The sequence below is a fragment of the Vitis riparia genome, chromosome 12 (assembly GCF_004353265.1).
Source record: "Vitis riparia cultivar Riparia Gloire de Montpellier isolate 1030 chromosome 12, EGFV_Vit.rip_1.0, whole genome shotgun sequence".
In the NCBI taxonomy this organism is placed as follows: domain Eukaryota; kingdom Viridiplantae; phylum Streptophyta; class Magnoliopsida; order Vitales; family Vitaceae; genus Vitis; species Vitis riparia.
The window spans coordinates 16,143,337-16,204,731 of record NC_048442.1 but is presented as its reverse complement, the minus strand read 5'-3'; the positions used below and the strand labels follow the sequence as shown (position 1 = coordinate 16,204,731).

The 61,395-nt window shown below is 33.3% G+C and overlaps 4 protein-coding genes across 5 annotated transcripts; 1 reads left to right on the top strand and 3 right to left on the bottom strand.

The window, feature by feature from the left end:
- Positions 1-4,593: 4,593 nt before the first annotated feature.
- Positions 4,594-7,922, bottom strand: LOC117926476 (probable terpene synthase 12). The gene is made up of 7 exons (XM_034845572.1): positions 7,606-7,922; positions 7,205-7,505; positions 6,378-6,750; positions 5,863-6,081; positions 5,623-5,761; positions 5,246-5,494; positions 4,594-5,148 (listed from the first exon to the last, which is right to left on the bottom strand). The coding sequence occupies exons 1-7, from the start codon at positions 7,750-7,752 to the stop codon at positions 4,837-4,839; spliced, it is 1,740 nt and encodes a 579-aa protein (XP_034701463.1). The 5' UTR covers positions 7,753-7,922; the 3' UTR covers positions 4,594-4,836.
- Positions 7,923-12,981: 5,059 nt separating this feature from the next.
- Positions 12,982-16,426, bottom strand: LOC117926354 (isoprene synthase, chloroplastic-like). The gene is made up of 7 exons (XM_034845445.1): positions 16,140-16,426; positions 15,738-16,035; positions 15,128-15,500; positions 14,111-14,329; positions 13,801-13,939; positions 13,463-13,711; positions 12,982-13,372 (listed from the first exon to the last, which is right to left on the bottom strand). The coding sequence occupies exons 1-7, from the start codon at positions 16,347-16,349 to the stop codon at positions 13,064-13,066; spliced, it is 1,797 nt and encodes a 598-aa protein (XP_034701336.1). The 5' UTR covers positions 16,350-16,426; the 3' UTR covers positions 12,982-13,063.
- Positions 16,427-20,402: 3,976 nt separating this feature from the next.
- Positions 20,403-24,776, bottom strand: LOC117927018 (60S ribosomal protein L8-like). The gene is made up of 2 exons (XM_034846381.1): positions 24,272-24,776; positions 20,403-20,960 (listed from the first exon to the last, which is right to left on the bottom strand). Exons 1-2 carry the CDS (start codon positions 24,709-24,711, stop codon positions 20,618-20,620), a joined length of 783 nt encoding a protein of 260 aa, XP_034702272.1. The 5' UTR covers positions 24,712-24,776; the 3' UTR covers positions 20,403-20,617.
- A 20,148-nt stretch (positions 24,777-44,924) lies between these two features.
- Positions 44,925-47,622, top strand: LOC117926488 (probable terpene synthase 11). Of its 2 annotated transcripts, none has more exons than XM_034845588.1 (7): positions 44,925-45,140; positions 45,233-45,497; positions 45,727-46,099; positions 46,175-46,393; positions 46,481-46,619; positions 46,857-47,105; positions 47,201-47,622. In XM_034845588.1, exons 1-7 carry the CDS (start codon positions 44,925-44,927, stop codon positions 47,525-47,527), a joined length of 1,788 nt encoding a protein of 595 aa, XP_034701479.1. In that variant the 3' UTR covers positions 47,528-47,622. The 2 variants fall into 2 exon arrangements, with proteins under 2 accessions (XP_034701479.1, XP_034701480.1); XM_034845589.1 differs by having other exon boundaries at positions 45,053-45,118.
- Positions 47,623-61,395: the final 13,773 nt, after the last annotated feature.

Below are 61,395 nucleotides of genomic sequence, written 5' to 3'. Positions count from 1 at the left end.
GATACCAATGACCGGGACAATTTTCATGCATTGGAATAAATAACTGTAAAGTTAGAAAAAATTCAAATTGTGAAACTTTATTGTTGGTGAAAATAAAATCTACTCTAACTTTGATATATGCAGTAAAACATTAGAAATAATTACTAACCTTCTCACAATCATCCAATTCACTAATGCACTTACTCAGGATGGATGTTTTTATATCAAAAAAATGTTGAGGACTCCCGCACAAAATCATTTGCTAATAATACAACATCACAACATTAGTATATTATACTTAATATGTACCTAAACAACAAGAAGAATGTGAGCTTACTGAAAATGTTGTGAGAAGAAAACATCTTATAATTCTTATGCCTATGAATTGCCTTTCAAAATAATTAAGCTTTGATGCTTCTAGATTTATTACTTGTTGTTAACCAATAACTTTAATAAATCTATTTCATTAATAAAACAACATTCGATACGAATAAAATATATACTTACAACATCCAACAAATTTTGTCTAGGACGTAAGCACTCAAAATCTCCACGTACTCCATGTTCATGATCGAAGTCAACAAGAAGCTCACTACAACAATAATAGGATAAAACATTCTTTACATACATGGAAAAATGGAAGCTAAAACTGTAACAACACATCTATGAATGCTCTAGACACTATAAACCTTGTTGACAACGATTTATTGAAAACATAATCAGAAACAAGAGATTGAAGTACATTGAATGATTGAGAATCCACCACGTCTTCACGAATGGACATGGGGATTGACTAAATTCGAAACAATATAATATTATTAGCTCTATATTTTGTGTAAAAAAAGAAAAAAGAAAATGGTATTAGAGTATTTGGATTATACCTCTGATGTTTTACGCTTTCCTATCTTCCTTAAATTTTATACAAATGGGAAGACCTTGAATTTACTTGGTTTCTTCTCTCTCGATCTACGTGTTTTCATGACATGCTCAGGAAGACCACATAGTGCTTAAAATGGTTCATAACATGGAAAATATCATTAATATACATTTATTTACTATGTAATGGTTAAGTAGTTATAATCATGATACGTTTTTTTAGATTATATATACATTTCCATAATCTTTGGTAGGTCTTTTCATTCGAAGTGGTAAAATATGTGCATTTTCGTCGGGAATGATATGCACTTCAATTGATGTAGGACATGCATCTTCATTCTTTCCATTCACATTCTCAGTGCATAACTTGTTAGTTGACAAAGTGTCAACATAATGTTCATTTCCTTTTTTATTGTCCTCTCTTCCAAACTTATCTCGCACAAAACAATGTCCCTTTTATTTCCCTTGTCGTTCTCTCTCAAAAATTTTCTTTTGAGGCAAGGAAAAGTCCTTTCAATGTCCTATACTTCGCCTCAAATTCATTAAAAACATTTTGACTACTACTATTGTTTGTAACATCACATAAATCAATTACTTGTGTCTTCAATTGCTCAAATGTTTTATCCATCTACATTAAGCTCCCACCATCAACCTAGTGATATATAGGAACTTGATTAATAACATCATAGTAGAAGGGTTAACTACTAATATTTGTATTCATAATGAATATTGTAAAACAAACTTGTTTCATAACATCTTTGTGTGGATGGTTTTCCTATTTCTCATCTTCCTCATTATCCCCCTCCATTGTCATCCCATTTTGGTCAACGTGATTCCATCTCTTGTTTTGTATCACCCATATTTTTATCTACAATATGTTCATCGATATATCACACATATCCTATTTAAAATCACTAAAAACAAAAACAAATATTAAACAAGTTTCAAACTATAATTTACATTGTTATTTGCATATCCACCGAGTTTTTTCATTCTTCATTTCATCTCCAGTACTTCATTCTCTCCCCAAGCACAAATCCGAGGAGAAGGTCGAGTACATAGTGGTGGAAATTTTTGTTAGAACGATATATGCTCGTGGTAGAATAATTGAAAATATATTTTACATGAATATATAGTTAGTTTACAAAATCTTTTATAACAAATTCGAAATTCACTATGACGTAAATTATATACAAGGACATTACCATAAAAAACAATGGGCAACCGCAAATCCCACTTTGTTTTTCCCTCTTAAACTCCACAATCCCATGCACAAGATAAGACAACACAAATTCAACCAAATTCATCTTCTTTATTGATTCGATGTCTTCCACAAGATATAAGAAAAAATGTTTCACAAAAAGTTTCATTGTTGGGCACAACAATGCACCTAACACAAATAATACAAAACAAACTTTGAAATTATTTCCACCTTTTTTATCCTCCCTAATTTGATTTTCTAACATGACTAATGGCAATCACCCTTTTTTTTTATCCCAATATTTTTTACATAAATCATTCTTATTGCTAACATCTTTGTTCATATCAATTTTCAATCCTCTTGCCCTCAATCCCATAATAAATTCAACATCAATTGAGGATAATTTGATACAAGTAGTACACAACTCTAACATATAAGTGTTCATATTGAAATTATTTATCAACCAAAAACCAACTCATGATTGATTTTCCTACATCGAAGTTGCAAGAGGCTACCAAATCCTATTTCTTCTATGACTATTTTTTGCTTCTGTTCTAATTCTTCAATAAATCTAATCACTTGCTTGGGTAAGCATCCAGTCTAAAGATATAACTGAAAAGATATACAGACATCAAGCATGTTTACATTAATATAATTTGCAACAAATATATAAGTAATGAAATTTTTTATTCATCACAAAAATTTCACATTTGGGCCCACACCCTTTTGAAGCGAATATTGTTTTGAACTTTCCTTTGACTTTGCCATGAATTTTTTTTTTTTCTACTTTTGAAAGTGCATTCCATTTCTTGCTCAATTTTTTCCTCAACTACATTAATTTGCCACTTACTTCAAATTCAAAATTTAAAATTTAATTATATTAGCCACAAAAGTATAACTCCTTACATCATCATTTATCTTCACTCCTTTATCCTTTCCTTTGATCATGACCAGTTGATTGTTACTATAAAATAATTTCAAACTAATATAACTATGCAACCACAAAAAAAAACATAATTCTTTTACATATTTCTATTTTTCCTTACTAGTAATGTATCCAAGTGACAAAATTAGCATATAAATTATTTTCAATGTTCAATTATGGATATAACCACATTATTTTTCATTAATGTGACCAATCCATAAATCTAACAAAAAACACGAAATATAATCGATACAATTTTGTAAAACAAATTATCAATACTCACATTTTTTTTTTCTTAATATAGAACTCTTCAAATAATTATGGCACAACCACCTCTTAATTAACAAAAAATTATGTCGGTTTCAACTTTCTTTTTCTTCGTACTTCAGGTCGTCTTTTTTTTTTTCCAACTACGTCTTCAATTCGGTCTTCAAACTAGAGAGTTTAGAACTTGAAATCACCCCCTTGCAACTCTTAAACCAAATATGAAATATGAAGAAGATGAGGGATATGGGAGAGGAGAGGAGAGGAGAGGGAGGAGGGGGGTAGAGAGAGAGAGAAAATATCACACTCCTGAATATCACACATTTTACTTGAAAATCGAAAACACCTGAAATAAGAAAATGAAATATGGACAACAGAGAGGGATACAAAGAAGAAAGAGAGAAGTCGGGAAAATGACACTCGTACAGGAAGAATTTAGCGCCTTAAACAAATAGAATAGCTCACCCGAAAACACCCAACAACACACGAAAACACCCGACAATACTCAAAAATAACAAAAATATCTTAAAACACAACACTTTTTAACCTTCCGAAAACACCCGAAATGCATCGATCATATATGGAGAAGAGCGGGAGCCTAAAAAACACATAGATATGGAGAAGAGAGGAAAATAGAGGGGAAAGACGGAAAAAGAGGGAGAGGAAGGCTGTTCTCCAGGTACTTGGTTTCAGCCAATATTTTTTTTTTTTTCACTTATCATTTGGACGGTAAAGATGAAATCTTTTCCATCTAATGATTGAAATAAAATAAAGGCATGATAGCTCGGAGGCACTGTAGGATTTTCCCACACAATTAGGGTTTATCAGTTTTATACATAAGGAAAGGTTGCCTAGAAGCTAAAGGCCCAAAGCAATCTGGACTCCACTAGTTTAGTTATTACTTCCATGTCACATCCTTTATATTCAAGATAGGATTCTTATCATCTCTGAAATCATTCAAAACATGGAAAACTTACATGCATTGCCACCCTTTTAATTAGGAGGATAGAAAGAAATGTTGACATAACATGATATTGATTGCTATTTGTCCAATATCAAAGTGTAAGCAAGGATGTTAAATGTGATGGGTATGGATTCATGCATGCGATCATAATATTTCAATGTAGAAATATATATCCGAGTGACATTGATGTATATAACAAGATTTAGATACTTAAAAAAAAAATTATTATCAAGTAACTTAAAATATTTAATTTTGAGTTAAATTGGTAGTTTAATTAACTTGGTATGAGAGCATGCTTCCTGTGAAGCTCATGGGTTCAGACCTCATCTTTCAATGTCTTTTAACACTGAGACTCAACATCTTTGAGGACATGAATCAAATCCGTATTGAAATCGAGAGAAATTCAGAAGAATGTGAAGTCAATGAATTTCTCAGCTGTCTTTTGACAATGGCATGTGCAGCCCCCCATGGAGGTCAGTGCCAATTATTGAGCCGATGATATGAAATTGTGCTTAACGAACAAGAAGATAGCCATCCCTGGTAAAAAAGAAAAAGCTTTGGGAACAGAAAGGAAATCACTATTCTCCAATTGTCTCATCACACACATATTCATATATTCAGAGGCTTTTATTTCTTCAGATTCAGTGGGATTGGCTCGATTATCAGTGACAGGACTCGCTGCCTTGATCTAGCGTCCGGAGCACCATGGGCATCTCCATACTGGTATGTGCACTGGGAAATTCGCGCAAGATTGAAAGCGATTTCCATGAAGGGTTTTGAAAAAGGAGAATTGTAATCCGGTTCTCGAACTTTATTCATCTTCTTCCAGCTTTCACCAATCAAAATTTTTATGTGTTCACGAGCACGTTCCTCAGAGACACCAGTTTGGTGCATGTAACATGATATTGAATTTGCACTTTCACCCCTCTCTAACTCGGCCTGGATTACAAACAACCAAAAATATCATCAATTAATGTAATAATAAAGTAAGCTGAATTAGAATAGAGTGTGAAGATGGATTTTTAAATTTGCCTACTTTTGAAGTAGCTAAATCATTGCAAAGCCGCAAAATAGTAGATGGCCAACGTAGGAGTTCATGGTCGTTCTCTAAGCACTCCAGTGCCTCCTTTGTGATATGCCTACTCATTAAGAAGTAGGCATGAATTAGTATTGCAACCCCTGATGCCGAACGCCATCCATTCTCTAGATACTCCTCAAAGGTTGGGATGTATTCCTTGTGACCCCATTTTGCTTCTACTAAGAATACTTTGCATAAGTCAGCCCACTGAAAAACATTTAGATGTTTCAAGATCAGTAACATCCATAAGTACAGCAATTAAGAAAATTCCAGGTATGTGGTTGTATGTGGTTGTATTCCGAAGAATCAATGCCTATATATTTATACATATATACCGCTTTTGTCAAGTAAGGTAGGATATTGTGTCCTTGTTCTTTGAGGGTGTGGTAGGCCATTTCACTGACAGTGTTGTAGAGTGCTAGGAAGCATAATTTCATGTAGTCTGGGAGGTTATTCACCATATTAATATCCCATCTGCAAGTACACCATATTTGGAATCCAAAACATATATTGATTAGTACAAGAACAACACGAATGAAGCATGTAGTATGAGGGGTATAGTTTGCAGTACAAACCTCGTGACGGCATCTGTAAATAGCTCGAGTTCATCCAACGAACCATATACATCATATACATCATCAATGGTAGTTATAAATGCAGTCACTTTTGTTAGTCCTTTCCGGCATTTACTAAATTCGGGTTTGAACGCCATCCCCACAGCCGAAAAGAAGCATTCCATCAACCTGTCTCTGACAAAATGCAACTTGTTTGCTAGGCCCATATCTTTCCACCACCTAAATGACAGGAGGCAAAAACCAAATCATGAACATACGGCAATGTATCTAAATTTATCTGGTTTTTCCACTTAAGGGAATATGTAGAACGAGCATTTTTAAGTTATAATATGTCATAATCAGCGATGTAGATATTGTCATCTTTTAACTGAATCTTGAAAATTAGTTTTAGATCTTATTGTATTAATTACTAGAGTATCTTATAGTAAAAAATTTTGGGACTATTGCCTGACCCTGCTTCAGCTAACTAGTACACAAATATGTTAGAGCCATATTAAAGATATTTTTGGCCTTACTTGAACATGTCTTTAAGCTCGTCTTGGAGTGTCGATTGCACCATGTTGAAGTCTAGCATAGCGAGTTCAAGTAACACATCATCTCTGCCTTCCCTTCTCTTGTATGCTTCAATACACCATCTATCTTCTAATCTTGGCATTCGATGGTGCAATGGAAGCTCCATGGCATGATTCACTAGTTCTTCAAGGCTTTTGTCCATATTTCCCACAAGGGCTTTAAGATGCATCTTTGTGAAAACCATAGCCTCATGTAGAAGGGTTTCTCCTTCCAAAGCTAGATACGAAGCTTCATAAAGACTTAACATTCCTTTCACATCTTTGCAAAGGCATGGCTTGAAGTCTCCATTACAGTCTGTGAAAGCCTCAAATACATCTGTGAATTCAAACAAAATCATGCATATTTTTAAAAATTGAAACTTTTATGTAAAAATAAAATAAGAATAGAAACTCTTACATAAAAAAATATAGTCTTATACATGCAGTATCCTTAAAAATTACTTAAAATTTTAATATATCAAATTTATGACTAATTCAAGTTTACTGCTATTTTCTATCATTAAAAACAAAAAATATAAAGCATACCTAAATGGATACTAAATAATAAAATTGTTTTTACAAATACAAGATAAGAAATGGAGTAGCTGCAAAAATCATCAAATGCTACTGTTTCTTCTTCCTCCTTAAGGTATCGCTGAGAAAAAAAGGACAAAGAGAAAAAGATAACAGCCACACATGGCTGTTTCAGCTTATCCATAATGTACTAGCTTGTGATATAGCTAGTTCGTTTAGAGACTACTTCCAGAACAATATCTCAGAAATACAAGTACCTTGAGTGACTTTGTAGCCATGTTGTTTGAGGATCCTGAATCTGAGAGCAGTATGATGAAGACTCTCACCCTTCCCTGCATTGGATGCTTCCAATAGTAATATTTTATCAAGGGATCTCTTTATATCATTCTCAAATCGATACCCTAAACCTAACCCTTGAATGTCATCAATAAATTCCAGAAGTGTCAATGGCTCTGCACTCTTCTCATGGATCATCCACTTCACTTCATCCTCCAGCTTCCTCGCTCTGTCCTCATACATTTTCTCCAGCTCCTTTACGCTGCCATCACATATTTCATTCTGAGAGACACAGAATTAGTCTTAGTAATTAATAAATAAAATACGTAGTTGATGATAATTAATTAAATTCATATAATGAGATATAGATGTAATTGATCACCCTCTTGTTCAAGGACTCCACAAAGTCGTAGCTCCAAAAGGCGGGCTGGTAATGCGCTGATCGTCGTCTCTCGGTCATTAGAGAGAAACTTTGTTCAGTCGCTGAACATCGAATTTGTGGAGTAGTGCCGCGGGGTGGTTTCTTCATGGGATATCCAGGCAAGTTACGGGTCAAAAAGCATTGTTTGGGAAATTAGGAGAGGTGGAGTGCCATGGCAGTGGCTCTGTAATGGTTTGTTTTCCGAGAAATTGGGAAATTTCTGACTGTATCAAGGATTTTGGCTCGTTGGAAAAACTAATGGTGAGATGCTGATCATGGCCATGGTTGGGCATCTATTTATAGGAGTTGGATATTGGTACGTCACTGCGGGTATAGTCAACGAAATGGAGCTTCCAACATCATCATAGTACGCAGGTTTCAAAATCCTAAGTTCGATAGAAAATGGACTCGCAAGTAGAGATGGAACTTTCCCACATGACACCAAACAAAAAGAAAAAACAATTTTACAGCAATTTTCTAAAAATGATCACATGAGCTGTCAGGATATACAATACTAACGTGAAAAAGGTGAAATATGGACAAACGTGTCATACAGTCAGGCTAGGGTTGGATATTAAAAGATACAAACGTCTCATATGGTTAGGTTAGTGTTTAGGTATATCTAATTAAGAACTATAATATACAACCCTTACCTTACTAGTTTACCGTAAACCTTATCTATTAATTAATTGTGATGACTAATATTGATAATCACTTTTTCCATATCACATGCAATCAATAGTGTGAGATATCAATAGCGTTATGGTTGGACTAGCCCTTACCTACTGGGTTACCCTAATTGTTATTTATAAATTAATTACTATGATTAATATTAATAATCACTTTTTATATATTACATGCAATAAAAAACATTATGATATATTATATAAAATAGGGGAAGAAGTTACTTAGATTATACGTGTAATAGACTCCAAGAGATAAGTAGACTTGATTTAAAACCGTCTATTAGAACATCACCATAGTACGCAGGTTTCAAAATCCTAAGTTCGATAGAAAATGGACTCGCAAGTAGAGATGGAACTTTCCCACATGACACCAAACAAAAAAAAAAACAATTTTACAACAATTTTCTAAAAATGATCACATGAGCTGTCAGGATATACAATACTAACATGAAAAATGTGAAATATGGACAAACGTGTCATATAGTCAAGTTAGGGTGTTGGGTATTAAAAGATACAAACGTCTCATATGGTTAGGTTAGGGTTTAGGTATATCTAATTAAAAACTATAATAAACAACCCTTACCTTACTAGTTTACCCTAAACCTTATCTATTAATTAATTGTGATGACTAATATTGATAATCACTTTTTCCATATCACATGCAATCAATAGAGTGTGACATATCAATAGCGTTATGGTTGGACTAGTCCTTACCTATTGGGTTACCCTAATTGTTGTTTATAAATTAATTACTATGATTAATATTAATAATCACTTTTTATATATCACATGCAATAAAAAACATTATGATATATTAGATAAAATAGGGGAAGGAGTTACTTAGATTATATGTGTAATAGACTTCGAGAGATAAGTAGACTTGATTTAAAACCGTCTATAAGAATAGTTAGAGATTGTTATAATAAAAAGAGAAATATTCATACTTTTATTATGTTACTAATGAAGGATATTTGAAAGATATTTTAGCATCTAAATATCCTTTCATAATGCAGGGAAGGTGAAGAAGACACACTCTCCTTTGTTCGAGCTTTTATGGTCTCTTTATAATGAAGTATGATTGTTTTAGGGGTCTAAATATTTAAATAAAAATATTTATTAAGCTAAGGTTTTAATTTAGAGAAGGACCTCAGAGCCTAAAATTTGTCTCAATCTAAGGTTATCATCCTTAAGCCCAAGCCAAGATCTTAGACAAATTCCCCCTAAGAGTCTAATACTCCCTCTAAAATACATGCCCACAGTAAAGCATACTAAACAAGAAGTTCTACAAATAGAAATGACTTCATAACTCACCATTGCATTAGGACTAAAGATAGAACAATACAGTTAGGTCCTATATCTTCTTGCTTCTACCATACATGTTTCACCCCAAGAAGTGTGCTAGGAGGGCTCTTCCAATCTCTAGGCTAAGTGTTAGGTTTCTTTCCTTTTTTTATATTCAAAAAATATATATATTAGGAAATTCGACTCATCGACTAGCCTATTTAAATGTACCTACTATAGCACCTACCTTGAGTATGCCTGATTTTTTTGTATATTAAGCATTAGGGGGTGTACGTTAGAGGAGGCTACACGGTTAGGAGTTTCCTCGCCTTAAGAAAGATTTCCCTAATAATCAGAGTTTCAGTCTGGTTTACATAACCAAGGTTTTTCTTATATCTATGGGACTTATATTTATTAATTATTTCATTTAAGATTTTAGTTTCAAGGTGAAAAATCTCATTTTTATAAGAGACTTCTTTTCCTTGGTGTTCAATCCATGGAGTTGAGTATTATTTTTCTCAAGCAAAGATCTATATTCATTCTTTAAAAATTGAATCTTTTCAAGATAATTTACTTTTTCTTCTTTTAATACACTACGTTTAATTTTTAATGATTTATATGCAATAGTTACTTTGATGCATTTATTCAATAATGATTGATATTCTTCACGCCAATTTCTAATAATGGAGGCATTTTCATCAAAATCATTACCACTATCACTAAAGTTATTGAAATATTGAAATGTTCTTCACAAGGAAGATTAATTGGGCATTTTCAACATTGACATCAAAACATCAAAATTCCTTTTAGCATGGTAATTATGATATACAAATACCCAGTGAATTGAAGCTCAAATTTTCAAAATAAAATCAACTAAAATGTGGAAATAAATATAATTGTGGAGATTGGAATCTTTGTTGCACTTGAGTGCGCCCTTAGGAGTGCTCAAGTTCTTAGGAGCATTTAAGCACTCGAAGCAACTTGAGGACTTAAAAAGAGGTTTTTTAAAAACCAATTGAAAACCTTTTTCGCTCAAATTAAAAATCTCTGGTCCACTCCATTCCTTTGAGCATTTCTAAACTTCATTATCTATGTCATTTCGGTTGATCACACAATAATTTTAAATATTTAATAGAGAGTAAGGTAGGAGTCTATTTGGCAAGATTTTAAAAAACGCTTATAATATTTTTAACATTTAAAAATTTTTATCATTCAAATGTTAAAAAGATTATAATCATTTTCCAAAATGACTACCAAACGCACTCTAAAACACAATTTCAAAAAGTTCTAAGCCAAAATAAATGGTAAAAAATTACCAACAAAAAAAAATGTCTAGTCTAATATATTAACTGATCAAGTGTCGCCCAAAAGCGAAGCCCAAAGCAATCTTGACACCACTAGTTTATCATCAGATGATTGGACCAATAGATTGTTTGCTCACCTTTATCACCCATGTGAAGGAGCTCAACGGGCGGTTTGAGTGGAAAGTGTGAGGACACAATGCCAATACCCTTTGGACAGTAGTAGGGGGTACAAACGAAATGCTTATAGCTAAGTTGGAAGTTTCCAGTGTTTTAAGAATCGGATCGGACCGGCTAGTCCAACATCAATCGATGACTTTTCCGGTCTGGTTCCTCATTTTGAGTTGGCTATCAATTGGATCGGTGTTGAATCGCTAGAGTCAACAATTGAACCGTTGAACCGCTTGGGCTGGCGGTTCTAGGAGAACCGAACGGTTCAACACCCTCAGTCTTTTTTTACTAAGCGAGCCACTCCCTCACGGCCCAACAGTAATTGCCTATCCTTTTTTTTTTTGACAAAATGGGCTTCTCTCTATGGCCCAACATTAAATATCCCCCAATCTTGCAAAATGGGCACCCTTACTCAAGTATCGTACCATAAGGCCCACCAACCATTTGGCTTAACCACCTGGCTTCAGTTAGATTGGAAAAGGTTTATAAAGCACTCTATTTTTCCTCTTATTTCCGGCGATGTGGGATAAGGTAAAGAGATTTAAAAGCAAAAATCAACTTTGCTTTAGGCTGCAACAAGAGAAAATAACTACATAATGAGCGTAACCCCTCCATTGTGCTGCATCTTTTTTGTGTTAATATTTAACAGAAAATAACTACATAGGCTATTTCAAAAACTAATATATATATATATATATATATATAAATCACATATTTTGTTTTTCATTTTACACTTGTTTTCATATTTAAATACGATTCTTTTTTTTTTTACCATTTTGAATATATTTTCATATTTAAATATTGTATATATTTTGTTTAATAAATTTATATAAAAATGATTAAATAATATTATAAATATTATTTAATTTTTAATTATATATTTAAAATATTTTATAATTATTTTTAAATTTAATAAAATATTAAATATATATTTATAACGTCACCCGTTCGACTGCGGTTCAATCACCGATTCGATTAGTAAATCATAAATCGATAACTTTTTCAGTTCAATATCCAATCCGATTCTGAAAACATTGGAAGTTTCAGAACACGACGGTGACACATGGCGACCCCTCTGGCACAGTACAAGCTCCTTGAAAACTAGGAAGGGTGGTGGTACACCTTCTCTTTTTTTTTCCATGCCAGAATCGTGAAGGCATCGTTACCCTTTTCGGTGGTAAACCCACCTAGAAGTCTAGAACTCAGCCAGCGGACCACTGTTTGTTACGTCTTGATCTTTGCAGGAGGCAGAGCATGTTAATTGTTGCATCCCTTGCCCGGAAAAATTGCAGGGGACTTATTATCCAACCATTAGTCCACTATCATAATTGTTTATCCGGGGATAAAAGCAAAGTTCTTTAAGAACCTTGCATTTAAAATGCCATGTTTACATCTAGCTAATTTGGTAGTTTGCTTCGATAAGGGAAATAATGATCACTTTGATTTTGGAGATGATAAGGCAAATAATTTCGTTGACGCACAATGAAACGTCAAGCCAGCAGATATTAAAGATAATTGTTGGTGGATTGCATGAATAGAATTCATTCTGATAATTAATCAATTTGTATAAGTAACCATGCAAGAAAGAGATTCTTTTATGTATAAGTTACCATTATCTTTGCCCTTTTTAGTTGGTGAACCATGTACAAAAAAAACACAGACCATTATTGTAGCAGAAATTGGTGGTCATGAAGCGTAGGGGATTAGCCTTTAGGCACCTATAACATAGTGACAACTGTGCGGTTTCAATATTGTTTCAGGATATGAAATAGGTTTTTTTTTTCCTATTTTTTCATGTTATTATGAATAAACTTATTTCTTTTTATTGAGAGAGAAAGAAAGAGAGAGAGAGAGAGAGAGAGAGAGAGAGAGAGAGAGAGAGAGAGAACCAAACAATATTGAAAACAAAAGGAGAAAATCATCATTATTTTATACATGCATATATACGCATATCTATACACATATTTTCACAAGTTGTCCTTATCTCTCCATTAATGGAATTGGTTCAATTATCACTGACAAGACTCGCTTCTTTGATCTATCATCTGGGGCACTATGCGAATCTCCATACTGGTATGTGCACTGCGCAATTCGAGCAAGATTAATAGCCGTTTCTACAAAAGGTTTTTCAAAAGGAGAACTGGAATCCACTGCTCGAACTTTGTTCATCTTCTTCCAGCTTTCATCAATTAAATTATTCATGTGTTCACGAGCACGATCCTCAGAAAGACCCGTTTGATTCATGTAACAAGAGATTGACTTTGCGCTTTCACCTCCCTCTATCTCCGCCTGGATTACAGAAACAAACATGGGTGTTAAGGCAGTACTGAAATGGAGAATTGGACAGAAAGGAAGGTGATAATTAATTAAACTTCATACTTTCCAGGAAGCCAAATCATTGCTAAGTCGAAAAATAATGTTGGGACAACGCAAGAAGTCGTGCTCTTTCTCTAAGCCCTCCAGAGCCTCCTTTGTGATGTTCTTGCTCATTAGGAAATAGGCATGAACTAGTAGAACAAGTCCTGATGCTGATCGCCATCCGTTGTCTAGATACTCCTCAAAGGACGGTGTGCATTTCGTATTAAACCATTTTGCTTCTTGTAAGAAGACTTTGCATAAAACAGCCCACTGAAATACAAATATATAGAAGTCAAGATCAGTACTTGTATCGATATATAAGTATCTGGGTTGGTATTTTGAAGAGCCAAGATGTATACCGCTTTTCTGAGATAAGGCAGGATGTTCTCTCCTTGTTCCTTGAGACAATCATAAGCCATTTCATTGGTGGTGTTGTAGAGTGCTAGGAAGAATAATTTCATGTAGTCTGGAAGGTTATTCATCATATTGATATCCCACCTGCAAATATGGTTTGAATTCAAAATTAATTAGGAGAGAAATAAATTCGGAGAAGTATGTATGAAGTAATTGATTTGAGTTTGAACCTCACATTTTTTTTGTTTCTTTATTTTTTTTCCTCGCACTTTCTAAGATTCGATTGGGTGCTAAGGGATTGTTTATAATACAAACCTCTCAACAGCATCTGTAAATTGCTCTAGCTCATCTAATGAGCCATAGATATCATAGATGTCATCCAGTGTAGTTATCAGTGCAGCCACTTTTGTCAGCCCTTTCCGACAATTACTGTATTCAGGTTCGAAGACCATCCCCACAGCCCAAAAGAAGGATTCCATCAGCCTGTCCCTTGCAAACTGCAACTTGTTTGCTATGCCCATACGTCTCCACCACCTAAAACGACATAAGGCGAGATCGAATTAATCACAATAATCCCAAGAGAATTAGATTTACAAGTTGTTAAGAGGATGTATCCTAAATGAGCTTAATGACGTTTAAGTTAATTGGTAGTTTAATACGGTAGTTTAGAATGGCTATATGTCTAGTTAGGAGAAAGGTTTTTTGCCTTCTTTGCCTAGATTCTTAGGCATTCTGATTGTATACTTGGCGTGTCCTGTTTTCCCCGCTTCTAGAGCTTCTAATACAAGCTCTATTTACCTATCAGAAAAAAAAACAACAAAAAGGTATCAGGGTGTCAAGTACATGCCGAAAGAAGCTGACGTGTACGAGGTGGTGTGTTAGAGGATAACTTGTAACGACCCACACCCAACCATGTAGATATTGTCCGCTTTGGACCCAAAGGGCCTTCACAACTTTAAAACGTATCTACTTGGTTAAGAGGAGTCTCTACATATATAGCGCTAGGAACATTCTCTCCTATCTGATGTGGGACATCACAAACACCCCCCCCCCCCCCCCATACAGACACAACGTCCTCGTTGTGTCCCATGGGATTGCGGGGCCAAATAAACAAACACCCCTTACGGGGCCAAACAAACCCCCACACCGAGGTCGGGGATCGGCTCTGATACCATTTGTAACGACCCGCACTCAACCATGTAGATATTGTCCGCTTTAAGCCCAAAGGGCCTTCACGGCTTTAAAACGCATCTATTTGGTTAAGAGGAGTCTCTACATATATAGCGTTAGGAACATTCTCCCCTATCCGATGTGGGACATTACATAACTAACCTTGACATGTCTTCAAGTTCCCGTTGGAGACTTGATTGCACCATGTTGAAGTCTAGTATAGCAAGCTCAAGTAACACATCATCTGCGCCTTCCCTTCCCTTGTATTCTTCAATACGCCATCTCGCCTCTAATCTTAGCATTCTATGGTGCGATGGAAGCTCCCTGGCATGATTCACTAATTCTTGGAGGCTTTTGTCAATGTTTGCGTCAAGGTTTTTGAGATGTGTTCTGGTGAATGCCTTAGCCTCTTGCAGGAGGTTTTCTTCTTCAAAGGCATGATATGAAGCTTCATAGAGACTCAGCATTCCCTTCACATCTTTGCAAAGCTCTGCCTGAAAATTGCCGTTCTGATCCATGAAACTCTTGAACACATCTATGCATTCAAAAAAGAACCACATCTAATCAGATCATCTTACCAAATCTATAAGAATAGCCAAAGACTAGTGGGACATTAGCAAAGGTATGGTGCAATTGTGACTATGAAAAGAAAAAGAGAGGTTCTTCATAAGCCACAAACAGCCCTTTCAGCTCATCCCTTAGTGCATGTCTTCTTTAGAGATTCCCTAACTCAAAAAAGGAAAAAAAGAAAAAGTCTTGAGAATATGAATACCTTGAGAGACTTCATAGCCATGTTGTCTGAGGATCCTGAAGCTGAGGGCAGCAGCATGGAGACTTTTCTCAAATGTCACATTAGAAACTTCCAATATTCTTCTTTGGAGGGATCTCTTTATATCCTTCTCAAAACGGTAACCCAAGCCTAAATTCTGGATGTCATCAACCAGTTCCAGAAGTGCCAATGGCTCAATGTTATCATCATACATCCTACACTTCACTTCTTCCTCCAACTTCTTCGCCCTGTCCTCGTACATTTTCTCCAGCGTCTCCACTCCCCCATCAAATATTTCCTCCTAAGAGCACAAAAAGCATAATTACAAAAACAGTCCATGAACATCTAACATATATATATATACACACATGCATGGCTCAGGAAGAAATTGAAAATAATACTCACCCTATTATCTTTCTTCAAGGACTCCAACAAATCGTAGCTCCAAGCCGCTGGCTGGTAATTGGCCGACCGTCTCTCAATTGTTTGAGAGAGATCTTGATTCCCTGCTAAACATTTGATCCGCTGTTTCATACAAGTTCCATGAAGGGGATGTCTAGGCACATTTTGAGTTAGAGAGAATTGTTTAGGGATGTTGAAGAGATGGAAGGCCATTACAATGCCGCTGCAAGTGTTTGGGACTCAGATTTTTTGGTTTCTGGATGTATAGAAAGAAGCCTTAGCTTGGGCAGTTAATCTAACATTTGGACCCCTATATATAGAAACTTGGATGTTGATCAGTCGTTGCAATCAGCAAGTGAACCATTTTTTTTTTCCCCGAATTTGAAAATATATAAATTTATAAATAATTTTCACTTTTTATTTTTATTTTTTGGGGTATTTTTTATGTTGAATTAAACAAGAAACTTTAGATTCTTCCCTAAATTTTTATTCATTTGCCAAAAAGAAACCATTCAACGTTCATTTTAAACCAAGAAAGAAAGAAAGAAAAAAAAAGTCTCTTTCACATAAAGCATTTTCAAACTTCTAAAAATCATGACTCTGATGAAGGCAGCCGGAGGATGACACTTATGGTGTAGAATTATTTGTAGAGCAGATAATTTTTCATTTTGTTCTTTTAAAGAAAAAAAAAAAACAGAACAAGAAAGAAGGCATCTCCTTCGTAAAAGACTTCTAGAATTTTGAGAAGTTCCGAGAAGGGTCTAGAGTGACTTAGACAGATGGATCTAGAAGTCGAACTCATCAGGTCCTGTGTATGGTATGGAATTGATGTGTATTGATACCTTAGAACTTAGATTTTATCTAGTCTATTTCTTATTAAAGGATATTATGCACCTTCATATACGTGGTCTGAGGTAGACAAGAAATACAGTTTCTTTCATGCGCAAAACTTCTGGAACTTACTGAAAATATGTGGCTCTGAGAAGGGGCCAGGATGACATTTACAGATGGGCCCAAGAGCCAAATCCAAAGTCCCATGATTCCTATCTGTCCCATCCAAACCCTAGCTTTCACTGGAAATTTTGTGCATAGAAGAAGGCGTATCTCTGTTGTAAGTGTATGAATGATGGAGCCATTGGTCGGAATTTATAAATAAATAAACATCATTATTATTATTATTATTATTATTATGATTAGATATTAGTAAAATATTAAAGTTTTAAGAAATTTATGAGGCCTCCTGCACCATTACATACATAATTTCCCTTGTGGAATGATATGAAAATTGGAAGTTTAATTTATATTATTGTTTTTCATTAGTTTAAAGTAAAAAATAAAATAAAATATTAAAAGGTAGGAAACAAGGTCGCATCAATAGCTCCACTTGTCCAAACCTCGAGGTCTCATCTCTAAGACTCTTGCAGTCCAATCATATACAATTCGATGATACATTCCTACGTGGTAAGTATGCAAGGAATTTATACTTTATAGCACGTGACCAATAATTTCAACAAATATAGAAACAAAGTCTTGAAAGACTTGGTGTACAAGGTAATGTCACAACATCAGCCTCACTAATTTAGTAGGTACGAACATGGTAAAACTGCAAAAGCTTAGTGACAAATGTCTATAATTTTTTTAAAACAAAAAATGTATAAAGAAAAAGGAACACAAGCTTATGATAAAGGGATATCGGTATGGATGTAAGACCATAAATATTGCAAAGAGCATTTGTAGGTTGCTTGAAGGGGCACTTATGTTGCCTATTACATCTTAGTGATATTTATCTTCTTAAGTGGATAGATGTATTCTCAATCATCGAGATATCCACCCATATCTTGTCTTAGCACTTATGTTCATTTGGTAGTATAGAATACACCCATAATTCTGAGCTTCATGTTACTCCTCTTAAGAGACATGTCAGAGCCGAGGCATCCCAATTGGATTGAATGGGATGACAGTTTCTCATTCTGAATCTGTAAAATCAGAATTTCGATCAAATCACACATCGCAATATACTAGGCCTTCTAATTCTTTAAGAGGTTTATCTAAAAGATTTGCGATATAACTAGGAAGACGTTTCAAATACCACACATGCGTTACTGGGCATGCCAGTTTGATGTAGCCCATTTGATATCTTCGTATCCGAGAATCAACAAATTCGACTCCGCATTGTTCACAAAATTTTGGGTCGTCTTTTTCATCTCGAGAATCAACATGTGAATGAGTTTGATTTGTTCTTTTCCCTAGTAGTGGACAAGGTGATATGAATCATATGAGACAACAAATTCCATAGGGACCGCCATATGATATGCCAGGAAGTCTGTAGTTCACACAGCTCTTCAAATGGGGCAGTTGATCGACTTACGAAAGGAAACTTGAGTAGCCACATGTAAGGTAGGGAGCGAGGAATCTAACCTCTACGGTATTTGTCAGAGACATTTCCCACAAGGCAGTCTGGTCCAAGCTCTGGCCATTTGATCTTCTTTTCGAACTCTAACTTGGAAGTAAAAACTAACCATACAATTCCAGAACACCCATGGACACCACATCGGAGTGTCATATTTGAGCATACGACAGGCATCGAGAAAGGTCATTAAAAGAATCAAAAGAGATGATTGAACACGACTACAAGAATGCAGAACCACACCACCAAAGAAATCTCGGAGCATACTTTTCGTCAATCCACATATACATATATTTGAAAACATATTGTAGTTTTTTATTTTTCAAACTATAATTTTGACTTCTTTTTTTTTTTTTTTCCGAAAAGCTTTCTATTTTACAAAACGAATAATAAAAAGAAAGCAAAAAATAAAAATAAAAAAATGAAGAGAATCCTCAATCCCAACTTAAGATTATTATACCTATAAAGAGGCCACGTAGAAAAAAAAAATTGGATGATATATCCTTCAATTTATCTTATCATATGTTTAGTTAAATGTATGATATAATATTAATAATTAGAATGATTTATAACTTCTTGTTGGGGAGTATAAATAACATAATAACTTGTAACTTATTCTATTTTATTGTGAAGTATCATAAGTTATGGTATATTATCTAGAGAGGTTGATACTAATGTTGAATTAATTTCATAATTAAGGAAGCTACTTGTATACTAATTTCATAATTAGGGTCAAATGTATTATCAGAGAAACATCTCACATTGCAAGAACTTCCCACTTCCTTGGAACATAGAAAAATCTATAGATAAAATTTCCACCAGGGAAAATGATTAAAGGTTAAAACAGAGGGTATAGAGGACTAAGGTTCAAATGTGTCCAATTAGCAATGATGATAGCTTATACGAATTATCAAAGCAACAACTTGAGCTTAGATGAGCCCCATTAGACCTCTCTCTGTGATTCAAGCCGAAGTGCACCAGAGAGATGGATGTCTCTCTGTTGCTTCCATTAAGTCATTCTTGGATCATTTTGGTGGTTGGGATTTTTTAAGTCTCCTGGTTTGGTTGCTGTTTAGCTCTTAAATCATCATATGGGAATGTTTCACATCTTCAAGTCTGATACTGTATTAAAGTAATAACTGAAAGAAAAAAGAAAAATCTTTCCTAATTCATTCCAACCAGGTAGAAAACGGAGAAACTCAGATCAAAATTGTATTAAAACCAACTGCGACACCACAAGGGCTAACTAAAAGTAAATGGAGCAATCTGATGAGGAAATCTTGTCAAATAGTAGAGAGAGAGCCCTGATAATTCTCTTCTGGATTTTGGGATCATAACGCGGATTTATCAGCATTCTACATAGACATATCACAAATATCAGATGAACCAAATCAGTCTCTTAATGGGGACTGGTTTTACCAGTAGCCACATAATAAAAAAAAATATTTTTCACCTTTGTCTCCAGCTCCCATGGATCCATATAAAGGTTTGGATTGGCACTTGTGAGGGTAGAAATTAGGGTTACCATGTGAGGAGCACAGCTCTGCACGTGGCGTAGTATAAAATGTTGTGTAACTTCCTACTAGTAAGTCACAAGGGCACGAGTCACGACACATGGCAGAAACCAGTCTTTAACCTCAAGGCCTACAGGATGGCAGAATCAGAATAAAACCAACACTCAGGACCTGAAGGAGACGTCCCTTGAGCCAGTCTTAGAGAACTGGGTGAACAGGTTGTGCGCGGGTGAACCACACAGAAGGTAACAGATCATCATTTGCAGTGAAGACAAGCAATAATGTTTGTGGTCATTAAAGCTTAGGGGCATACGGCATATACCAAAGCTACCATACAATGTCACAGGGGCCAAACAAGTATCTTCACTACTAGGAATTCAACAGAAGTCAAGAATTTAAACATGATCCTTTGAATTTAATTATGCTCTCTAACATACCTTAATCCCATATCCAGATACCAAAACTTCAGCATAATCATCTCACTTATCCATTGGCAAGTCAATAAAAGATGTTCTAAACCCACAACAAAAATGAGAAACAAATCAACATAACAGTGCTCTCTAAGCCTTGTCTGCTTTTGCAGCTGTAGCAGCAGCTTGACCTCGGAGACGACCAGTCCTCCTGGCCGCAATAAGACCAACCTTTTGCCCTGGAGGGGCATCACGGCGAACAGTACTGGCATGACCGATATGCTGGTGGTTACCACCACCATGGGGATGCTCCACAGGATTCATGGCAACACCACGTACCTTAGGCCAGCAGTTTCTCTTGACCCTGAACTTGTGATATGCATTTCCTGCCTTCAACATTGGCTTTTCAGTCCTACCTCCACCTGCAACTTGACCAATCATAGCTCGGCACCCACTGGGCACAATCTTCTTGGCTCCAGATGGAAGCTTGATTCTACACAAATACCACGATTTAGAGATTGATTAACAACCACATCAAAAAATAATAATAGTTAGGCCCAGATTATAAGGTTCATGAGGATTGATAACCATGTTAAAAAAAATTAAATATTATTAAAAGGCTGAGCCACACAGTCAGTAAACCTAGAACCATTAACACGGGCTTGCAATGCAGGAAGAAACAGTGTTCTATTATTAAGGCTTACACCTTGAGTAGCCTTGAGGCTATAGACTTAGTACAGGATAATCAAGGCTTAAGCCTTACCTCTTGAGGCTTCTAGTCTTACGATTATAGCCTTAAGGCTACTGAAGCTTAAGCCTCAAACATTCAAAAGGTTTTAATAGATTTAGGGCCTTTATGGGTTTTTGTATACATTTTATAAGAGGTTAGGGCCTTTATGGGCTTTTTGTGTACACTTTATAAGAGGTTTAAGCCTCAATATTCATTAGTTTTAATGACTTGTGTTTTTATTAGTTTCGGTAAAGATTTAGATGTTTTGTCTTGCATCCAAGACTAGGGTTAAAACTTTTAAAAAATAAGGCTTTGGCTACCAATTTACCATTGAAATGGAAAGGATAAGAAGAGATTGAGAAAAATAATAAATGAATCATTGGCCCTTGAGGCCTGGTTCTAGTGGTAAATGGTTGAGAGGGTTTGTGGGAGGTTTCTAGATTTAAGCCCCAATGGGGACAAAAACTTATCTATCCAAAAAATAAAAGAAAAAAATTATTGCTCACTATAATTTTTTTTTTTGATGGGTAAACACAGAAGAGAATGCATTAAACAGAGAAAGGAAGCCCAGAGGGATTGCGCTTGCGCTTATATAATGATTGCGCTTGGCCACCATATTGATTGCGCTTGTATATAATCATTACCATTAATGGATGAAAAAGAAAAGCAGGTTGCCATTAACACTAATGGAGAGGATAATAGAGCAATTGGATACAATTATAATCAATTGGAGGATCTTACCAGCGATAGTGATGGCAATTTTGAAGATTATTTGACAAAGACATGAGAGAGTTGAATTTTAAAAAAGAAAAAAAGGAATTAAATTAGAAACTATTGCAAGTGACATACAATTTATTTGATTATTATGAATTTTATGGTTGTCTAATTATTGAATTTTTATATGATTTTATTAGTACTTTTTAATTTTCTTATTTTTCTTTTTATTATTATTTATATTTATTATTATTATCTTTGTTCAAGTTGATTACCTATCAAAAAAAAATTATCTTTGTTCAAGTTGAGGCTCACATCTTGTTTTGCCCCAAGGATTACGCTTTACCTAATTTGGACAGAACCCGTCAAAACCGTTTTTAGCCTCATAAAACATTGGGAAGAACGTATTAGTGACGTAGCAGAATAGAGCGTGCAATGCAATTTTCGAAAAAATGCATTCTAGACATGAAATCTTGCTATAGAAATCAGTCCATGAGAATATAAACCTTATTTAGGTGCATCATGGTGGAATAAAAGCCTTGGAGGGGTAACAGCATGGTGTTCAATGTAACCATTCAAAGATGCCTACTAGACACTAAACCTTGTGAGAGAATTCAGTCATGAGATCATTAACTTAATATATGAGGCTTAACACCTTGAGATCTGAGACAACCAACTCAAGTTATATCAACACTCAACTGAATCTATATAGCGGTCAGAAGAAGGATAAAACAATGAAATCAAGAATGCCACAAATATAAATCATTGAGATAAATGTTATAATAAGGTGAAGCAAATGTTAGAAAGTGTCTTGTGCCAAAGCCCTGGATTTTTCATTCCTAACAATCCAGGCTACCATTTTTAACCTTCATGTCCCCTCTTTTAACCCAAAGTCATGGCCAAATCAAAACCACAAAAAAGGGACACCTAAGATCATGATCGCTAAAGCCTCGTTGCATTCATTCTTGTTAGTTTTCTTATATATCTCGAAAGGCAATTCCTTATATTTTTTTTCACCTCATGGCATTCCTCAAGGTTTGTTGAATGTTGCATATTTCTAATTTGGATTTCCTTGTGGCTAAATATAGGGCCAAACTCATGCAGGTTGCTTGTGCAAAGGAGGGATCAAAGCTGCCCTAAATAACAAAACAGTTTTCCAATGACCAGGGTAAACCCATCTCTAAAGCAAATGAGCTCAAATGATGCTTTTATATCTCTCACTTTAGGGAGAACATAGTAAGAATAGGTGGTATTGATTACTATTTTAGAAATTTGGCAATTGGAATAGAGTTAGAAAATGATTGGTGAAAAGCACGATTAAAAAGCCACAAAATTTGGAGGGAGGCAGGTCTACATTGAGTGCAGAACCTTTCATCATGAAGAGAATGAAGTTTTAGGATTTGGTTAACCATAGGCTTATAGAAATGAAAAGGGCATATTAGGGGATAAACCAAATATTTTCTTACTTCCAGGCATTTGGGGAGATATTCAGACTCATTGCCCTGTTCATCACATGATTTCATTTGAAAAATAAAATAAAATAAAAATAAAAAACTCTCAATCAACACCAAGAATGTAGAAAGAGAATAGAAAGACTAATGTCGATGCCAACACAAAGCCAGATGGAACCTAAAAACTACCACTCATTTTCTCAGTTAATCCTGACAGGGTATGGAATCTCCAAGCCATAAACAAAGTTTTCAATTTTCCAAATCCTAAATATAATCCCGGCCAATAGAATCCACATTATATTCCATGCTTCAACATAAGCAATACAGCCATAGGGTCCCAGGGCACCAAATTTTTGCAGTGCACACATACAAAAACCACTTTATCCAAATATAGCACAATCATCAAAGCCCCATGGAACTGGGTTCAATTAATACAATCACAAATTGTAGAACATTAATCACAAATTGTAGAACACTTCCTAATCTTTCCCACAAATCACCCGGTTTGATCAATACAATTATAAATTGTGGAACACTTCCTAATCCTTCCCACAAATCGCCCTTATCAAAAAGCCCAAGTTCAATCATGATTCATGATTACCACCTACCATTTCTATTGCTAATTTCAATCATGCAACGCAGAAATTTAATCGAATTGCACCCCAAAAGACACCATCTTTTGGATAATATAAACATCTATGCACTCCAAATTGCCAATTCAATAGGACCCTGATAAGCTAGAAAACAGTCTTACGAACACATTGACTCTAAATTCACCATTTACACATCTACAAACAGAGTTATAGGAAATGGTATGGATCCAAAATCATAGAATTCATACTAAAATACAATTATTCGGCGATTTTGAACTGTTAAATTCACAAATGAAAAATCAATTTTCTTCCATACCTGGAGGTTCCATTATCAGGGTTGTGACTGACAACGATCGAATAATCCCCAGAAGCCCTAGCGAAGACCCCGCGGTCACCCACATGGTGCTCAACGTTGCACACAACGGCACCCTCGGGGATGGATCTAAGCGGCAGAACATTGCCAACAACGAGATTGGCCTTCTTGCCACAGTAGACGAATTGGCCGGTGTACATGCCCTCGGCGGCGACGAACAGCTCTTTCTGATGCTTGTACCGGAAAGGGTGGCGGAAGGTAACTCGAGCGAGTGGGGCGCCGCGACCGGGATCGTGGATGATCTCGGTGACCACACCCTTGAGGTAGCCGTTCCGCTCGCCGAAGTCCAGGCTCCGGAACCTCGCCGGACCCTTGCGGTGGTGGGTGTGGGACTTGAATACGGATCCGGCACCTTTACGCTGGGCGCGGATGACCCGACCCATCTTGGTGAAGGTTTCTGGTTCTGGTTTAGCGCTAGGGTTAGGGTTTTGGAAACGGCGGAAGTCAGTGAGGGAGATGAGAGGTTTATATGGTGTGGAGCTTGTTACATAAATGGATATACATTTGAACTTTATTACAAAATTGACCTCGTTTTCATTTTTAGGGTTTGAAATTGGATTCTACGATTTTACCATGTCCTTTCGAAAAAAACTTGTGCTCTTTGAGGCGGGCTGGGCCTGACCCTTGAGCCCCTTAGATAGTGATGGGGCCTGGGCCGGGCCATGGCTGCAAATTTGGGCTGCCTTTTTAGCGGTGATACACTTAAGCTTCAACATCAACTGCAGAGCGTACAAATTTTATTTAACCTCCGCAAAGAGAAGGGAGAATATGCCATGGAATTTAGATGGTCAATTATATAAAAATTAATTAGGTCTTAAATCAAATTTGAAGTTCAAAATACATTAAAAAAAATTAATTTGAAATATAATGAATGTATTTAAAAATTTATTTCACCTAACCTTAATAACATTGAATTACTTGAAAACTCAAATTTAGAAATTTAGGATTTATTAGGAAATTGTTTTTAGGAACAGTTTTTTTATTTTTTAAAATAAAAAATATTGAAAATATATTTAATAATCAAGAATTATTTTTTATTTAAGAATAAAAGATATAATGTTTTTAAATAATATTTTTTTTATATTATTTTTAGATTATTTTAAAAAATAATTATATAAACACGTAAAATAATTAAAAATAAAACATTATATATAAAAACTATTTCTCAAAGTTACCAAACATGAGCTAGCACTAGCATTCAGGCTAGGCTGAGCCATTGTTCACTGTTAGAATCACAAAGCCTGAAATTCTGGAGGTTGTGGTTGCACAGTTTAACCCAGAGAGAGATTGCTAGTAGGGAAATACGTAATATGTTGACGGAAAGGGCAGCCAATTTCAACATTGCTCTGGATGATGCGTCCTTGACGAGCCTTACTTTTGGGAAGGAGCTCACTGTTGCTAGCGAAGCTGAATAGTGGCAGCATTGGGGCCCACTTTTTAGCTCCTGCTCAATCCTACCTAAGGGTCTCCAAAAAGCCCGCGGCCCACGGCCCGTTTTAGGCCCGGCCCGACCCGGGTGGGCCCAAGCCCGTTTTTGGGCGGGGCGGGCCACGGGCCTAATTTTAGGCCCGGCCCGGCCCGTAGGCCCGCCCCTTAAAAAAAAACTACAAAAATAAAAATTATTAAAAAAATATTCATTTCAAAATTTTATTCATTGAATGTATAATTACATTTGAAAATGTGGGAAAAGTTTACATCACTACAAAATAAATACATCTCAACTAGGTTGACACTTATTTATTTGTCAATCATTTGTATTTTTCAACCACAAAAAATAAAAATAAAAATATAATATACATTTAGTCATTATTTTCTGGCGGTGATGGCGAACTATCATGCATCCATGAAGATCTTGATAATTTTAAAGATTCCATATCAGCAAGCATCTCTGTTTCTCAAATGGAATCGTACATCCTTTTATCTGTTATTTCCCAATCTTTCACACATATCCCTGCTTCAATAACATCTGGCGTTAAGTTGCATCGTTTTTTACTAACTACTCCTCCACCTGCACTAAAAGCAGCTTCTGATACAACTGTACTCACAGGAACTGTTAGTACATCACAAGCAATTATAGAAAGCACAGGATATTTGTGTTGATGTGATTTCCACCATATTAAAATATCAAAATCTTCTTGATCTTCAAATGAAATTGTATCAGTATTAAAATATTTATCTAAATCAGATGTATTATTTGGAGAACTATTTGTTGTCTTTTTTTTATTTTTCAACATTTCTAGAGCTCCTTTATAAAAAGATGAGGAGTCTGTAGATGTAGGTGGTAATTTAATAGTATTAATATCATTACCATATTTTTCTTTATAATAGTTATATAAATTATATAATAATGAATTTATTTCATTTTTAATTTCTTCAATTTTATTTGGTCATTAAAATAAATAATTGTTAACCATTCATCCAAAGCTTCAAATTTCAATCTAGGGTCCACAATTAAAGCAATATAAAAAATTAAAGGTATTTCTCCCCAATATTTTCTAAATTTTTCTATCATTGCAAATATTATATCATTAAATATTTCAAAACTTAAATATTTTTGAAGTACAAGAAAAATATTAGTTATTTGCATAATAACTCGATTTGAAGTTGGATAATATACACCACAAAAAATGTTTGTTGAAGTATCAAAAATTTCAAAAAGATCTCTTAAAAGATCCGCAATATGCCAATCATAATCATTTAATGCATAAATATCTGCTTCACAATCATTGTTAATTAATTGTATTTCATATAATTCGACTACTTTTCTATATTTTGTAATATTTTGTAAAAGTTTATATGTGGAATTCCATCTAATGGCCATATCCAAATTTATATTTTTTCTTTTCATATTTAACATTTTGCAACAATGAAAAAAATAATTCATGTTTTGCTTGAGAACTATTAATACTATATGTAATGCCTCTAATTTTTTCCAATGTACTATCAACATTTTTTAATCCATCCTTTACAATTAAATTTAAAATATGTGCACAACAACGCACATGAAATATTTTAGCATGATCTTCTTTTACTTGCCAATATAGTTTTAGTCTATGTATTGCTGCATTATTATTAGCAGCATTATCTAATGTTATTGTCAATATTTTATCACGAATGCCTAAATCTATAATTTCATCATTTATTAAAGATGCTATATTTTTACCACTATGTGGAGCATTTATTAATTTAAATGAAATTATTCTTTTATTTAATTTTCATTCATTATCAATGTAGTGAGCAGTTATACATAAAAAACCAGTGTGAGTTAAAGATGTCCAAATATCAGATGTTAAACAAATATTTCCTTCAAAATTTGCAAAAAAAAAAAAAAATTAATTTCTTTTTGTGTATAAATTTTTTTCATAATATCTCTTTTAACTGTATTTCCAGACCAACCTTTAAATTGAGGATTAATACCACGTTGAATTGTTCCTACAAAATCATGAGTTTCCATCATGTTGAAAGATTGTTCTACTCTTATTATATAATCAATCATTTCTTCACGACAGTTAGATTCATCATAATAAAATGTTTTTAAATTTCCACTTTCATTTTTACCTAATTGCATATAATTTCTAATATCTACATTATTTTTAGTTTTACAATTTTCATGATGTCTTTTTAAATGACTTGTGCCTGCATTTGAGCCACCAGTAAGAAATTTATTACAAATTTTACATTTTGCTTTTATTTCTTTTTTATTATTTTCTAAAATTATTTCTATTCTATCAAAAAAATTCCATATATTTGAAGTAAATTTTTTTGTTTGATGATATTTCATCACATGGACTAGATGAAGAAGCACTTGTCATATTATAATTATTGATAAAATATTATGCCAAAAATAATAAAGTAATAAATATAAAAAAAATGTAACAAAAAAATAAAGTAGTTGGGGTGAAGTATGTTACTCAATTAGAGAACCGATGCAGAAATTCCTAGCAAATTTGAACTCTTAGAGCCACCAATGCTTGTTTTGCACCACCAACAATATTGTATAATTTGATGGAAAAATAAAAGAATTTGAAATATTCTAGAATGTGAGAGAAATAGAGAGAGAAATAGAGAGAATTTGATGAAAAAATGAAAAGGAAGAAGATGTATTTATAGGAAGGTTAAAAAAAAAAAATCAAAATAATTAGCCATGTGACCGTTGGAGGCTTAGCTCCAACGGTCACATGGGTTGGAGCTAGTGACCGTTGGAGCCTTTAATTTTTTTTTAAAAAATAATATACTTTATTTTTATATACATATAACTAACTCAATTAATAAACATAAAAAGAATGTAGCTTAGTTGGTTAGAGCCTTAAGCTTTAAGCATGAGGGGAGGGGTTCGAATCCCCCTGAGTCCTTCCCTTGGTTTCATTTTGGCTTAAATAAAAAAACCCGCCGGCCAGGCCCGGCCAGGCCCGGCCCGGCCCGTCCACCCGTGGGCTCATAGGCTGGGCCGCGGGCCTACCATTTTAGCATGGCTTGGCCCGGCCCGAGCTGGGCCGCGGGCCTCTTATTTACGGCCCAGCCTGACCCGCTTGTTGGAGACCCTTAATCCTACCATCACCTCTCTATCCCTAGGCCCCACTCCATCGTTGCCACCTTTGGTGCACCATTCTTATGTTTGCGTGATCCTTCCTTTCCTTCCTCTTTGTGTAATTTTTCTCATGGAAGAAAATGTAAAATTGTAAAATTTCGACAAAATATCACCCGATAAATCGCAAAAGGTGATAAATCATATATAAATTCAAAAAAATAACTTGGAACGAAGGAATATCCTTTATTTTTTGGCAATAAATCACCAATTTTTTTGCCATTTTTCACCTCTCCCTTTAGTAATCTAACGACCCAGATCACACCCGCCTCCAACGGTCATCCATCCAACGCCTCAAATTGAATTTGAGTTTGATCCAATGGTTGAATTACTTTTCTAACGTTAAAATCATAATCCACGATCAAATTTCACCCAAATTTTGTTCAAACGGCCAAAATTATTTTTCAACAGTAAAATTATCTTTCAACAACTATTTTGGTTCAAAATTTTCCTATAAATAACTCATTTTGCATTTGTTTCATTCTTCATTACTCCAAATTTTTATAAGGTTGCTCAATTATTCAATTATTTTAAGATATGTTTTTTTTTAATTGTAATTAATTTTGTTTTTAATTGTATTTAATTCATATATTTCCAATTAATTAGTATATTTGCAATATGGATTATTTAATATTATTTTTACATTCAATTGTAATTAATTTGTGTATTTTTATTGAATTAACTTAGGCTAATTTGATTATTTAATTATAGATGGATATATTTATTTTAGATGATTATTTAATTTTATTTTCACATTCAATCTAGTTAGAATTAGATTGAACTAATTTATTTAGCTAAATTATTTAATTAATTTAATTAACATGGACTAGTATATTTGGAATATCAAATATGTTCATTTTTTATAATTATTGTGATTTATTTTCACATTCAATTATAGTTAATTTTTATATTTAGTAAATATTTCATAGGATTATATTTAAATTCAAAAAATTAACCTAGCTAAATTATGTAATTAATTTAATTAACATAAACTAGTATATTTGGAATATCAAATATGTTCATTTTTTTATGATTATTGTGATTTATTTTCACATTCAATTATAGTTAATTTTTATATTTAGTAAACTTTTAATAGAATTAGAATTAGATTCAAAAAAGTAACTTAGCTAAATTATTTAATAAATTTAATTAATATGAACTAGTATATTTGGAATATCATATATGTTATTTTTTTTTTTATGATTATTGTGATTTATTTTCACATTCAATTATAGTTAATTTTTATATTTAGTAAATTTTTCATAGATTTAGATTTAGATTTAGATTAAAAAAAAATTCATATTAAATGATTATTTAATTTTATTTTTACATTCAATTATAATTAATTAGTATATTTTGTAGATTTCTCATAGATTTAGATTTAGTAAACTAACTTAGCTAAATTATTTAATTAATTTAGCTATTAGCATAAATCAGTATATTTGGAATATGCTCATTTTACATGATTATTTAATTTTCTTTTCACATTCCATTGCAACATGTTAAATTTAAATGTTTACTTAATTTTTGTTTACATTGAAATCTCATTCAAGAGATATATGCATGACATGTTAAAATTTTTAATCAATATTATCGAAGCTCATTAAGTTGGTATCAATATTGTTTCCAACAGCAAAACGAGGTTGAACCACATCGATCCTCATTTTGGCACTAAAGGGACATTGTAATGTAATGTGCACAAGTTATTGATATTTAATGAAATGAAGTATTTTATGTAACTTCATAATGAGTGTACAATTACAAAATTAACATTTCTTATAGATCTATATGATATAATTACATCTAATATCACAAATTATATCATACATGTGGGAATCTTCCACATGTCATTCCACATGTCACTTCCAACCAACCACTTTTGGGATAAGGGGGAAGCAATGTTTGGATTCTTCCATCCAGACCACAACCAATTCATTTGGTCACAAATAGGAGGGGTCTTTTCCCTACGTAGACAAATAGCAAGCAAGATCGAACTCCCTGAAGGGACGGAACCACCTAGTCAGCCTTCAAGGCCCACTGCTTTATGTAATCATTCACATCTAGCATGAGAATGACTTATGGGACCTCCCCCAACCCTCAAGTCCATGTCAATTAATTACCGCACACAACTCCACACCTCTAACAGGTTGAAAGGACGGGCAACTGCACAGTTAAGCATCATGACATATCTTCTAATGGCACCTGCCAGCCACCTACAATTGTAATGATTGCCTTGTCACCTACAAGACAATCATTATTATAGAAAATGTCAAAGTGCTTAGTTAGCACTACAATGGCTTTCTCCCGAACATTATAAAAACCCTCCTAAAGCAAAAACAAGGTACGCACGCATAAGTTGATCCATTCATTCTCTTCTTGGGGGATCCTAAACTATATTTACCTAACTTAAGCTTCGGAGGGGCGTGCCTAGACCACCTGTCCGGACATTCTTTGTGTAGAGAAGAAACTCACCTAGTCTCCCCATTGTTAGGCTGGAGTTCTGAGAGGCATAATGTAGGGACGAAGGCTGTCTAAACCCTGTTAACTTAGACGGATCTAACTCCAGTTGGCACTACATCAATATTAGCGCCGTCTGTGGGAATGTTTAAGGATGTCAACGCCCTTTAGGAGCCGATCATTGACTATGGGTAGCAAAGGATACTTCGATTAGCGTGAAAGTATGGAAAGACGTCAACAAGAGAGTGAGTGACAGGTACAGTCCCTACTCCGTGAGACGATAAGACTTAAAGAAGAAAATGATGTGTTAAGTGCCCAAGTATTGTCATCGGGCCCCTCTCACAGCCGACAACCCAAAAACCAACGAATAACCTCTAGACAAAATGATGAGGTGTTATTTCCTAGGAACGCAAAGTTCCCCTCTAGTAGTTAGAAGATACAGCCAGATGAGAAGTTTTCAGTAGCTCACCAAGTACTGCTAAACAAAAGCTCTAACTTTACCCGTGTGTCAACAAAAAGGAGGCGTAACAGGAGGTTGCAACTATCTGACGCAATGCAGGCCCAGTTGGGACCTCAGACACCTGGCGTGGAGAGAAGATCATGTGTAGCAGCAACCCAGGAGGTCCGACTTAGTCCATCGGCTGCAGCGATTATGTCGGAGTAGCCTTCCCACCCTCCAGCACAGTAACAAGTGAGGGTTCTAGTAGATCGAGGTCCACTCAGCTCTGTCAACCGACGATTAGATGACATGCTCTCCACGCCTTTTAGCCCTCACATCATCAACTATGACCCCTTAAGAGGGTTTATGGTGTCAAAATTCACCACATACGACGGAACGAGCAATTCGATCGACCATATCATGCACTACAGGCAGCTCATGACCCTAGACATAAGGAACGATGCACTATTATGCTAAGTCTTTCCAGCCAGCTTACACGCCCAAGGTCTCTTGTGGTTCCACTACCTCCCAAAGAACTCTGTGAACAATTTTCGGGATCTATTAGAAACTTTTTTGGGACACTACCTATGTTCAACTCACCATAAGCAAAACAAAAGCACCCTTCAAAATATCAAGATGCAAGAAAATGAATCCTTAAGAGAGTTCGTGAAACGGTTCGGATAGGTTGTGCTCTAAGTAGAGTCCTATAGCATGGATGTCATCCTACAAATCTTCAAGAGAAACATCTGTCTAGGTGCGCCATTCTTCGAATCTCTAGCCAAGAAGCCGCTAGCAACAATGGACATCTTGTTCAGATGAGTAAACAAGTACTCCATGCTCGAGGACAACGTCTGCGCGACTACCCAGTAGGTCCTAGTCACTAGCCGACTAACTAAAAACGACTATACCGAAAGTTCTAAGCCCTCAAACCAACTGAGGCAAGCTAGTAAGGGGCGGGACAACCAGCAACAGTCGAGCCAAGCTAACCTAACCCCCCTCAACATTTCATATGACAAACTCTTCACCATGATCCATGACCTGTCCAATTTCAGATGGCCAAAACCAATTAAGACAGATTCGGCAAAATGAGATTGGAAGTGGAAGTGTGCCTACCACAAAGATCATGACCATACCATGAATTAGTGCAGAAGTCTCCACTACTTAGTGGAAAGACTAATCAGAGCTGGGCACTTGAGACAATATGTCTGCATAGCCACAGGACAAAGAGAAATGGCTCGGGGTTTGGCCGTCCAGGCCCTCGCAACTTCGACAGCTCCCAAAGTTGTCATCAACTACATTCACGGAGGTCCCGCTGATAAAAAATATAATTCCAAGTGGAAAAAGCAAAGGTTGCTTCACGCGGCCTCTGTAAGGGAACATATCAGCTCTATTCAACATAAGTTGTCTGACAAGAGTGTGTGCCTTGTAGACGACACGATTACCTTCCCTCGTTAACAAATTTTTTTCTAAACTTGACGTACATAAATCTTCAAATAATGAGCATGTTTTTCTCTTATCTCATTTTCTAATTCCTAAGTGACCTCTTGAATATTAAGATTGCATCACTAAACCTTTATCAACTTGGCAATAATAGATTGCAATTTTTTTGTTTTTGTTTTTATTTTATTTTATTTTTTTTTATCACGCACCACATAACCATAAAACCCTTAACAATTCTTTCTATGCAGGGAACTAGCCCAAAAAGCTAAGATCATACACAATGGTCTAGTCACATGCTTTCCTCAAAACTAAAGTCAAACTTACTAGAAATGTGGAAAGTTACACTTTTCCTAAAACAATTAACATAGACATAGCAGGAAGCTAACAAATCTATCACCAAAATCTTGAAGGTTAGGGAATACTAAGTCAATTGACATCTTTCTATAACCAATCATCACAAGACAACCTCCAAACATTATAACTTATATTAAATGAAACCAAAATTTAAACTAATGTGTCACTCATCTATCCTCAATCTAAACCAATTCAAGTTCCCAACAAGATCATAACCTAGTGCTCTGATACCACTTTATCACACCTTAAAACCCACTCCAAGGGCATGACGATCATTTCACACCTTAAGCCCAAAGGCTCAAAGTGGAAACGATACAAATATTCGTATTGTAATTAGAAATTTACCAATTACCAAATTTATGTTCACAGTAATATGACAAAATTCTAAAATCTCCAATTATCAACTTAAAAAAAAAAAAAAAAAAAACTAATACATCAACCAAAGTGTTATTGTCCAAATAACTCCAAACTCAAAATAATTCAAACGAGAATTAAGTTTTAACATCTAAACAATGTCCAAAATAAAGAGAATTTAAACAAATGTCCTAATAAAGCCAAATTTCCCTCCTAACGGACACTCCTCGCCCCAACTTAGGTTACCTGAAAGATTATCAACAAAGGGGGATGAGCTCAAAGCCCAATAAGGAACATTAATACAGTTTCATGGATCAAACATTTTCAATCATGCTTACAAATAGGAGATATAACATATACCTATTTTCATAAAAACTTTTGAGTTCAAAATACTAACACATTCAAACTTTTCAACAAAACTTTCTCATATCAATTTCAAAACAATTTTTCATCAAAACCAAATCGAATACATTCAAAATATTTTTGCCGTGGTTATCGTATGACCAAGGATGAAAATATCGGTAATCACGGATATATCGGTACTTCGATTTTATAGATATATCGGATATATCGGATATATATCGGCGGATATTCTGGAAAAAAATATCGATAGGCTTAAAATTGTTAAGAACTCATGGAAATGCAAGGAAAACCTCATAATAATATAAGTAGAAGTACATTAGACATTTTAAAGTTGTTTTATTGAAAAATTTGATATACATGTGATATAATATGCGATATTAGATGTAATTATATCATGTCGATCTATAAGAAATGTTAATTTCGTAATTGTTTTCATTATAAAGTCACATAAAATACTTCATTTAATTAAATATCAATAATTTGTACACGTTACATTGCAATGTCCCTTTAGTACCAAAATGAGGATCGATGTGGTTCAATGAGATTGATAGATGAAGGAACCCCGACTTGCTGTTGGAGACAATATTGGTACCAACTCAATGAGCCTCGATAATATTGGTTAAAAATTCTAACATGCCATGCATATATCTCTTGAGTTCTGCCCACTGCCTCTACATGGATAGGATACTCAAAGTTCACCCATATGTTAATGCCAAATCCTCCTTCCATCTGATATGGAACTTGGTATGACATTTTTATGGAAGGGGAATAACGCGACATATCATATTCTTCATCTGTTGAACTTGAAGGTTGACCATAACTCATTACATGAGGAGGGTAGACATTAGCCTCATTCGAGGAGTTACTAAATTGAGTCCTTATACTAATAGATTCAAAACTCCCTGAAAGTAACTCCTCGTTATATGGTTCCATCATTTGTTCTCTTCCTCTATAAGGCTTCCCAATAGCTCCTATGCCTAGACCAGCTCTTCTAGAGCCATGGTCTTCATCCTGTGTGCAATGTGTGAAATCATTTTCACAACTCAATCATTTTCTCCTTCCATACAGCGTAACTTTAGCCTCATATTATAGTAACAAAAAAATAATTGCTCCAATCGAGGGTAAGTCAAACGATTTCGTTGCTTTGTGTAGATGAGAGTAAACGTGCTCCAATTTCTCTCACATGCAGAAGATGACGCAAACTTTGAGAGAACTTTGATGGCTAACTTTCTCAATGTAGGTGTTTGATTCCCATACATAAACCACCATTCAGTTGCAACCAATTTGATAATCATATAAATACTTATGTGGTGAATTTACAATAATGATAATCAATTTTTTCCTTTAAAGACTCACCTGGCACCATGGTTGACCTTGCTGCAATTTCCGTTCGATCACCGAATCCTCTTTTTGCATCTCGAAAAAGTACAAGCTATGTATTCAACATTTAATTTGTTAATATCATATTTGTTAGTAAATGTTCAAATAAATTAATGAATGAAATTATTGTTTTATTGACAAAAATAACAGTTTTTTATTCACTTCATTTCCAAATTGACCAAGCGATTCAGTAGTTAGATCTAATTTTGTAAAAACATCATGGACAACTTGAAGTAGTTCCGGATCACTACCAACTCCACGCCTATATTGAAATCTTGGATTCAAGAAGTACGCTACAATAAAATTAAGTAGAGTTAGTATTTTTTTAAAGAAACTTAAATACAAAGTAAAAACTTATAAAGATATATAGTACTTAAGTACCTGCTGCATGAAGTGGATGTTTTAGTGTTTTCTCCCAACGATCTTGTATTATTTTGAAGATCCAATCTCCAGCTCCTTGACGAATAAGGTTCTCTTTCATCACGTGCATAAGCTCGTACACAAATGGCATTGTGGGAACAACTTCAGAATCCACAAGTCGAAGCACCACGTATAATGGCTTATATAATGAAACTATATTTGTCAATCTGTCCCAATACGTATGGTCAAACAATAATTACTCCAATTCTCGTCCAAGTTTTGTTCGACTGAGTTTGTGTTGCGCCCATTCATCACTCATAAACAATTTTTTTTTCAAATCAGCCATTTTTTTATAAGACTGTCAAGAACAATATAATTGGTAGCAAACCTTGTAGCTTTTGGTCGAACAATGTCTCCACCACAATACTTTCTCATTTGTGCTAGTAACCAACCATGATTGTAAATGAAGTTAGTTATCTTGCGAGCATTGTTTATCAACTCGATAACACTGAGTCTTTTACCGATGTCTTCAAAGATTAAGTCGATGCAGTGCGCCACACACAAAGTCCAATATAAGTTATACTTCTTCATCAATTGTTTCCCTGTTTTCATGAACACCGACCCATTATCTGTGACAATTTGGATCACATTTTCCTTACCAACTGCTTTGGTAATAGTCTTCAAAAGCTCGTTTATATACTTGTGGTATTTGATATAGTTCGATGTATCGACTAACTTAAGGAACACTGTGGTCCCTTTAGAATAAACCATGACATTAATAATACTTAATTTCGTGGGCCCTGTCCATCCATCTGACATTATTGTGCACCCATATGTCTTCCATTTTTCTCTTTGTTGGTTCACATAAGCTTCCATTTCTTTGTACTCCATTTCCAAGTATTTGTTCTTTATTTCATATGGAGATGGAGGTTTGATTCCCATTCCTGCACTTCATATGTAAAACATGTTACAAAAGGCTATACTTACTAAAAGTGTAACACAATATAATATTTGAAAAATTAGTAATTACTAGCTTGTTGTGCACCAATAATCATATTCTTGAAGTGATGAGACTTTGCTTTTGCGGGTGTGACACTCTCATAAATGAAGAATTTGCTGATTAAGCGTCCCATCGTTTCTTTAATTGCACCACCCTTGAATATATCTTTGATATTTTTTTGTCTTGATGCAGAAGACTTGTAAAGTGAAGGGGAAATAGGGGGTGATTGATGCAAATGTCGCATACTCTGTGATTTTCGCATCGTCGGTGGTATACCAGTAGAAGACTTTCCTGTTTTGCGTTTGCTTCCTACAATATTCTCATGTTGTTCACATTCCCAATCAGATGCTTTCGAGGCACGAACTGCAGATCGATATGCATTCCGCTCATTTGGGTGCATATCTGTCAGATACATATATACATCTTCATCCTCAGCATCTTCATCATCATCATCTTCATTTACCAAATGTGTATGATGAGTCCCCATTGTGCCACATAATTGAGTATGAATGTCTTCAATATCAACATTTTTCTTTGCTTTTGTTTTGTTTTGTTTTTGTTTTTTTTTTTGTCATGCACCAGCAATTGTATCTCTTCTTTTACTTTGGACGGCACTCTTGACACTTTTTGGTGTTGTTATGCGGCTCCTTATGCGTTAAATGGGACTTGAATCGCGTGATGCCTCCACTTTTCATTACCAACCCACAAATATTACAAATTGTTTCATTTTGGTTACCTTCAATTGGTGAACAATACTTTCAAGTCGGATCTCACGCTGGCATGGCAAAACCACCTTCACTAGCCATGCTAAATCTATTGCAAGAAAAATACACTTGAATGTGATTTCAATGTAAACAAAAATAAAGTCAACATTTAAATTTAAATCTATGTTAATTAAACTAATTAAATAATTTAGCTTAGTTAATTTTTTGATTCTAAATGTAATTCTATGATAAATTTACTAAATATAGAAATTAATCATAATTGAATATGAAAATAAATCGCGATAATAAAAAAAATTGAACATATTTAATATTTCATATATAGTAGTTCATGTTAATTAAACTAATTAAATAATTTAGCTAAATTAATGTTTTAAATGTAAATGTAATTCTATTCTATGATAAATTTACTAAATATAAAAATTAATCATAATTGAATATCAAAATAAATCGCAGTAATAAAAAAAATTGAGCATATTTAATATTTCATATATTGTAGTTCATGTTAATTAAACTAATTAAATAATTTAGCTAAGTTAATGTTTTAAATGTCAATGTAATTCTATTCTATGATAAATTTACTAAATATAGAAATTAATCATAATTGAATATGAAAATAAATCACAATAACAAAAAAAATTGAGCATATTTAATATTCCATATATAGTAGTTCATGTTAATTAAACTAATTAAATAATTTAGTTAAGTTAATTTTTTGAAAATAAATCCCAATAATCATAAAAATGAACATATTTCATATTCAAAATATACTAGTTCATGTTAATTAAATTAATTAAATAATTTAGCTAAGTTAACTAGTTTAATGTAATTCTAAATGTGAATCTAAATCACAAATAATCATCTAAAATAAATATATCAATTTATAATTAAATAATCAAATAAACCTAAATTAATCCAATAAAAATATACAAATTAATTACAAATGAATGTAAAAATAACATTAAATCATCCTTGCAAACATACTAATTAATTTAAAATACATGAATTAATTACAATTTCAGATAAAATTAATTACAATTTAAAACAAACATACCTTAAAACGATTGAATAATTGAGCAACCTTAGAAAAAATTGGAGTAATAAGAGAGCAAATGAAGAATGAAAGCAAAAATGGATGAAATTGATGCAAAATGGGCTATTTATAGGCGAAATTTGGGCCAAAATAGCCGTTGGAACATTAAGTTACCGTTGAAATTCAATTTTAGCCGTTGGATCACAAATTGGGAGCAATCTGACCGTTGGATTACTTTATAATCATTGAAATTCAATTTTGGCCGTCAGATCAACACGGGCGTGATTTGGGCCGTCAGATCACGCTGGAGAGAGGAGCGATATTTCACCAAAAAATCACCAAAAAATCTACGATATATCGCCGATAAATCGACGATTAATTGACATTATAGGCGATTTTAATGGAAAATTGTCGATTTATTGCATTTCGCTGATATATTGCCGATTTTTTCCTCCTCCGATATTTCTTCTCCAAATGTTGTGTCACCCACCTCCGATACGCGATATATCGATGATATATCATCGATATTTCGCGACATTTTCCTCCTTGCGTATGACAAATGTTGTCCAATTAGGTGAGACTTCACAATTGAGTAACCAGTTTCAAATTTGTTTCATTTAAGGTGAATAAAACCAAATGTCAACAATTATAATCCGTTGACTAGGATCATAAGGTCAACTATTATAATTGTTGACTAAAGCCATAAAGTCAACAATTATAACTCATTGACTAGGGTCATACAATATCAACTATTATAATCCGTTGATTAGGGTCGAATATGTCAACAATTATAACCCGTTGACTAAGGTCATAGAAATCAGAGTCAAATACTTTATTTCATTAATTAAAACTTGCGAAACAAAATATCATATCTCCAAAATTTTTTATTTTTTATAAACAAAAAAATTCCCAAATATACTTTCCATACAAAACACATATTTGATCCATACAAAAAAAATAAAAATAATATTTTTACACATTTCAAAATACAATATAAAAAGGAAATTATTTTCTTTTATAAAAATCTGCATTAATTTCCCTTACCTTGAAGAAGTGCTAAAAAACTTGAAGTATTTAGCTTGACGAATTTACTCATCTCCTAACATAATATCATACACAATTATCTAAAGGTAAAAATTTGACAGTCCTAAAAATATTTTATTTAGTATTAGGGATCCTAATTAATTTCTCATGCTAATATCATTACTACCCAATATTATTTTCAACTTCTTAAATAATAATAATAATAATAATATAATTTAATGAATCTCCAAATTTTTTATAAACTCATATTTCTTCAAAATCTTATTCTAACCATTTATTTCTTTATTAAAACTCTTATTAAAAACAATTACTATTATTATTACTATATTTTTTGATACCCCGCAACATTCAAACAGCCCTACTGTACGTCACTCACAAGTATCTAAAACACACAATTCTTACTATTATTATTATTATTATTATTAATATCAATATTCTTATTAATCCCAATGTCCTTTCTTACTTAACAAAATATTTCATATACTGTTAGCAACCCCACGAACTCTACTCATTATTATTATTATTTTAATTTATTGCACTACTACCCTTTGTCTCTTACAGTTACATATTAATTTTTTTACTTTTTTTTTTGTCACCCGAACACAACGCCTCAAATCCAAAATCCAGAAACATGCAATTCTTCTTATTATTATTTTCTAATCCCTTAAGCCATATATAATCATATATTTATTTACTCATTTATTTTTTTAAATTTCATTGTTTAGATCTATTCATCTAAAAAAAGAAATTCGAATTTCCCTATTTTCATAAATGAAATAACTTATATTCATAATTTCAATTTTTTTGATCTTAAAATAAATTAACTAAATTAACCCTAATCTAAATTAAAACTTTTTAAAGAATATATAATGTGTTCAAAACTAACTAACGAATATAATATATTAATTTAGGGTTAGAATCTTACTTAGAAAAATCTGAACTTCAAATTCTAGACCTTCAAATCTTTAGACTTATGTTTTCCAATTTTCTGATTTTTGGTTAATAGAATCTTCTGAATAAAGAAGATAAGAAGAAAATCTAATTTATACTAATGATTATTAATTGTAAAATGACTCTTTTATCTTTAATGAGTTTAATTAATTAATAATTTATTATTTTGCCCTTAAAGTTTATTTTGGGGCGTTACATCTCTAGTACTCTATCCGTTCATGATTTAATTTCAGTTGGATCTGCCCTTTGAAAACACTTTTTTATTTTTGCTTCCACGTTAGACCTACCATAACGTGGGTTGTTATCCATTAGGGTGAGCAGACAGTCCAAACATCACCAATTCAGCGTTGCTGTCTTCTTCTTCCTGCTCTTCTCCATTGGCTGCGCAGCCGGGTTTCTCAATTTGCTGCGCAACAGCCATCTTCATTGACTGCGTATAGCCATGGCCATTTTCCGTTGAACAAACCAACAAAAGGGCATTTTTGTTTTTTCATAATTTTTTTTTTTCAAACACAGATAATTGGTCAAATGTTATTTTTTTTAGATATAAGGAAATAGTTTATTCACGAGTCACAGTAATAGACCGTTTTCATTGGCTGATCGTGGTCTGCTGTCCTCGTAGATGAAAGGATATTTTCATATTTTCACAAATCAATATTCCTTTTTTAAATCAAGAGAAATAGTTTATGCATATGCAAGGGAAGGTCCTAATGTATGGCACGAGGCCCTCGACATAATTCATGACCTGTATTTTTTTTTTTTATCTTTTCATAAATTCCTTCATTTATGGGGTATCCTCTAGATAAATTTTGTGCCCTCCCCATATGGGTATTTTTATCTTTTCATAAATTCTTTTCAAATCATAAAAAAGTCAATATTTATCTACGTTTTCTCAAGATTGAATAGATGAAATCATTTTTTTTTTTTTTTAAATAGATGATATCGAATCAATCGTAAATTCAATTTATGTGATGTTTTGTATCGGATAGAAAAAAAAATTTCTAACGCTATATATATGTATAAACTCATTTTCATCTTATAGGCGTGTTTTAAAATTGTGAAGGTTTTCTTAAACCCAAAATATACAATATCTATACGGTTAGGAGTATATTATAAATGGTATTAGAGTCAATCCATGATCTTGGTGTGAGGATTTGTTTGACCCCATAAAGGATGTTTATCTATTTGGTCCTGTAATATCGTGAGATACAAGAGATTGTATTTGTATGAGGGTGTTTGTGATGCTTTACATCTAATAGGAGAAAAAGTTCATAACGTATGAGTTTTTTTAATTAAATAAACGTATTTTAAAGTCGTGATGACCCTGGACAATATCTATAAAATTAGGTATGAATCGTTATAATTTAATTATAATGGTTGATATCAACATATTATTTTTAATTAAATAAAAAATTTAAATATTTAATTTTTTTTCTATTCCATGAAAAACAAGAAAAACACGCACCACCTTACTCTTTTTTTTTTCTCCAACACAGTTTTAGAGCTGAAAAGATAATTCTAAATTTGAAAGTCGTGGGCCTCATTGCTATTCTTAGTCTATCTAATAGTAGTTTTCTCGCCGCCTTTGTGGGCCAAGATGAACTAATGCTAAGAATTTTATTCATCTGCTTTCTTTCAAGACTCACTTATTGAATATAATATCTCAATAAATATGGAACCTGATTTTGATTATAACTGTTGGCTCCGCTCAAGTCATTTTGGCGTGGACTTTTAGGGTATGGTTGAGTGGAGCTTGTATCACTACTAATTATTAATATGGTTAAAGGATGTCTTTGTCATTTTAGTGCACATATAATTATTATTACAATTGAGGGTCCTCCAATATCCCATTTTTCCAATTTTAACTTTTCAAGGTATGATCGGAAAAAATTTAGTATACAAGGATAGGAAAATATGCTAAATAAAATAATTTTCTAATATTTAATTTTATTAAAAATTGTAAAAAATAATATAATATAATATAATATAATTAAAAAGTTATATATTTTTAAATTAGGTAATTTTTTTTTATAAAATAATTAAAAGAAGTTAAATGAGTTTGAAATTTTATATAAAAATAATTTATTGATTTAAAATCTATTTTTATTTTCTTTAACTTTTTTTTTATATATTTTTCAAATACTTCAAGTAGCACCCAATTTCCGGATTTTTCTCAATAGTACAATAATTTAAAAAAGTTATGCTTAAATTACTGTAGTAGAAGAAGTTATTATAAATATACGGTAGTTTTTGCCACTTAGGAAAGAGGATTTGCCACTTAGGAAAGAGGAGAGAGGTTCAGCGGATAATTTTTTTTTTAAACCAAAATCATCTTTTCAAATTTCAAAAGTCAAAGGGAAATCGTCTTTTCAAAAGACGAGTTCCATGAAAAAAAAAAATTAGTATTTAAAAAAATTCTCCATTTACAAGTTCCTTGAAAAAAAATATATATTTTTTTTAAAAAATCCCAAATTATTATTTAAAAAAAAAAACAACAATTCCTCGAGGGAACTCGTCTATTCAAGAGACGAGTTCCAATGGGAAAATTTTTTTTTTTATAAAAAAATTCCCAAATTAAAAAATAAAAAATAAAAAAACAATTCTTCAAGGGAACTCGTCTCTTGAGGAATTTTTTTTTTTTTTAATTTTGGAACTTTTTTAAAAAAATATTTTTTTTTTCCCGTGGGAACTCGTCTATTGAAGAGACGAGTTCCCTTGAGGAATTGTTTTTTTTTTTTTTTTTTAATTTGGGAATATTTTTTTAAAAAAAAAAAAAAAAAAAATTCCCATGGGAAACTCGTCTCTTGAAGAGACGAGTTCCCCTTGTGGAATTGGTTTTTTTTTTTTTTTTTTAATTTAGGAATTTAAAAAAAAAATTTCCCATGGGGAACTCGTCTCTTGCCTTGTGGAATTGTTTTTTTTTATTTTTTATTTTTATTTAGGAATTTAAAAAAAATATATTTAAAAAAAAAAGAATTTTCCCATGGGAAACTCGTCTCTTGAAGAGACGAGTTCCCCTTGTGGAATTTTTTTTTTTTAATTTAGGAATTTTTTTAAAAAAAGTTTTTTTTTTTTTTTTTTAATTTTTTTCCCATGGGAAACTCGTCTCTTGAAGAGACGAGTTCCCCTTGTGGAATTGTTTTTTTTTTTTTTTTTTTTTAATTTGGGAATTTTTTTTAAAAAATATATTTAAAAAAAAAAATTTCTCATGGGAAACTCGTCTCTTGAATTTCCCTTGTGGAATTTTTTTTTTTTTTTAAGGAATTTTTTTTAAAATATATACCTTGAGGAATTTTTTTTTTTTTTTTATATATATTTTTTCATGGAACTCGTCTCTTCAAGAGACGAGTTCCTTTGTAAATGAGGAATTTTTTTAAATACTATTTTTTTTTTTCATGGAACTCTTCTCTTCAAGAGACGATTTCCCTTTGACGAAATTTGAAAAGATGATTTTGGTTTAAAAAAAAAATTATCCGCTGAACCTCTCTCTTCTCTCCTCTCTCCTAAGTGACAAATCCTCTTTCTTAGGTGGCAAAAACTACCATATATTTGTAATAACTTCTTCTACTACAGTAATTTAAGCATAACTTTTTTAAATTACCGTACTATTGACAAAAATCCCCCCATTTCCTATTTTCAAGTTTGTATCTTTGTGAAACTCATGTAATCGTGACCCATGAGAACCTTCAAGTCATTTTGATTATATTGGTACAACTGTTGGCTCCGCTCAAGTCATTTTGGCGTGGACTTTTAGGGTATGGTTGAGTGGAGCTTGTATCACTACTAATTATTAATATGGTTAAAGGATGTCTTTGTCATTTTAGTGCACATATAATTATTATTACAATTGAGGGTCCTCCAATATCCCATTTTTCCAATTTTGACTTTTCAAGGTATGATGGGAAAAAATTTAGGAAAATATGCTAAATAAAATAATTTTCTAATATTTAATTTTATTAAAAATTATAAAAAAATATAATTAAAAAATTATGTATTTTTAAAATCGGTTAAAAAGCAACAAAATAATTTCAGAAATTGTGACATCCATGCGTGTGGTTGAGCAGCTAGCCCTCTAACTACCACGAGAAAGCCGGAGCTGCTTATTATAATAGAAATGGCTTTGAATATGAGCAGGTTCGTTACCATGCCTTCACATGTGCTGCCATCGTCCTTTGTCGCTCCTTCACTTCAAGTTTCATCGTCTCCTTGTTCATGGCGGACGCGCCCCTCACCTTGCTCCAGCTGCCATTTATCGCCATCATCATCGTCAAAGCCACTGCTTGGAAGCCATGATTATTCTTTGCTCAAGTCCTTAACTCTATCTCCACATGTAGTGATTTCGCTCTTAAAAAATTAGAAAGCACGTCATTGAATCTGTTCAGATATTTAACTAAAGTGTTCTGGGTTTTTGGTTGGTGTTAGGCGGTGAATTCTGAAGCTGATAGCAGCACCAGAAGGATGAAAGAAGTGAAGGAAAGAACCCGGGAGGCATTCTATAGAGCTTGGGATTCAAGGGCTGCTATGGAGATGGTAGACACAGTTGAGAGGCTAGGTCTATCATACAATTTTGAAGACGAGATAAATGCACTATTGCAAAGGTTCTGCGACTGGAATGCCAGTGAAGATCTCTTCACCACTGCCCTTCGTTTCCGGTTGCTTCGCCAAAATGGATTCCCAACTCATTCTGGTAAACACTCTCTCCATCTCCATTTTCAGTTCTTCACATTTCTATGCCTTGTTTTTGTTTGCTTATTTTCAAATAACATCACAGAAAATTACAGATCATATATCTACTGGAGAGAAGCATCTGCATGTGTCAACTGTTTTCCTTCGATTATATAAAATGATCTCCCTTTTCTTATGATTTTATTTCTTCAAGGGCTATATACAGAAATGTTTCTTGTTCTGAGCCTCAGATGTTTTTGGCAAGTTCATGGATAAGAATGGAAAATTCAAGGAAAGCTTGACTGAAGACATATGGGGTATGCTGAGTTTACATGAGGCATCTCACTTGGGGGCCAAAAATGAAGAAGTATTAGCAGAAGCCAAGGAGTTCACAAGGATTCACCTCATACAGTCTATGCCGCACATGGAACCCCATTTTAGCAGCCATGTCGGCCGGGCACTCGAGCTTCCCAGGCACTTGAGGATGGCGAGGTTGGAGGCTAGAAACTATATAGGCGAATATAGCAGGGAAAGCAACCCAAACTTAGCTCTTCTAGAGCTAGCAAAATTGGATTTCGACATGGTTCAATCACTGCACCAGAAGGAGTTGACTGAGATAGTAAGGTAAATTTTTAATTTTCAACCTTAATTTATTCTAATTTGAGTTGACTAAGACCATCCATGTTCAATTCTATAAAGGTGGTGGAAACAGTTGGGTCTTGTTGATAAGCTTGATTTTGCTCGAGACCGGCCGATGGAGTGCTTCTTATGGACAGTGGGGATATTTCCAGATCCCAGGCATTCAAGCTGCCGCATCGAATTAACCAAGGCCATTGCTATCTTACTAGTTATTGATGATATTTACGACTCTTATGGATCTTTGGACGAGCTTGCTCTCTTCACTGACGCAGTAAAAAGGTTTAGTATTTTCTTAATTCTGTGCATTTTTTCGGTTTTATCCATTACATGCATGATCAATAACATGAAGGCTAATTTGACATGTAGATGGGATCTTGGTGCAATGGATCAGCTCCCTGAGTACATGAAGATATGTTACATGGCATTGTACAACACTACTAATGACATAGCATACAGGATCTTGAAGGAGCATGGATGGAGCGTCATAGAAGACCTAAAACGAACGGTGATCGATTATAATGTCTTACATTATATATATATAAACATTTTTAAGTCATGAAGACTCTTTAAATTTAAAGTAGTCTATATCTAGGTGGTTCGGATGGGGCTACTATGAATATAGTATTAAAGTCTATCCTGATCCTACTGTTACGCAGTAACAGTAGGATCAGGATATTAATTGAATACGAAAGGAAACCAGAAATTAATGCCTAACAGAGAAATATTAATTTTCTTGCTGCAGTGGATGGACATCTTTGGAGCTTTCCTAGCTGAAGCCCAGTGTTTCGAGGGTGGCCATGTACCCTCACTAGAAGAGTATCTAACTAATGCAGTTACCACTGGAGGCACATACATGGCCTTGGTGCATGCTTTTTTTCTTATGGGGCAAGGTGTTACTAGGGAAAATATGGCCATGTTGAAGCCCTATCCCAACATCTTCTCCTGTTCAGGGAAAATTCTTCGGCTTTGGGATGACTTGGGAACTGCAAGAGTAGGTCACTAAAACCTTAACTTTGAAAGAATAGTAGTAGCAAATCAAAGCTAGCTCTGATATCATATTATATATGAAATGAATGGTTGAATTAGGAGGAGCAAGAGAGAGGAGATAACGCGTCGAGTATAGAATGCTACAAGCGAGAGCGAGAGATGGATACTGTGTTGGAAGATGAAGCCTGCAGGAAACACATAAGGCAGATGATCCAGAGCTTGTGGGTAGAGCTCAATGGGGAGCTGGTTGCTTCGTCTGCATTGCCTCTTTCAATCGTCAAAGCTGCCTTTAACCTCTCAAGAACTGCACAAGTCATTTACCAGCATGGAGATGATAACAAGACTTCTAGTGTTGAAGATCATGTACAAGCATTGCTCTTTAGGCCTGTTTCCTCTAATGGGCATGCTCAAATTACCATGCATTAGGTTTGGATTGTCTTTAGGGTTCATGAAGATCTCATTTGTAATTCATTTGTAGAAGTGCTTTCTAAATACTTCAAAGTGCTTTTCCTATAAAAATGAGGTATTTAAAGAAGCTTTAAAAATCTTTTTCAAAATTTAATAAATACCGTGAAGTAAATTTTGGACTTGCACCTAACAAAATGATTCTTCTAAAAATCACATGTGGCCTTCTAAAAGTGATTTTACAATAGTAACTTTTGCTTCCATATCACCTTTTTGGGATTAATTGTCGATGTTAAGTAATTAATTTTTTTAAAAAAAATAACATGATCTCACTTTATTTTAGTTTATATATCTATATTCCATTTCTTGCACTTATCTAGTTTTTAGCCGATTGTTATTTAATAAGATTTAGGGGGCAAGAATAGTTTTTAGTTAATAAATAAAAATTGTATGTTTGATATTGGCATGTTTGGTTCAATAAGATCTAAATTTAAGAATAAAAATAGCGTTATGCTAAAATTGAAAATTTTCAATTTTTATTTTTATTAATATAAGCTTAAATAATAACTTCATTTGGTTTTTTTAGAATTCATTTGAAAGAAGCACTTTTGAGTTAAAAAATGTTTTTGAAAAAAATTAAATGTTTAGTAAAATTTAAGAAACACTTTTAAAAATATGAAAAAACACTTCTAGTATTAAAAAATCAATTGTAGTGTTTTTTTTAAATAATTTAATATGTAATTCTTCTAAAAACATTTTCAAAGAATGTACTTTCACTAAAAATACTTTGAATAAAAACCCTATCAAATGCACGGTTAGTATTATCCCAATATCTTATTATATATACCTCTTATTGGTCGTAAAAAAAAGTGAAAATAAAAAATAAAAAAGAATATTTTTAAAATTTAATAAATTATTTGTATATATTTCTTTAAATTTATTTTATTTATTTTTATTTTGTATAGAGATTAAATAATTTAAAATTTAAAAATATTTAATTAATTTTAATTATATGTTTTTTTATATTTTTAAAAATAGAAACTAGTAATAGTTTCAATCTAATAGAAAATAGTAACGACTTCTATCTTAACTTGATGTAAAAATAAGGACTTATTTTATATTTTGAAAAAATTATTTTTAAAAGTTTTAAAATTTTGGATACCTTAGCTTTTTAAAATAATGTTTAAATGTCATTACCTATTTAGAACCTGTTTGGTAATAGTTTTAGGAAGCGTTTATGATATTTATAATAGTTGAGAATTTTTATCATTCAAGTATTAAGAAGACTAAAAGCGATTTCTTAAAATCATTTTTAATCATATTGATATTGTATTTTATAAGTTATTTTATTTGTTTTAAAAAATTGAAAAAAAAACCCTACCCAAAACAAAAATAGAAAGCAAAAACCCTAACCCAAACCACACCAATTATAAGTTATGAAATATCTTTATCTTTAGGTTCGTGTAGCATTGAATAGTCCAAAAAAAGGGAAACTTGTGTTTTGATGGGGCCATTTGGGAAATATATGGTTTTCGAAACCCAACTTTATGAAATTTGAAAACAAACTTTTAATATGGAAAGTTATATATTTTTCATGCACTTTGAGACGGTTGCATATTTTGTGCCGAAATTGCCCATCATGTCTAGTGATTTTCCAAAATTATCCTTTTTGTTCTTTTTTTTTTTGTCCTCTCGTACCACCATCTACCTCTCTCTCATTCCCTAGTGAAACCGACCGACACTACTTTCTTCTCTTTGCTTCTTCACACTCTACACAAATCTCCACCACTCTCCCCACCTATTCTCTATCTGTCTCCAATATTCAAAGCCCACATGGAATCCAAGTGTTTTTGGGTACTTAGACAATGTTGAATGCCATCCAAAACCATTAAGGGGTTTGCGTTTCTTCTAGGATTTCTTGATTTTGTTTTTTCAGGTTTTTTCAGCTATGGCATTTTCTGGGTTTTGGGTTTGGTTGTAGCTGTGTTTTTGTGGGGGGAAATGTGACTTATACTAATGATGGTGGCTGCCATTTCTAAAGCAGCTTCGACCAACCCACCAATGCACCAAACCCCGAGGCCTCCTCTCACACCCATGATACCCATCTTCGGAATCCAGCTAGACCTCTACTTTTACCTTCTGAGAAGGACAATGGCCTCGTTCCTAAACGACCCAAATCGAGACAGGTCTCTTCCAGATACATGTCCCTATCTCCTTCCACCTTCGCTTCTATGCCCAAACACTACTTTTCGCCTCTTATCAACCGCTCCACAAATTTCATCGCCTCATCAACACCATTGTCGGTGGTGGTGGCAATGTTGACCATTACCAATGACCCACTGCTCTTGTTGCCTTTCTCTGGCGGCAAAATCGAGCGACACTTTGTCGGCTTCATCACCGGCTATCGCTCACAGCTCTCTCCTATCGACAACCTCCCCCTCTCCATTTCCCTTCCCTCTTTCTCTCTCTTGGTGATGTTGAAAGGGAAGGAAATAGAGATAAAGAGGGAATGGAAAGAGAAAGAGAAGGAGATTGCCGACCGAAGAGAGGTGTGAGTGGCGGCCGGTGATGACACCGGCAAAGTGTCGGCTGGTTTCACTGGGAAGGGAGAGAGAGATGGATGGTGGGTACGGGAGAAAAAAAAAACAAAAAGGATAATTTTGGAAAATCACTAGACTCGGGGGCAATCTCAACACAAAATATGTAGCCAATTCAGAGTGCATGAAAAATATGTAACTTTTTACATTAAAAACTGATTTTTCAGATTTCATAAAGTTGGGTTCCGAAAACCATATATTTCCCAAATGGTCCCATCAAAACACAAGTTTCCTTAAAATAAAGTAAAGTTGTTGTTAATGATTGCTAACAAGAAAGGGTTTAGAGTCGATCATGCAACATTGAATAGTCCAAAAAATGTAAAGTTGTTGTTATTGATTGGTTCCAAGAAAGGTCCAAGAAAGGAGTCTCAAGCTTTTGTTAATCTTATCTCCGGTTGTTACTGATCGTTGACAAGAAAGGATTCTGAGGCTTTTGTTCAGAAGAGAGGGAGATCTGTTTTTTCCCTCACAAACAAGAACTTCATTCTTAGCTAGAAATGCATATCAAACGCCAAGGGAAATTTGTGGAATATTTCTTGCCTTGAAATTTGAATAGAAAATGAGTAGGGGAAACTTGAAATTCAAAAATATTCTATTCATGAGTTACATGCTCTTCCAAGACCAAATTTCCGCACCTCAAAAATTTCATGTGAATATTCTATTCATGCTTTAGCAAAACCAAATTCCTGGACCTCAAAAGTTTTCATGTGAATTTACCATAAAATCCAAAAGACACTCATGCCTAAAGTTAGTTAATAATTGTGCCCACAAGGTTTTTTAAAATGATCAAAACTATCCTTAACAATCCGAAAAGAAAAAACAAAAACAAAAAGATCAATCTATGCTCGATTTCTATAAAAACTTGTTTTATTTATTTATTTATACAAACATATATAGGTATAATATAAATACATTACACTTGTAATACAAATATAGTAATATTACGATATATTACGAGAAAATATAATTTTAAAGTTTTAAAATTTCTCACGAAAATAGCTAGTTGTGGGTTAGTTGTTATATCCCTATCATAATCATGACATTTTGTTTACATCTGCCATTATTTTGGAATTATGATATTAGGTTCTCTACAAAAATCATCATCATCGTTCTCTACAAAAATCATGTCTCATGAGCACATGCTCTATGAAAATCATGTCTCATGAGTACATGCCCTACCAAAACCAAGATTTTAAAGTTTCACATGGATGCGCAATAAAGTCCAAACAACACTGGGCCTACAGTTAGATAATAATTGTGGGTGAAATGTATGAGAATTATTGAATAGGGTGGCTGGAGTGAAAATGAATTGGAAGGGTTATTCGATTTGATAAGTCCTCTAAAAGATTATATAATAATTATGAGTGAAATGTATGAGAATTATCAAATAAGGTGGACTGAAGTGAAAATGATTAGGAAGGGTCATCCAATTTGATAAGTCCTCTGAAATGGTAGATAATAATTATGAAAATTCCTCCAAAAGCCAATTTAATTTTTTTTTCCAAACTATCCTTAACAACCCACCCAAAAAAAAAAAAAAAACAAAAAAAAACAAAAAAAAACAAAAAACAAAAAGAATAGTCTTTGCGAGTTGTAGTCTATGTGTATTAAGGAAGAAAAAAAACAAAGGGGAAAATTACTTCGATTGAGTCTCAAATCTATGAACTTCAATTTCTAATTTTTTTTTTTTTTTGGTGAATTTAAGAAGAAATCTAATAGTGTATAAATAGACATCTATATGACTTTTGTTATAAAGAACATCAAAACACAAACTTCAAAAATAATTTTCGAAAACTAATTTTTAAAGTTGTTTTTTAAAATACTTTCATAACGGAGTTATAATTTCTTTTTGGGTTGAATATACTCCACCTTTCCAATTTTTTGTATGTTTTACATTTTGTCCCTTTACATTCAAAATTCAACACTTTTTCCTTCAAACTTATTATAAAAACAATGAATAATTTGCTAAATAAAAAAATAAAACTAAAATACAAAGAAAAATACCTATTGTCGAAGTTCAAAATTGGCACATTACCTTCATTCACGTGAACATAAGCAAGACAACAAAAAATTCTTAAATTAGCATAATTAGAAAGGGAATCAAACCATACCTCTTCAGAAGTCCTATAATTAATAGGAATTGAAGGAGATCTATTCACAAGATAACAAGCTGAATTTACTACTTCAACCTAAAATTCCTTTAACAACCTTGCATTCAAAAACATGCATCGTGCTTTCTCCAAAAGAGTTCTATTCATTTGTTCTACAACATCATTTTGTTGTGGAGTATGCTTAACTGTGTGGTGTCTCACAATACCTTCATTCTTGCAAAACTCATTGACCTCTTTCCCACAAAATCCCATGCCATTGTCAATTCTCAAGCACTTGATCTGTTTTCCAATCTATTTCTCGATCATGGCTTTCCATTACTTGAACTTCCCAAAGACATCATTTTTATGTTTCAAGATATATACTGAGACCTTTCTACAGTAAGTAGGTCAGGTAAGATTTATGAGTTTTTCAGTTTACGTAAATTTTAATTTTTTTTTATTTTTATAAATTTTTTTGGTTTTCACATATTTTAGTTTGTTGTTATAGATGTGTTTGGTTTCTGATTTTATTTTCATCTTGAGCTTGGTAAAGGTGTGTGTTTGTTTGTTTTTTTTTTAATTTTAATTTTTATTTTTATTGTGAGCTTGACAGAAATGAAAGGTTTTTTTTTTTTTTTTGGTAAAGAAAACAGATATGGAATGGAACGCCACCATGAATTTTTTATTTTTTATTTTTGTTAAAGATACCAAAAATTGAGGGGACCATGTTAGGAACTCCAAAAATGGAGGGGACCGCTGTTAGAAACTCTAAAAATGAAGGGGACCACTCTTAAGAACTCCAAAAATGAAGGGGATGAGCGCTAATTTTTGTTATTAGAATAGAAAAAATAGGAATACTCCACTTTTCAAGGGTCAATGAATAGGGCTTTATCTTAAGCTAGGAGATTGAAGGTGTGGGGTTGTTTTCGATTTCTACATCATTCTCCAAATTTTGGGAATGTTTGGTTGCCTAGAAAATAGAGGAAAGTAATGCTAAAGCGTGTATGTTTGACTTGTCATTTGGGTAGAGTAGAACTCTAGAAAAGAAAATGATATCAGAATTTCCTCTACAATGTGAGTCACTCCATGGACCCATTCCTCTACAATAAAATAGAGTTGGTGCGTTTCATTAGTGGTCATGAGTATTCTGATATTTTTATTACTTGGTGGGTTTCAAATTCCTTGTTGTTTGGTTGACCTTAAAATTCGGGAATATGATCCAATGGTGGGAGATAGAGTTAGAAAGGGGGAAGTTATGAGGGTTAAAACAAAGTCATCATGGGCTAGTTCTGGACCAGAGATTAAGGCATTATTTGCATCCTTTAAAAAGTCTCAAACTAAATAGTTTTAAAATTTTCAATACTTCAACTCTACTTGATTTAGACTCTGCTTGGCTATTATTGGGATTTGATTTGCTATAACCATAAGTTGGAGACCTTATCTTTAATTCTTTGTTAGACTCATAATAAGCTAGTGATGTTCATGGGTGGAACATATGAAAATTGGCAAGTTTTTAAGCTTGCTTTGGTGTAAGCAGGACTGAGAACCCTCTAAAGCTTTTACTGTAATGGTGAAGTGCCACTGCCTGTGCTCTATCAACACTAAAAACAATCCACCACAACATGTAGAATCATAGAAAAAAATATCAAATGTTACAATCCACACTGTCAAAATCGGGTTAAGACACAAAAACCAATAATCTATTCTTTTTAGGGATCATGGTCCCTTACCTTCTAGTAACTAAAGCTAGCATCTCATGGTTAGCTACAACCACAAATTCCGAATCCTGGTATGAGTGATCCCCCATATAAACAATGTAATGCTGCAAAAATCACAAAAAAAAAAAACTAGATTATACTCAAATTAGCACCCCATTATCCTCATACTTCTTTACATAACAATAGTCACTATTTCTATACCTTTCTATCAGCAATGGCTCCCTCCAAGAAAGCAAAACTAAACAAGAAGAGAAGATTAAAGACTAAAATTAAAATTAAAATTAATATTCAATAGATTTATAAATTAAAATTAATTTATAAAAGATTTTTTTATTTAATTAAAATTAAAATTAAATAGATTTATAAAATGTTTATTTGTTTTCATTTTTAATAATCAAATAATGTTTATATATATATATATAAACATTTTTAAGTCATGAAGACTCTTTAAATTTAAAGTAGTCTATATCTAGGTGGTTGGGATGGGGCTATTATGAATATTTACCACAGAAGGTATCCGTCTTGGATTTCCAGGGGGAGTAATTATGGGGTGGGATTGTGGTCCAGATGTTTGTTGTGGATCCCACGTGATTGAACACGAAGGAAACCAGAAATTAATGCTTGACACAGAAATATTAATTTTGTTGCTGCAGTGGATGGACATCTTTGGAGCTTTCCTAGCTGAAGCCCATTGTTTCAAAGGTGGCCATGTACCCTCACTAGAAGAGTATCTAAATAATGCAGTTACCACTGGAGGCACATACTCTTCAAATTGATGAATGATAGTTTTTCATTCATACTTTATTTCGTTCATGTACAGAGTATATATAGAGGGTAATCACCATTCTAAGAATGAGAAAGGATGATACAAGGAAAGAATAATATAAGGAAATAACAACTAATATCCTAATATCTCAACTTTCCTAATATCTCAATATTCATAATATCTTAACTTTCCTAATATCTAAACACTAAATGATATAAGGAAATAATGATATAAGGAAAGCATTCCTAATATCTCAACACTCCCCCTCAAGTTGGTGCATAGATGTCACACATGCCCAACTTGTCTAAAAAATTTTGAGAATACTTGACTTGAGGCAGCTTTGGTGAGGATATCGGCTAACCAATCTTGTTTCCCAACTTGGATCAACTAAGGCTTCCTGCACACATTTTTCATATCCATCTTCTGACTCTTTTGGTAGATTTGTCTTACCTCGGATGTAGGAAAGTTTTTCTCGTTCGGCAATATGCATCTCCACGAGTTGTGACCAAACGTCATAGTTTGATTCCGTCAAAATAATTTCTGGATTGAAACTACCTTCAGATTGAAAAACAATAGTATTTTTTTCACTCATTTTTTTTTTCTCTCGCAAAGAAGGGACAATTGTTAGCCTTACGGCAAAATATCCAGGATTTCAGTTCCCTGGCTCTGATACCATCTTCAAATTGATGAATGATAGTTTTTCATTCATACTTTATTTCGTTCATGTACAGAGTATATATAGAGGGTAATCACCATTCTAAGAATGGGAAAGGATGATACAAGGAAAGAATAATATAAGGAAATAACAACTAATATCCTAATACTCAACTTTCCTAATATCTCAATATTCATAATATCTTAACTTTCCTAATATCTAAACACTAAATGATATAAGGAAATAATGATATAAGGAAAGCATTCCTAATATCTCAACACATACATGGCCTTGGTGCATGCTTTTTTTCTTATGGGGCAAGGTGTTACTAGGGAAAATATGGCCATGTTGAAGCCCTATCCCAACATCTTCTCCTGTTCAGGGAAAATTCTTCGGCTTTGGGATGACTTGGGAACTGCAAGAGTAGGTCACTAAAACCTTAACTTTGAAAGAATAGTACTAGCAAATCACAGCTCTGATATCATATTATATATGAAATGAATGGTTGAATTAGGAGGAGCAAGAACGAGGAGATAACGCGTCGAGTATAGAATGCTACAAGCGAGAGCGAGAGATGGATATTGTGTTGGATGATGAAGCCTGCAGGAAACACGTAAGGCAGATGATCCAGAGCTTGTGGGTAGAGCTCAATGGGGAGTTGGTTGCTTCGTCTGCATTGCCTCTTTCAATCATCAAAGCTGCCTTTAACCTCTCAAGAACTGCACAAGTCATTTACCAGCATGGAGATGATAACAAGACTTCTAGTGTTGAAGATCATGTACAAGGATTGCTTTTTAAACATGTTTCCTCTAATGGGCATATGCTCAAATTACCATGCATTAGGTTTGGATTGTCTTTAGGGTTCATGAAGATCTCATTCGTAATTGATTTGTAGAAGTGCTTTCTAAATACTTCAAAGTGCTTTTCCTATAAAAATGAGGTATTCAGAGAAGCTTTAAAAATGTTTTTAAAAATTTAATAAATACCCTGAAGTAAATTTTGGACTTGCACCTAACAAAATGATTCTTCTAAAAATCACATGTGGCCTTCTAAAAGTGATTTTACAATAGTAACTTTTGCTTCCATATCACCTTTTTGGGATTAATTGTCGATGTTAAGTAATTAATTTTTAAAAAAAAATAATATGATCTCACTTTATTTTAGTTTATATATCTATATTCCATTTCTTGCACTTATCTAGTTTTTAGCCGATTGTTATTTAATAAGATTTAGGGGGCAAGAATAGCTTTTAGTTAATAAATAAAAATTGTATGTTTGATATTGGCATGTTTGGTTCAATAAGATCTAAATTTAAGAATAAAAATAGCGTTATGCTGAAATTTTCAATTTTCAATTTTTATTTTTATTAATATAAGCTTAAATAATAACTTCATTTGGTTTTTTTAGAATTCATTTGAAAGAAGCACTTTTGAGTTAAAAAATGTTTTTGAAAAAAATTAAATGTTTAGTAAAATTTAAAAAACACTTTTAAAAATATGAAAAAACACTTCTAGTATTAAAAAATCAATTGTAGTGTTTTTTTTTAAAAAAATTTAATATGTTATTCTTCTAAAAACATTTTCAAAGAATGTACTTTCACTAAAAATACTTCAAATAAAAACCCTATCAAATGCACGGTTAGTAGTATCCCAATATCTTATTATATATACGTCTTATTGGTTGTAAAACAAAGTGAAAATAAAAAATAAAAAAGAATATTTTTTAAATTTAATAAATTATTTGTATATATTTCTTTAAATTTATTTTTATTTTATATAGAGATTAAATAATTTAAAATTTAAAAATATTTAATTAATTTTAATTATATGTTTTTTTATATTTAAAAAAATAGAAACTAGTAATAGTTTCAATCTAATAGAAAACGACTTCTATCTTAACTTGATATAAAAATAAGGACTTATTTTATACTTTGAAAAATTATTTTTAAAAGTTTTAAAATTTTTGGATACCTTAGCTTTTTTAAATAATGTTTAAATGTCATTACTTATTTGAGATCTGTTTGGTAATAGTTTTAGGAAGCGTTTCTGATATTTCTAATAGTTGAGAATTTTTATCATTCAAGTATTAAGAAGACTAAAAACGATTTCTTAAAATCATTTTTAAACATATTGATATTGTATTTTATAAGTTATTTTATTTTGTTTTAAAAAATTGAAAACAAAAACCCTACCCAAAACAAAAATAGAAAGCAAAAACCCTAACCCAAACCACACCAATTATAAGTTATGAAATGTCTTTATATTTAGGTTCGTGCAACATTGAATAGTCCAAAAAAAGGGAAACTTGTGTTTTGATGGGGCCATTTGGGAAATATATGGTTTTTGGAACCCAACTTTATGAAATTTGAAAACCAACTTTTAATGTGGAAAGTTATATATTTTTCATGCACTCTGAGACGGCTGCATATTTTGTGCCAAAATTGCCCACCGTGTCTAGTGATTTTCCAAAATTATCCTTTTTGTTCCTTTTTGTCCTCTCGTACCACCATCTACCTTTCCCTCCCTCCCTAATGAAACCGACCGACACTTTACCGGTGTCATCACCGACTGCCACTACTCTCTTCTCTCTGCTTCTTCACACTCTACACAAATCTCCACCACTCTCCCCACCTACTCTCTATCTGTCTCCAATATTCAAAGCCCACATGGAATCCAGGTGTTTTTGGGTACTTAGACAATGTTGAATGTCATCCAAAACCATTCAGGGGTTTGCGTTTTTTCTAGGATTTCTTGATTTTGTTTTTTCAGGTTTTTTCAGCTATGGCCTTTTCTGGGTTTGGTCGTAGTTGTGTTTTTGTAGGGGGAAATGTGATTTATACTGATGATGGTGGCTGCCATTTTTGAAGCAGCTTCAACCAACCCACCAACCCACCAAACCCCAAGGCTCTCACACCCATGATACCCATCTTCAGAATCCAGCTAGACCTCTACTTTTGCCTTCTAAGAAGGACAATGGCCTCTTTCCTAAACGACCCAAATCGAGACAAGTCTCTTCCAGATACATGTCCCTCTCTCCCTCCGCTTCCGCTTTTGTGCCCAAACGCTACTCTTCGCCTCTTATCAACCGCTCCATGAATTCCATCGCCTCATCAACACCATTGCTGGTCGTGGTGGCGATGTCGACCATTACCAGCGACCCACTACTCTTGCTGGCTCTCATTGGCAGCAAAATCGTGCGGCACTTTGTCGTCTTCATCACCGGCCATCGCTCACAACTCTCTCCAGCCGGCAACCTCCTCCTCTCTCCCTTTCCCTTCCCTCTTTTCTCTCTTGGTGATGTCGAAAGGGAAGGAAAGAGAGAGAAAGAGAGAAAGGGAAGGGAAAGAGAGGGAGATTGCCGACCGGAGAGAGGTGTGAGTGGCGGTCGATGATGACGCCAGCAAAATGTCGGCCAGTTTCACTGGGAAGGGAGGGAGAAGCGGATGGTGGGTATGAGAGAAAAGAAAAAAGGTTGGAAAATCACTAGACCCGGGGGCAATCTCGGCACTAAATATGTAGCTAGCTTAGAGTGCATGAAAAATATATAACTTTCTACATTAAAAATTGATTTTTCAGATTTCATAAAGTTGGGTTCTGAAAACCATATATTTCCCAAATGGTCCCATCAAAACACAAGTTTCCCTAAAAAAAAGTAAAGTTGTTGTTACTTATTGCTAACAAGAAAGGGTTTAGAGTCGATCATGCAACATTGAATAGTCCAAAAAATGTAAAGTTGTTGTTATTGATTGGTTCCAAGAAAGGTCTAGGAAAGGAGTCTCAAGCTTTTGTTAATCTTATCTCTAACTGTTACTGATTGTTGACAAGAAAGGAGTTTGAGGCTTCTGTTCAGAAAGGAGGGAGATTTGTTTTTTTCCTCACAAACAAGAACTTCATTCTTAGCTAGAAATGCATATCAAACACTAGGGGAAATTTGTGGAATATTTCTTGCCCTGAAATTTGAATAGCAAATGAGTAGGGGAAACTTGGAATTCAAAAATATTCTATTCATGAGTTACATGCTCTTCCAAGACCAAATTTCCATACCTAAAAAATTTCATGTGAAATATTCTATTCATGCTCTACCAAAACCAAATTCCTGTACCTCAAAAGTTTTCACGTGAATGTACCATAAAATCCAAAAGACACTCATGCCTAAAGTTAGATAATAATTGTGCCCACAAGGTTTTTTAAAATGATCAAAACTATCCTTAACAATCCGAAAAGAAAAAACAAAAACAAAAAGATCAATTTATGCTCGATTGCTATAAAACCTTGTTTTTTTATTTATACAAACATATATAGGTATAATATAAATACATTACACTTGTAATATAAATATAGTAATATTACGATATATTATGAGAAAATATAATTTTAAAGTTTTAAAATTTCTCACGAAAATAGCTAGTTGTGGGTTAGTTGTTATATCCCTATCATAATCATGACATTTTGTTTACATCTGCCACTATTTTGGAATTATGATATTAGGTTCTCTACAAAAATCATCATCGTCGTTCTCTACAAAAATCATGTCTCATGAGTACATGCTCTATAAAAATCATGTCTCATGAGTACATGCTCTACCAAAACCAAAATTTTAAAGTTTCACATGGATGCACAATAAAGTCCAAACAACACTAGGCCTACAGTTAGATAATAATTGTGGATGAAATGTATGAGAATTATTGAATAGGGTGGATTGGAGTGAAAATGAATTGGAAGGGTTATTCGATTTGATAAGTCCTCTAAAAGATTAGATAATAATTGTGAGTGAAATGTATGAGAATTATCAAATAAGGTGGACTGAAGTGAAAATGATTAGGAAGGGTCATCCAATTTGATAAGTCCTCTGGAATGGTAGATAATAATTATGAAAATTCCTCCAAAAGCCAATTTTATTTTATTTTTATTTTTATTTTTATTTTTATTTTTTTGCCAAACTATCCTTAACAACCCACCCAAAAAAAAAAACAAAAAACAAAAAACAAAAAGAATAGTCTTTGCAAGTTGTAGTCTATGTGTATTAAGGAAGAAAAAAAACAAAGGGGAAAATTACTTCGATTGAGTCTCAAATCTATGAACTTCAATTTCTAATTTTTTTTTTTGGTGAATTTAAGAAAAAATATAATAATGTATAAATAGACATCTATATAAAAACTTTTTTTTATATATAAAAAAAATACATAGGTATAATACAAATATATTACACTTACAATACAAATACAGTAATTTCGAAAATTTAAAATCTCTACGAAATTGGGTAGTTGTGAGTTAATTTGCTATATCCTTAGCATGAACATGACCTTTTTATTAAATTTGTCCTAGTATTTTGGAATTATGATTTTAAATTCTCTATAGAAATCATGATTCATGAGTTCATGCTTTACCAAAACCGAATTTTCATATCTTAAAGTTTCAAGTGAATGCACAATAAAGCCCAAACAACACCCATGCCTAAAGTTAGATAATAATTATGAGTAAAACGTGGGAAAATTATCAAATAGGGTGTGGACTGAGGTGAAAATGGCTTGAAAGAATCACCTAATTTGATAAGTCCTTTGAAATTGTGAAAATTCCTTCAAAGGTCTTTTTTTTTTTAATTGTTAAAATTACCCTTAACAAAACCCCCAACACCCCTCTTCCCTCTCCCTACCAAAAAAACAAACAAACAAACAAACAAACAAACAAAACAAAACAAAACAAACAAAAAGAGCATTCTTCATCTTTATGAGTTGTTGCCTATGTGTATTAAGGAAGAAAAAAACAAAGGGGAAAATTTCTTTGGCTGAGTCTCAAGTTTGTGAATTTCAATTTCACCAAAAAGCTTCTTGTTGTTATTTTTTTTGTAGTTGTTTTTTTTTTTTTTTTAGTTCATAGGTATAATACAAATATACTACACTTACAATAAAAATGTAGTAAAATTATGATAAAATATAATTTTGAAAATTTAAATTTTCTTATGAAACTAGGGAATTGTGGGTTAGTTTAATATATCCCTAACATGACCATGGCCTTTTTATTATAGATGTCACTATTTTGGAATTATAATCTTATCATTATTTAT

Excerpts from the sequence above, each read along its gene's own strand:
- LOC117926488 (XM_034845588.1), top strand. The coding sequence starts at position 44,925 with ATGGCTTTGAATATGAGCAGGTTCGTTACCATGCCTTCACATGTGCTG. Across the intron at positions 45,141-45,232 it reads CCTTAACTCTATCTCCACAT|GCGGTGAATTCTGAAGCTGA; the intron begins GTAGTGATTTCG and ends GGTTGGTGTTAG. Across the intron at positions 47,106-47,200 it reads ATGACTTGGGAACTGCAAGA|GAGGAGCAAGAGAGAGGAGA; the intron begins GTAGGTCACTAA and ends TGGTTGAATTAG.
- LOC117926354 (XM_034845445.1), bottom strand. The coding sequence starts at position 16,349 with ATGGCCTTCCATCTCTTCAACATCCCTAAACAATTCTCTCTAACTCAA. Across the intron at positions 15,501-15,737 it reads TGGCTATGAAGTCTCTCAAG|ATGTGTTCAAGAGTTTCATG; the intron begins GTATTCATATTC and ends TTGAATGCATAG. Across the intron at positions 13,940-14,110 it reads TTTACAGATGCTGTTGAGAG|GTGGGATATCAATATGATGA; the intron begins GTTTGTATTATA and ends CCATATTTGCAG.
- LOC117927018 (XM_034846381.1), bottom strand. The coding sequence starts at position 24,711 with ATGGGTCGGGTCATCCGCGCCCAGCGTAAAGGTGCCGGATCCGTATTC. Across the intron at positions 20,961-24,271 it reads CCTGATAATGGAACCTCCAG|AATCAAGCTTCCATCTGGAG; the intron begins GTATGGAAGAAA and ends GTATTTGTGTAG.
- LOC117926476 (XM_034845572.1), bottom strand. The coding sequence starts at position 7,752 with ATGAAGAAACCACCCCGCGGCACTACTCCACAAATTCGATGTTCAGCG. Across the intron at positions 6,751-7,204 it reads TGGCTACAAAGTCACTCAAG|ATGTATTTGAGGCTTTCACA; the intron begins GTACTTGTATTT and ends TTGAATTCACAG. Across the intron at positions 5,495-5,622 it reads TACCTTACTTGACAAAAGCG|TGGGCTGACTTATGCAAAGT; the intron begins GTATATATGTAT and ends AATGTTTTTCAG.